This window comes from Acanthochromis polyacanthus, chromosome 14, assembly GCF_021347895.1.
Source record: "Acanthochromis polyacanthus isolate Apoly-LR-REF ecotype Palm Island chromosome 14, KAUST_Apoly_ChrSc, whole genome shotgun sequence".
NCBI lineage: Eukaryota > Metazoa > Chordata > Actinopteri > Pomacentridae > Acanthochromis > Acanthochromis polyacanthus.
The window spans coordinates 17,044,464-17,116,552 of record NC_067126.1 but is presented as its reverse complement, the minus strand read 5'-3'; the positions used below and the strand labels follow the sequence as shown (position 1 = coordinate 17,116,552).

Genomic DNA, 72,089 nt, shown 5'->3' with positions numbered 1-72,089 from the left:
GGGTTTTCTAATCATCAGTTAGCCTTTCAACACGATTAGCTAACACATGTACAATTAGAACACAGGAGTGATGGTTGCAGGAAATGTTCCTCTGCACCTCTATGTAGATATTCCATTAAAAATGAGCCGTTTCCAGCAAGAATAGTCATTTACCACATTAACAATGTCTACTTCTACTACTATATTTGTAATTAATTTAGTGTTATCTTCAGTTAAAAATAAAATGCTTTTCAGTGACCCCAAATTTTTTGAACAGTAGTGTACATCACAATTTGAACCCCTTGGTCTCCATTCAGTAGCTGCCTCCTCAGTGTCTGCATCTAGTACAAAATGTAGCTGCTCATCTTCTAAGAGGATAAAGACAGAGTGATCACATAACACCAGTACTGGCCTCTATCCACCTGCTTCATGTCCATTTCAGGCTTGATCTGAAAATATTTTGTTTGTTTGTTTGTTTTAAGATTTTAGATGGGTTCGCACAACATGATTTAGCAGATCTCTTACATCATCACATCCTGGTTCAAGCCCTGACACAGACCCAGCTGACAGATGTTCTGGGATGTTCCAGATCAATATAAAGAGGGGTGATTGAGCCTTCACAGTGACTGCTCATAATCCTACAAAAAGTTTACCTTTTTGTGTAAGAACTTTTAAATCCTTGAAGTAGAGCTTGACATCCTGACTTCATCTTTCATTGTGTTGTAACGTTTTATTCGTATTATTTTGTTGTCATGCCTGTGGCTTCTGCAACTGCTGTATTGACACTTGATTGCGTCGACAATCCCGAAGACCGACGGAAAATGTCGAAAGCCGCAGTGCCTGCTGGGAGTCTACAAACTCGACAAACCGCCATCTTTCCTTATAGCGAGTTAGTTAGGCAAAAATGACAACCACTTTCGAATGATTGTTTCTCCAAAATAGAGCAGCTGAAGCAATTCCACTTGATCGGTTATTGTAAATAATAAGTTTAAAGAGGATCGGGCCCGGCGGAGTTCCTGGCATCGTACACATATCAGCCATAAGACACAGCAGCTCGACTAGCGGAGGTGGTTAACATGGGCCGCTCTCGGAGCCGCAGCTCGTCCCGGTCTAAACACTCCAAAAGCAGCAAGCACAGTAAGAAACGCAGCCGGTCTCGATCACGGTCTAGAGACAGGGAGCGGTCCAAGAAACGGTCCAAGTCCAGAGAATCGAAAAGAAGTCGGCGCCGAGATTCTCGCTCCCGGTCCCGGTCAACCACAGCCTCGTCCCGCAGAGACAGAGCAGCCTCGCCGCCGGAGCGTATCGACATCTTTGGCAGGACGCTGAGCAAGAGAAATGCCCTGGACGAGAAGCAAAGGAAGGAGGAGGAGGAAAGAAAGGCTGAGATGGAAAGACAAAGGAAAATGTGGGTATAATTAATCACAGAGTGGAAACAAACAAAATTACATAACATCGGCAACTGCAAGATGTGCTAAGCTAAATGCTAGGCTAGCTGCGTTGAGACGCATAGACAACGTTAGCTCTTTGCACTAGCAGGCTAATGCTATGTAGCTACAAAGCATGCTAACGTCAGCTGGTTAGGCTGTACAGGCCCCTGTCTGCACAGGAACGTTGTTGTCCTGTCAGGGATCTGCTCACCTTCTTAGCTGCACTGCTCCTGAAGTTTAGGTTTCATTTAGAGGCAGTTTGAGTGTTAGGATAGATAACATTTTACAAATTATAGAACTGTTCTAGTGTTAGTAAGTAAACTGCTTTTTCTACATTTTTATCCCACTATTCTAAACTCTATGTAATCTTTATTGTATTGTCAGTCAAACAGTAATCAGTGGTAAGTCATTTATTGAGCAGCTGTACCACATATTTTTAAATTATGTGCATGGCCAAACTTTCAAACCGTCATAATTTTTACTATTATGTTTTTAACTGTCAGTTTTGTTAAAGAAACAAATATAAGTTGTTCTTTAAAGTGATTTAGTGAATATTCTGGGCAGTTTATTTGAAAAATAAAATCAATCCATATTCAGTAATGAAAATGGTAGTGGTCTGACATAAAGTAAAACACATTTCATGTGTCAAAACCGTTAAACACTTTGCATACTGTAAGGATGCAATGTGGCATGATTGTCGTGTGAAAGTTGGTCAGTTTGACATTCAAAGATTCAAGCTCAATAGTTCTAACAACAAGTTGGATAACGGCGAAGTAGCTGTTCCATCTTGCACTACTCTGTGTTTGAAACACCGTAGTGGTTTCTATACACAAAGTCTGCAGCTCATTTATTGTCTGCTAGCAGGTTCTATCTGTCGGACAAGGAAGCTGCTATTGTGTAAGTGTTCGTGATGGCCGGAGGCAAGGAGACACCTGAGATGTGAGCTGCTGGCCCACACCTGGTGCCTTGAGTGGCTTTTTTAAAAATCTGCTGCCTAATAGCCACAGGGCCACTTGAACAGGCACATAAATGTAAATATTAAGACCTAGAGACATTTTAGGTGATTAACGACCTCTGCCCCAGCTCAGCAAAGTTTTCGGTTTCCCAGTGTGACACGATGAAACCAGATCTAGGGAAGGGTAGAGTGTGTGTTTACAGTTGTGCCAGGAGCGATGTGACAACACATCGTCCAACTCTTTCTAAGTTCCTGTTCACAGTGCAGCTGGAGAAAAAAGCATTTTCAACAGGTAAACAGGATGACAGGTGACCTCCATCTTCACTAACCCTTCAGGCTGCTGCTGAATAGACTTATTCACTGTTGCTGTTGGAATACCCTGACAGCCTGAGGGAAAGCATCAGTCGTGTGCCATATGTTATAGATAAAATGCTTGGTAAAAGGTGCTGTGTACTTGTAGCACATTAGAGGTTACAACTGTGCCTAGTCTGTAATAAACAGCCATCGTCTGCAGCTCTTTATCATGCCTGGTCAGTGCAGCTACATCAACTTTTAACACGGATTCTTTGACAAATTAGCTTTAAATGCTGTCATAATGCCATATTTTTTTCACCAAAATACCAAGAAATTGATTTCCATTGCATACTGTTTTGTATTTGTGAACAGTGAGGATAGTGCAGGTTTTCTGTTGTCTTGGCACGCACCAGTGTGTGCATCCCCTTCATTTCATAGGACTAACACTATATGCATTTGAGACTCTGACTGAAGTGGCTGATACAGAGTGACGTGATGAACAAGTTTCTTTTGTTCATGTTTTAATGATATATTTGTGTGTTTGGTATATGCCATCTTGTGGATAAATAAGCTCAAATTTTATATTTTTTCCTTCTGCCCTATCATTCAGCCGGCAGCAGGAAATCGAGGAGAAACTAATTGAAGAGGAGACAGCGCGGCGAGTGGAGGAGCTGGTGGCCAAGCGGGTAGAAGAGGAGCTGGAGAAGCGAAAGGACGAGATCGAGCGGGAGGTGCTGCGGCGTGTCGAGGAGGCGAAGCGCATCATGGAGCGGCAGCTGCTGGAGGAGCTGGAGAGGCAGCGGCAGGCCGAGCTGGCGGCGCAGAAGGCCAGAGAGGTAACGCTCGGTCGTTTGGAACGCAGCCTCTCTATCCCCTCCACTCCTCCCCAACCTCTTACGCCCCCGTCCCCATTTCCCCCTAGTCACCCACTCTGACTGGTGCCTGTCTACGGGACATGTGGGACAGAGCCCCTTCCTTTTTAAAAAAAAACATTTTCAGACAGTAACCCAGCCATGGCACAAGTTTCACTGGAGGGAGGGGAGATGCAGAGTCTGGAAGCGGCCATCTTGCAGAGTAATAATGTGTTTAACCTCCTATGACCTGACGTCCGCATATGTGGATGTAAATTTTTTTTTTTTCCAAAAGAGCGTATTGTTCTTAATAAAAATCTAAAATCAATATACAAATATAATAAATGTAACAATTATATATTATCTGATTATGTTTATTGGTTACTCCTTATCCTAAATAACTGGAATAAATCTAAAATGCAAGCCCAATCAAAGCTTGGGACTTAGGAGGTTAAGAGTTTTTTTTCCTGAATTTGTCAACATATAAAACAAGGTAGTGTGCAAGATGAACTATGCCAGTTTGAGAATGTGTGAACTAATCCATCAATCTAGCATAGTCCATCTCCTAAGCTGTTTCTGTACGAGGTCCTAATGTCCTTGCTAATTGGAAAAAATTAAACATCAGTGTAGCTAATTTGCAAATATGGGCAATTGAACTGGTCAGACATTTAAGTGCAATCATGCAGTGGTCAACTTAACTGTGAATTAATCAGAGTAGTCTGGTGCACTTATGTCTCCTGCTCATTAGATTGTGTTAGGAAAATATGCGTACCTTATTTTCTCACAGCCACTTCCAGGTTTTGCGTGGAGAAGCTACCATTTGTGTTTGTAACAGCATCGTAATAGATGGAGCTAAAGTGGCAATTAAGACTTTAAGGATGGCAATTGAAGGTGATATGCTGACTCTTTGAAGGGGTTTCCTGACTCACCAGTGAGAGTTTTACCATGGCAGGGCTACCAAAATGTATGGACTTAGAACTTTTTCATCGTTCTTTTTTTTCTCTGGCTCGCTTTGATCTCTTAATTTCATGTTTGTAAGCATCTCTGTTGTTATGAAGATTTTTCATTTTTTGAAGATGATGCTTCTGTTTTACAGTCACCGTCTTTGTCTGTCACCAGCCAATTTTTTAATTATTATTATTTTTTAGCTTTTATTAAATGCCAAAAGTTATTTTTGAAAATTTATATTTCATACTTTTTAATGTGTCAGATTAGGCAGCTTTTAGATCAAACTGTAATCGAGCCTGATTCTTTTGTGGCCTTTTATTAAGCAGTTTTCAAATGAACCTTCCCAGGCTTCCCTGAACTTAGAACTCTTCTTTTTTCATTCTTTTTGGAGATTAGAGTGGACAGCTGTCTGACAAACCTTGTTCCCTTCTCCCCAGGCATCATTAAGAAAGAGGGAGTTTGTGTATGCTACAGTAATAATGTATTGTGAATGAGAAGGCCAGCTAAAGCCTAGTGACCCTGACTTGTACAGGGAGCAGCCATTGGCTCGGCACTAATAGGTTGAGAAATGTAGTCTGAGCACGCCTCCTTTACGTAGCTGGATTTATTCCGTCGCTGCTGTCCTGCCTTCTGCTCTGTCGCTACTACTCTGCTCTTTCCAGATCTCCCATTCTCAGTCTTAAACAGTGTTTACCCACAGGACTGATAGAATTAGCAAGACTTTAAAGACCAAAAGGTCGGGGTCTGCCTTGACATGTTTAGCTGGTTAAGGGTCAAGCCAAGACACCAGTACAAGCTTCACTCTTCACAGGAGTTTTTGAATCATGAGAGGAGATTTTCTGTCTGTTAGTCTCAGACTTAAGTCACATTTGATGTGTAGAAATGTTAATCACATTTGTTTAATTCACAGACAGTCTGTCCTGTACAGGTTTTCTGTACCACCCCCTTACCTGCTCTTTTAACAGTCCTTGTTTTGAGAATCTTTTATTAGATGGCATCTGCTCTGGGATACATATTGATGGACTACTACGTTTCCTGTTTGACAAGGTTAACTACCTCTGGTCTAACCTGTATCTGTTTATATATATCTTTTTTTTTCCCGAATATTCATAATTTAATACAATTGAACACCTTTTCTCCATAGACAAACAAATGTGCTGTGTTTTGTTCTCATGACTTGCTTCTTCTATAGGGCTGCTGCTGCGTTTGATATTGTTATTTGTAAATACATTTGTGTTGTTTTTATTTTGGAAACACAACTCACCACCTTCCTAACTAGCACTTGACCTGAGCTGGCCTGCAGCCTTTCAGCTCACCCGTGACTTGTGTCCTGTACTGTAAGTGTACCGTGGTCCGGTCCTCCTCGAACACACACAGACACCACTTTGTACTGTACTCTCCTTCTCCCTGCTCAATGAGGACTGACCCTCTAAAGAAAAGGAAAACAAACAAAACAAATGAATGCGAGCTGCAGGCTAAGCAGTGCAAAGATCAGTTATAAAGAGGAATGCCGCGGGTGTGTATGGCAGAATCCCCCATACCTACCTACCTACCCGCCCACCCACCCACCCCAGGAGCGCTTCTCTGTCTCTGCAGGGTCCACACAGTCCGGACGAGACAGTAAATATTCAACCGTTAAATGCCGAATGCTTTCACCAGTTGTGTAGGTACACAGGCAAGGAAAATGCGTAGGTATACGTACATTGGTGAGCCAAAATTATTCCCTCATTTATTTGTATCCTTTTTTTCTCTTGCTTATAATGATGTTAAAAGACTTGCATTTTCTTCTAGACTGTGTTGTCTGTCATTTATCTCTGTCTTCTATTTATGAGTGTGATGAGTGGGTTTCTCATTTTTTTGAATTTCTGTCTTTAAAAATTTTAATGTCAATCACAATAATCCAGGGAGTGCCCTAGGTGTGGCTTAGCTTTTATTTTTCGAGGAGGGTTTTACTAATAGTAGAGGGAGGGGAAAAAACATAGCGGGTTCATTTTTTCCCCCCTCAGTACCTTTATGCTTTTCGCCTCAGCTATGTATTTTTAAGACAGTTCAGACTGACTGCAAAGAATGCCACAGTGTGGTCATGTGCGAGAGACTAGACAAACTTCTCTGTGGTGTAATGAGTTACTTGTGTTCCTTGTGTTTGTGTATGCGTGCTGGTGGTGACTGTGTGTCTGTGACAATGAGGTGGCGAGCGTGTTGGTGTGTACAAATGCTCTGTGGCCATAGCCTGTTCATGCGCTAACATGGCACTGTGTCACCCGTTTAGGAGGAAGAAAAATCTAAGCGGGAGGAGCTGGAAAAATCCTGGAAGAGAATAACCGCAAGATTGCTGAGGCTCAGGCCAAGCTGGTACGTCCTGCTCTGACAGCAGTAATGCTGCTTTTTTGCCTCTTAATACATACATTTTTCCTATTTCTGTCAGATTTGTAACTCTGTTGAATGCATGCTGCCTTGATTACATACAAAATGACCAACACTAAACATCCTCTTTTCACACTACACAGTGATGCTGTCAGAAACTTTGAAACCCAGAGATTTTTATACAGCACAGAAGTTAGAGACATTATTATATTCTGCAATTTTACTGTTGTGGCATTTTCTCCTCTGCACACATTGGCTTTATTTGCTCCTTTATATCACTTTTGCATGAATTAAAAATCTGTACTAAATACGACTGTTAGGCTCCCATTACTAAACGATTTAATAGCCTTGTGGCAAGGGACTGCTTCTACTGAGTGGATTTGAATTGATGGTTATCAGCTGAGGGTAACAAGCCAGTGGTTGTTTTATATCCTGTTGGCTACATAGGCTTAATTCTGAATAATTTGTAAACCAGTATTTATTTGATTCAGGCTTGATTTGTACAAGCTGAGGTGGTAGTAAAGACAAGAGGAGTAGAGCTGGATCAAAGATAAATGCCATACTTTGTAGACTTTAAGGTTTGACGTACGTCGTTTTCTGCCCCTGTCTGACCTTCTCGTTTTTGCCGCTGCCTGGCAGGCTGAGGAGCAGTTGCGTATTGTGGAGGAGCAGAGAAAGATCCACGAGGAGCGCATGAAGCTGGAGCAGGACCGTCAGAGGCAGCAGAAGGAGGAGCAGAAAATGATCCTCGGCAAGGGCAAGTCCAGGCCCAAGCTCTCCTTCTCCCTCAAGGCCACCGAATGACACTGGTCCCCTTTCGTCCACATGTCACACCCTGCCTTCATCCCCATCCAGCTTCTCTTTATCATTCAGCCCCTATCATCCTCCTCTGTGGAATGCTCGCTTCGTTTTGGAAGTGCTGAAGGAAGGCCGACAGAAGGGGCACAACCCAGTGTGTTAACTTGCCTGTTCCTGTGGAGGCCCATGTTGTCCCTCCCCGGTCTTGAAGAGGAGGCAGCTCTTCACCCTCCTAGAACCTGATGGCCCTCTCCATCCTTTGTCATGCCCACTGCACAGATGACTCTTGTTTGTGCTTTATTTTTTGGCTTTATTTTAATTTTTAGGGAACTTGAACTTTTGGTGTAGAATGCTCTAACATGTCCTTTGCCCCGTAAGTCTTAACTCTGGTGTAACGGTGAGCAGCTGTGCACCTGTGCTTTTCATATGCGTCTTCACAGCCAGCAAACTACAACAGAATGCTAGTCCAGATAGAGAAGCGTATGTGTGACTTTGTCTAGTTTAGCATAGTGTGAAAATTCATGTGCAGCTTGGGAGTTAGCCTGTGGTTTTCCTGTCATCTTTTTTTCCTTTAAATCAAGACTCCCAAAGAGGCTGATGCAGTGGTAAATCACTGTGCAGCCTTTAAAAGCACAGTTAACTTCCCGTCCAGCTGACAACTTTGTGTCTTCCGTATTTCTTTTGCCTGTATGCTGTGTACACCATGTAACTCTACAGTCTCTTTTCTCTCCGTGTCGGCTTTTTCTGCCACATGCATAGTTTCCTTTTGAAATGACATTACAGCATGTTGTCCTGAAAGGAAACATAAAGCTCTTGTTAGATTTGAAGTCACTGTAGTGCAGGTGAACTCAGCCCCGATTCCCAAGCTGCCCATGACTGAACCATAAACCTGCAACAGGATACGTGTCGTCTCTGATAAGGGGGCCTATGGGTAAAGGAGGAGAGAGGGCATTTCCTGTATGATGTAATGTTATTAGCCTTGCTGTGATGTGCTGACTTCCACTCTCCCTCCTCTCCCGAGTCAAAATTGTGTTATGACAATGATCTACGATTATAAAACAAAAAGTCACAGTAATGGCAAGCTTTGTTCTATCGGCCTCTGTGAATTGTACAAAAACAGCTGACCTCCGGTCCACGTTCTGTCCCTCAGTTATGTCGATGTTAATTAACTGGGTAAGGCACCTCATTTGGCAAGTCTTGATTCGTAGAGGATGCACAAGTTCAGGTAAGACAAGGTTTGAGGTCAGTGTGTGTGTGAGTGTGAATGAGTTTGTGTGTGAGAGTGTGTGTGTGTTGTGACTGACGGACTGACCTCAGGTAGGTATGACTTTTTATGTTGTGAGATCTTGAATTTGTCATGTAATTTCCCCCAATTGTCAAGGGACTGAACAGATTAATAAATCCATTGAATGCTGTCGTGTGATTCTCCTAATTTACTCGCTGCAGTTATTCATCAGCTAGAAGTAATTAAGGATGAAGTGGAGAGTAAACCCACCTGAACTTGGTCTGTCTGGAGTTCACTTCCTGTTTGGCATGGCCTCAATTCAAACTGAAGACACTTCACACAGTCATCTTAAATAAGCAGTGTGACCTGATCAATGACAAATTTTAATGGCATTACTGGCACCGTCTTGAGGGTTGTCAGCAGGTTATTGCACACTGCAACCATTTTCTACCCTTGAGCTGTGCAGGACCAATACATCAATGTCAAGTTAACAAAATCCCTGTAATAACATCGCCTAATTAGTTGGCAGCTCCAGTTTGAGAATTCTGCTGCTACTGGTTTGTTTCCAGCATGTCAGGCTGATGTGACGAAGACTGAGATCATTACAAACTGACTTGAGGTCAGCAGGCATGGCCTCAATCCACATTCACCTGATTAAAGAGGATAATAAATCACCTTAAACTTACACCCAGATTTCAGTACTGTTTGGAAACCGTTGAACAGGTAAAAACCTGACTAATGAATCCAATTTTAAATGTCAAGTAGCCCTACGCCCACGTGCAGGGGTGGAAATGAGACGATGGATGAAAATATTAACGTCTGATTAATGTGTTGAATTATTAAACTCCAATCACCACTTTTCAGGAGCCTACATTAGAGAAACAACACTGGCAGCTGGCATCGTGATTGGACGGTACTTTGGTCCGATCCAATCCAGCTTCAGCTCCAGAGACGGCAGGCGGGACAAAGGCATGCAGCTGAGAACAATCCAGAAAACAACAGAGGAGGAGTGCAGCGGCCCAGGGCCAGAACAAACAGAGTAGCATAGTATGCCTCTGAGAAAACATCATAGTATAGCCTTTGGAATGAAAAAATGCCATCATATACATCGTATATGGTACAAATAAGTCAAAGGAAAGAGACATACATTGTAGTAATTGTGGGCTGACTGATTTACTGATTATCAGTATTTTAGTTTTTACTGATTTATGGTATTAAGTACATTTAAAAATGGCGCTACTTTGGCTTTGAACCTTTATCTACCTGTGCTCGCTCTGTCTCCTGGAGTGATTTGATTGGTTATACGTCACGAATAAAACTCCTTTAACTTAACATCTGTAAACAAAACAACGTATCAACAAAGTTTTCTGTTAGTTTGTGTTCTTCTAAGTTTAACTCCAAGATTTTAAATACTTTCATTTACTACAAATGAATATCTCCTCCAAATGTCTCATTAATAATCATTATCAACCTTAAAAACCCACAAAACACTCGATCACACTTAGTGCAGTCCGGTTCCTCTTCTACAAATCTGCTTGGAATCTTTCACTTCCTGTTTGTCAAAGTGGCCTTCTCCCTGGACAGGTTTTGATGGAGCTCATGCAGCAAACGTTTTGGGTAACTGCACTTTAATATGGATTGATGACACTGAATTAGAGTCTGTTTAATGAGACTGAGTTCACATGTGTAGCTCTGTAATTAAATAGGAAATTTTTCTCAGAATTCACAGAGAAAAGTCTGAAATGTTTGCTAGGTTAGCGTCCCACATGTTCTTTGGTTCAGCTAAAGCTAACTCTCTCCAACTTCTGGATCTCTTGAGTTGCTTGTTGTCAAAATATCTTGTTATAGGTGCTGAAGCTCAGAAAGTCTGAGATGTTTGTTCAAAATAAGCTCATTCTCAATCTTATCTGAACTGTCCTCTTTTGTTTGAACTTTCCCTAAACTTAGGAGTTAATGACAGAGCAGCACATCCAGACTCAGTCTCATTTATGTAGAGATTAAACTTTAGTGTAATTCATTGATGTTAAAGTGCAGTTTTTCAGATGTTTGTTGCACATGCTCCCGACCAAACCAGTCCAGGTGGAAGACGATGTAAAGAGAAGCTTCAGAGGATGAATATCACACAATTACGTTAGAAATAAATGTCCTTTAATTAGACATTGTCATGAAAAAGTTGTATTTCAATTTAATGATGCTCAAATCTTGAGTATTTTATTGATGTTGGTTTCGAAACACTCGGCCCCAAAGATTAAAACCTTCTACGACTCTCAAGCTGCAACAATTCACACATTATCAACTATCTTTCTGACTAAACTAAGATAAAAAGTGAAAAACTGCCTGATTCCTGCATCATGAATGTAAATCTGTTTGGTTTTTATGACATTAAACTGAATATATTTGGGTTTGACATTTTATAAACCAAAACAAGAAATTAATTACGGGAGAAAACAATCAACATAATAATGGACAAAGAAAATGTGTTTTCCAACATATATGGCTGAATTACTCCGACATTACAAGGTACATACAATTTAAATTCAATTTTACTTATATAATTACAAGTCAAATTGTCTCAAGATGCTTTATTTTTTTTATTTTTTTTGTCATATTTACAATATGACAAAGTAAGAAATTTAAACCTCTTGACTAATCCAATTTATTATTTGGTTTTTAAGAGACTAATCGACAATTAAAATAACTTTCTCCACTAAAACTAATAAATACGAGGTCAAACAGAAGGAACAGTTTTAAATCCTGCAGTCCCACGACAACAAGAATATAGTTTCTCAACAAAAACTAAATCTGCTGGTGGATTCCAATAAAGTCCTAATAAATGATAATAAAGTAATGCTAAAGGTTTGTGGTGCTAAAAATCTCAAAGATGTCAAGTTGAACATCTGGATGAAGGCTGATAAAAGTTGACCTCCCTTCATTTCTCTGGAACCCGACTCCATGGATTTTAGGGATGCTGGTTAAAGACCTGGGGCCTCATTTATAAAGCTTGCGTACGCACAAAACAGGACTAGTACGCAAAGGTTGTGATTTATAAAAACAAACTTGGCGTGAGAATGTGCGCACTGGTGTGCCAACCTTGATGCTTGCGTACGCACAAAACAGGGCTAGAAAGTGGCATAAGCCACTACGCAAAGGTTGTGATTTATAAAAAAACAAACTTGGCATGAAAATATACGTCAACTTTGATGCTTGCTTACACAAATTTTGGAGACAGAGGGAACGGCAGTGCTGGAGGGTGAAGTGGTGAATTGAAACCAGATTGATCTCAAACCTTTATTGTCGTCACATATTAGACTTGTAGAGCCGGATAATCATAAACCCTCATTGTTGTAGCTGTTCCTATAGTGCGCCATTTGGCCTACAACTGTATTTGCAGAACTATGTTCATATATCCAACTTCCATCTTCAAATGATATAGAGCGGTGAGTAGCACTGATTGATACTAATTTGGAAAAGGCATGTGACAATCAGTCCAATCACTGATCAAGCGGATAAATAGCGGGTGACAGCCGTGCGTAATGTGGCACAATGGATGCGCTGGCATTGCAGGAAGATCACGTTAATGGTAGGCTCAGAATGGAGAGAGTTTTTAGGGACTATGGAGATTTCCTGGCCCATGATGATGACTGGCTAACAAGCCGATTCAGATTCCCAAAGCAGTGTTCTTGGATCTATGTGCTGAACTGGGCCCTGTCTTAGACCGACCCACCCGCCGAAACTACGCCATCCCGGTACAGACACAGGTGCTGACCACTCTGCGGTTTCTGGTGACCAGCTCCTTCCCGCCGGAATTGGCTGTAAGGTATGTGTTTTATATGAAGAATATATGAGGTTACATTTGTTGTCTATCTGGGTCTGATATACAGTTAAATGATGTCCTTTAGGTCTGGGATATCACAACCATCCCTCAGCGCAATAATGCCAGCTGTTTTGGATGACATTATAAACATGACCAGTCAATACATCAGGTTTCTTTACACTGTGGGTGAACAGCCCAACATTAAACGGCAATTTGCAGCGATGTCCAGTTTCCCAAATGTAATCGGCGTAACTGACTGCACTCATGTTGCTGTAAGGGCTCCGAGTGTAGATGAATTTGTCTATGTGAACCGAAAAAACGTACATTCAATCAGTGTACAAAATATTTGTACATCGGACATGATCACAACAAATTTAGTGGCAGGGTGGTCTGGGTCAACACATGACTCATTCATCCTGACGCACAGCAGTGAAAAGACTGCAGGCCGGTGCTGCATAAAATGCCGTGGATCAGCAGCTTATTTATATGCAGATACATTGCATTGACCATTCATGGTAAAATGTGGGTGTGTTGTGGGTGGGATGTGAGGTGGATCCACCTGCACAGTCTTCCAGCTGGTGTGTGATTTATAAAGAAATTGCGTACAGCTGTGCGTACGCACAGTTTTATAAATCAGGGGCAAAGGGCATACGCCTATTTCACATTTTTGGCGTACGCAAACTTTTAGTATGGATCCTACGCAATGTTGTATAAATGAGGCCCCTCCTCTTCTGGTCGCTGTAAAAAGTCACTCCATCCTCACCGACTTCAACACCTCTTCATGGCAACTTGTTCGGCCTCCGACCTCGTGGAAACTCCAGAAACTCGGGAAACCCATCGAGACTCAGATTTTCGAAAAAATTGTCGGGCGGGGGAATGTGTGGTGGGCGGTGGGGGAGTAGAGGGGGGTGGTGGGGGGGGTAGAGGGATTAGGCTGCCATCCAACTCCCCGCTTACTCTCCGCCCTGACTCCACCCAGACCCTGCCCATGTGGTCACTTGGAAACTACGATGACAAAGGGACGACGAAATTAGGTCTTTTTGTCTGCTCTGTAGCTCAGTGAGTTAAGGCCTTGCCTATAGAGCTGCAAGTTGCTGGTTCAAAACCAGACCCTTAAATTTTTTGAAAATCCTGACAAAGATAAAGAAAGAAAAATGCCGGTAGTGGGTCTTGAACCTGCTACCTTCCACTTGGTAGTCTCACTTCTTATCCCCTGAGATACTCACTCAGATACTTATTTGTCTGTTTTTGCGCATTTATCATCTATTTTTTGTCATTTTCAAGTTTTTTTTTAACTCGAGTCTCATCTTGACCGTTTTTCTCAGGGGGTTGGACTTCAGCCTTTGTGCTGTGTCAAGTGGGTAGGTGGTCTTAATGTTAGACTGTTATATTGTCATGCTGATTATATGAGCAGTAGTGATGGGTCTGGCAACACCGATGTGTCAGCACGTGTTGAGCTCATAGAGTGAAACCCCGTGTCGGTACGCATATCACTTTGAGAAAGTCACGTGACCGATACAGCTGCTGTTTCGCCTGTCGCTGAAGCAAAAACTGTGTTTACAAGGAAGCAAGTCTGTCAATGGGATGCATCTCTGCCAAAAGAATCACAGATCTTCTGAAGCGCAATTCTTTGCTTCAAGCAAAAGAAAGGTTTCCGCCGTGTGGGACCATTTTGATCTTATATCAGAAAATAAGGTATTCATTTTTATTCCTTTGTTGTTTTATCCTGTTTCTCTCAGTTTCCACTTGATCTATATCAGAACTCAAATCCTCAATGCCATAAACTTGGAAAAACTTTTTTTTGATTAAAAATTTTAAAAACAATACCCCCCCTGACTAGTACATAAGCATCCTCACATTCACAACACTTTCACTTTGATTTTCATGTTATGGCACACAATCATTATTTATTGACTTTATCTAAAGATATTTTAAACTTAAATTAAGATGAAAATATACAATAAAATAACTTAAATTATATTATTGTATATACATTATTGAATATATATTGTATAGGTCATTAAATCATTATTTACCACCTGGAGCTCAATGCTCAGAAGACAGTGGAGATGAGGATCGGCTTCAGGAAAGCCCCAGCCTCTTTGCCCCCCATCACCACTGTGGACTCACTCCGCTTCCTGGGCACCACCATCACCCAGGACCTCAGGCGGGAGTCGACCATCAGCTCCCTCATCAAGAAGGCTCAGCAGAGGATGCACTTCCTGTGGCAGCTTAAGAAACTCAAGCTGCTACCCGAGGTGGGCAGAGTTCTGCACCGCCATCATGAAGTCCATCCTCATCTCGTCCATCACCGTGTGGTCGCTGGGGCCACTGCCAGGGACAGACAGACTTCAGAGCATTGTGCGCACTGTTGAGAAAGTGATCGGCTGCAGCCTCCCATCTCTGCAGGACCTATATGTCCAAGACTCGGGTGTGCAGGCCGGATTGCAGCCAACCCTTCTCACCCTGGACACAAACTTTTCGAGACACTTCCCTCAGGCAGGAGGCTATGGTCCATACGGACCAGAACCTATCGCCACAAAAACAGTTTCTTCCCCTCAGCTTTTGGAGTTTTGAACCATTAAATAACCTCCATTTACCAGTCACTTCATTCTTTTTACTTGAACGCATTGTGGTTGCACTATTCTATTTGCACTATTCTGTTCTGGGAAAAATGATGACAACCATTTTGCTTGCGCTTTTAATTTTCTTAATATTATTATTAGTATGAAATTTAATTTTAAATTTTAAAATTAATTTAATGAAATTTAATTTTAAATTTACATTTTGCCTGTAATGATTTTGAGATCCAGGAGGTGTCAGTATGGAGCGAGACAGTACCGACACAGTATCCATGCAGTTTGGGGAATGTGCCACAACGGTTCATGAGGCCTCATCGACCCATCACTACAGATCAGTGAATGTTACCATCAATTCTAACGTCCACGTCGATCAGGAAATAAAAACAACTATCAGTTCATTCAGAAACTGTGGGGTTAAACCTAAAATCACAGACATCAACAGCAGTTTGTTTCAAAGCAGAACACCATCCGATTTTCACTAAAGCAGCTTTCAGAGCAACAATTAAATGACAGTTTTGTTCTCATTAAGTTCACAGAGTCAGAGTCAGCCAAAATAATGTATACGCACATCAGGAAAAGAAAAACTTTTATAAACATGTCATTTGTATCAGTACTTCTACACATATTGATACCTCTTTCCAAGTTTGATCAAATCACGATAACTGTCCTGTTGTACGATGTTTTCCCAACAGATGGCGTTACCCTCATGAATGGAGCATCAACAAGTGATGTCTACAACACAACAGAAATGTCTGGAAGCCAGTGGCCTCCATTTTGAGCACCTCCTGTAATTGTAGAGGCCAAAGATGACTTATCAATCTCGTGATGTCTGAATAAATTTGGCATTGAAATATTTATGCAAGTTTTTTTCTTTTCCTGATGAGTGTAAACATTATTTTGGCTGACTCTGTATAATGGGTTTCTGACAGGTCAACATCTTTTTATAATAATGACAAAAATACCTGCTTTGTACTGGAGTCAGTTTCCTCGTGTGCAGGTAAAGATGTGTGAGGAGCTTAGAGATGACAGGAGCAGGAGTCATCCTCACTAATTCAGCTTCCACCTAGAAACACAAAGACCACAGACAAACACACTGATAGACTCTCAAACATTCAACCTCACAACCTCAAAATATCTGTTTAGGAAGTGTTGTGTTTCTAAATTCTGCTGAAAGCACTGACAGACATTCTCTTACAAGGTTGCGTAAAAAGCAGCATGTCCTCTGAGCTACTGACAAGTCTTCCTCAAAGTTTCCATGTGCAAATCGGCTCAACAAAAACTAAAACCACAGTCAGAGATAACAAGCATCGCACATTATAAACAACTTTCTTTGTTAACTAAGACTTTCTGCTCAGACCTCACATAAAAAAGGGAAGTTTAACTCATCAGGTGACCGAAAATGAACGGCTTGGTCAGTTCTAGACCCAAAAGTAGGATGTTTCAACTCTTGTTTTACTACAAATGCATGCAATTAATAATAAATACAATGACTGGTTGTTAGTTTATTCACTATTAATGACACTTTATATACTGGATTGAACTTGAGCAGTGGAAGAGAGAAGGAATTTAATAAAATTACGAAAATTCAGAGAGGTAATGTAGCGCAATGTTAAGCACGTTTTAAGTCAAACCAGCTGAATGTTAAACTTCAGTGTAGCTGAATGGGTTTCAGTTAATCTTAAAGTAAAATAGCATTTTTAAAAGCTAAAATACATAGCAGAGACATACAGGCTGAGAAGTTCATTCTAATAATGACGGCCAGTTGCGTCAATACAGGTGTTCAGGGGTAAGTAAGCCGCCTGTGTTAATTAGCCTGCTAGCTAACTTAGCTGTTTAACTAGCTAACACGTCCGGACTAACTGCTCAAACATGACAAAACACAACTATTCACAAGTCGATGACTTAACGTACAACAAAACAACGCTACTGGTCAGAAGTATTTATCTCCTTACTGTGTTTTACTCCAGAAACAAGGTTAACAACAGCCAGAGATGCTACCAGACATGCCGACCATATATATAGACTAGATACCTAGCGCCTGTCTTCTCTATATACCTCTGTGCTCTGACCAATCCCTGCTCTCTGAAATGAAGAGTACATCTAGTTAGAAAGTTGACTTTAACACTTACCGGTAGAGTTTAGCTCCACTTTTGGAGGCTGCCAAAGTTAGCAGCAGGGCCGATAAATAGCAGAAATGTGGGCGGGACAGAGAGGCCTCAGCTCTCAGTCAGTCTGACCAATCACACACTTTCAGTCTCAAAAAATGAAAAAAAAAAACAAAATTTTTTCCCCCTTTCTGTCTCTTACTGATTTTATTTTTTTGTGATTCTAAATGTAAAATGAAAATCAAAGCATTGTTAAAATATTCATACATCCCTTTTTTGATCATAAAAAAGAAAAACGCCTTGTATTTCAATTTTAATTTTTGTATTTTAAAATGAAAATCAAATAACCACTCGTTTTTTGTTTTTCAATACCCCTTTCCGAACGGAAAATCCAATTACCAGATCCATACATGGACTTCCAACCCATCTCTGTTGGAAACAAATGTCATTGTCCAGTTAGTTGGCAGTTCAATAATGAGAACAAATTTCCAACAATACACTGGAAATAGCGAGAATAAAATGAAAGTTTCACAGACAAAGTTGTAGCTATGTTTGGGTTTGGCAAAGGCTCTTAAAATGTTTACTTTCTTTTGGGAAGTCTATTGAGCTTCATAGAGCATAAATGTATTAATCTAGCTTTTCTCTACAATAAATACAGACTCCACCAACTCAACAAGCCATACTCAACGTCCGTGAGAGATACGGTTAAAGGACACCGGAGTCCCCGTCCTCTACGGCTGGGACACTGACCGCAGCTCCGGTGCCCAACGGCCCGCACCGCTGCGCTCCGCCCCGGCCTGCCTGCTGCTCAGAGCCGCTCTGACGGCCGCCGTGTCCGGCTCTGCTGGCAGCTGCGGCGCCGTTGGAACATGGAGGACTTCCAGGGAGGGAACCGGACGACAAATTATTTTATGGAGTTGTTGTTGTTTTTTGTTTGTCTGTTTCTTTCAACTTAAAATAAATGCGGAAAATTGAAAAAAACAAACGATGTTCTACTTTTCTTAATTAAATGTGATAAAAACCCGATGGTACTGAGGCAGGGGATGGCACGCAGGCGGGGCTCGGAGATGTTTGCACCCTCACTCGCGTTTTTAATTATTTTGCTTTGAATTTGTCTTTAAGTGATGTTAAATACGAGCCGCTCAAACTTTGCAATGCACTTTGCATTAACTCGATTTTCTTTTCAATTTGATCTACTTTATCTTTTGACACTGTAACAATAATTGAAGTCCTGCCGAGACTGTCTGTAGGTTTACGTGTGAGACTCACAGATTCACAGTTTAAGTGTTTCTCATTTCAGGACGGCTTCAGGAGGACAAGGAACGGGCAGATTTAAAAAAGAAAGACAATTTAGTTGCAAGTCTGCCACGCAAACAACATTCGAAATATAAGGACACAACTTCTCAGACCTAAAATATTAGACTTTTTTTGTTAATAGTTAAGAAAACACAATAAAGAATCTGTCACTTTCATGTTTTATGTTTTGGCAGATCAACGTGAACATATGCATGAAAACAACTACTGATCACTACAGAAATGTTTTTTTTCTTTTCCCTAGACAGTACAACATTTCCATTTAATGTTTCACAGGGGCCCGAGGTGGCACAGTAAGCTCGTGTTCTTCTAAAGCACTGCTGGAGCTTTCAATAACACGTCTTCCAATTCAATTAACGGGACTTAACACACGCTGCAATAAACATCCAGCCCGTGGAGGAACCTCTGTGTTTATTCCGCGCAGGACAGAGGAGCAGCGTTCGGACTCCTCCGTCATGTGTCCGGGGTTAGAGGAGCCATCGGCTCAGCACAGCAGCCCGGAGGGACAATCAGAGAGAGAAAACACAGACCCGATCAAATCAAGTCGTAAAACGTGTCAAAACTTCACACCGGAGAGCTGTGACCTCCAGCTGTCAGTAAATTAGAGGCTGTACAAGAAGTTTACTTTACTCTGTGCAGAAGGTGTGAATGTGCCCCATTCCAGTTAACTCTCAGATGCGTAAATGAGGCCGTTTTCTTGTAATATCTTTGTAATGAAAAGCTTTTTTTTTTAAATCATTCAATTTCCCAGATTTTCCTTAAAAAACTTTTTTTTTAATATTATTCCATTTCAATTTTAAGTTACCTTCTATACTTTTAAAGAAATTGTAACGTTTGTATTACTACCCGAGGCTCTGTATCACTGAAAATATCATACAAGAGGTGAAGAAGTGAGGATGAAATGAAGAGGAAAGGAACGTGTCTACAAAATTGATGTTGACATATTTCTATTGCTGTTCTGTGTAATATTCTTCTTTTTCAGTTATTAAAATGTTCAAAACCTGTTACAACGTGAGTAATAAACACAATTCAAACATGAAATCATTCTAGTGTTGACAACGATAAAATAACAAACCATAATACATGAATGACAAATATGGCATAAAAACACATTGATTCTTATATTCTTATACTTACTGAAGAGTGTGGGGTCCAATCACTGGAACATCTAAAGGTTAAGAAAATATTACAGTGAACAATATTCTAATGTTCCTCGTTGTAGGTGAAAGAGTGCAGAGCCTTTCTGAGGTCCAGAAACCTTCAAAGAACGCATAAATGCATCTCTGAGCTAGAATACAATGTGTTTCAAATGCTACAATGCTCGATTTTGTTTGTTGATCATTACTGCAAACTATTAAGTGACATTTTGAAGTATGATTTTATGTTAAATAAAGCAGACTTCCTGCTATTTTTCCGCTAGTGGGCGCTCTTGCCTTTCGGATAAACTTGAGCTGCTGCTGCGCCTCTTCTCGCTCCTCCAGGAGTCCATAGGAGCTCCTGTTCTCTCCGTGTTTTCATGATGGGACTTCCACAATTTATGTGATGCTTGTCAATGAGAAATAAATAACTTTACAAGAAGTCTGATCTGCTCAGCCAAGCCGCTACGAGCAGAGATTTTCTTTTAAACTCTGTCTGGCCGTTATCATTTTTTCATTGTTGCATTAATAATGTTTATTTAATGGTGCTTTATTATGTCAAAAAATATGACACGAATTCTGCTTGATTTATCCACCTGCCTGTTGATAAAAGTATGATTCAGCCGTAGCTGTTCTTCCATTAGTCACCCCACTGAACCAGTTGCCCTCCTTGACTGACAGCAGAGCTCTTATTGACTTCCCCATCGGAGGACCAATCAGCGGCCGAGGGAGGCGGGGCCTGGGCAGAACCAGCTCTACCAAATATTCCCAGTCGCAGATCCTTGCCGTTACTTTCCATCCAGGTTTCTGTGCAGACGTTGAGGCATCATCCTCCCTGCGTTTGTCTGCGGGCGTTTTTGCGGGGGAACGGATCTGCAGGATTGAGCTGAGGCACTTGTTTTTAGGGGGAGGACCTCTAGTATGAGAACTTCCATTCCAGCTCTTTTGATTTATTTCATTCTCACATTTGATCATTTTCTTCATTTTGACCATCCGACCTCATTGTTTCGCCCTCATTTTTCTGCTGCTGTCACCCACAGTTTGTTGCTCACCACCACCAGCATCAGCTGAAAGGGGAATATCTCACCATTCCACCATCAGCCATCCTCGTACTTTTCTCTGCCGCTGTTCTGGATTTTGGCGTGCATTGCTGGACAATAACGCAGAAGGATTTATATTTCTATTGATTTCCATCTAAAGCCCGGCGCACAGCGGACACCACCACTTTTTCTCTCTGAGGGATGTATAACAGAGGGTTGAAACCTTGCGCCCTGAACAGGGGAGAATATTAACGCAGTGTCCACTGAATGAACTACTGCCGTGCGCCTTTGGCTTTCGGAGCAGGTCTCTGATCTGGAGATGCTCTGATCGGGGTTTTTGGTTCGTGCGCATCCCCACTGGATCGGGATATAAGGTGAAGAAATTTCGGTCGGCTCTCTCTGGAGCGCTTGTCTTCTGATTTCTTTTTGAATGGACACACACAATCGGAGGTTTTTTTGAGACGGATTGAGCATCCAACCCGGAGGCGCGCAGACTAACCATGGGGGACTCGATGTGGAGATATTATTTTGGAGTGTTGTTTATTGCCTTCAAAGTGGACTTGTGCCGGGCGCTCATCCTGGAGTCCATCTACTGGAACACAACAAACACCAAGTAAGTGCAGTGCAAGCCGCGCTCATTACTGGCCCCTCAGTGCCGCACAAGCTGCCCGTGTGGACACGATTAAATGACAGAAAATCAGGCAATTTAGTGTTGGTTGCTCCCTGTCCGCAGCATAGACGCGTAAAATAAGTCGACTCAAAATTCCAACATAACCATTTAATTTAGAGTATACACACATGAGCAGAACAAAGAGCTCTCAGTGTAGATGTAGATGTAAATGTTAGAATTTCCTCGGCGATGCGATCGCGTCTGGAAAGTCGGGTTTTGTCCAAATAAACACAGCCTGGTCCTCACGATGCTCCCAGAGAAGCTAAATGATACGTTGAAATTCGGAATCAATCCCTGCCCGCTGTGCAGCTTATTTCGCACACTTTTTTTCCCCCAACTCACTTTGGGTTATTCTAGCTTAACTGACAAGAATCGAGTTTAACCAGGCAGGTCAGTGCGCACCAGAGTGCCAAAGCAATCTCCCCAAAATACAAGTGAACACAAAGGAAGCTGTATTTAGCTGCTTCACAGATCCATCTATGTGCTGGTGCCTGCTCTGGTCGCCGTTGGAGAATGGGGAATACGCGCGGTGGTCGGCAGAGGCCCGGTCGGCCGTGCGTTACGGTGACACTCAGCGGTCCACGAACCCGCATCAGAGGGTATCAGCTCAGCTTGTTTTATACACATATTTAATGGGTATATTCATGAGACGTGATGGTTAGCTGTGGAGTGGAAAAAAATAAAGGCAATATTACGCTTTGCTTGTTGAGCTCAACAATAAATCCGGTCTGTTATATTTACATCATTCATATTCGTAATAGATATGTAGCAAATAAAAATAGCAGAGCTTAGAAGCTGCACTCAGCTCATGATATTGCCTCTTTATTCCACTACAGTTGTGTTTCCACTGGATCATATATTTTGTATGATTATTTTTTTGTGTCCCTGAAGATGATGATAATGATTCATGGTTGAAACTAGAAATTAATCCTGTTTGTTCTCGACGAGGCGGAGGCTTCGTGGAGCTAGTGGGACGTTGTGCCGGGCCTCTAAAGCTGGGTTGCAGTTTTTGTAAGGGTCAAATAATTCAATGATGTGGATTTTAGAATTATTTATACTGGAATTACGGCTTGTGGTATGGAAACTTTTAATAGCCCGCCGTGCGCTTCCAAACTGCTGCTCTCCAACCCTGCACAGCCACTTCTGGCACCTGGCAGAAGCCGTATTCTAAAAGCCGTGGAAGTGGTTGCTATTGAATGTATGCTCCATACGGCAGTGTGCGTGTTTTTAACCGGGATCTAGTGGCTGATCATTAATGCGAGCAAACAGGCCACAGAAGAACTGCATTCTCCTGCCTTTGTTTTCACACCCTCCAATCTAAGGTAATCAAGACCCTACTAAATATTCACCCAGACCAAGAAAGGCGGTTAAATTCTTTTTTTCTCCCGCAAATAGAAAAGGTGTCTTTCTCCTCCTCTACACCCCTGGTCTCGGCCCGACGGGGGGGCGCCCGTCTTTGTGACCGTTTGGTCACGGCCAAACTCCCAACTCCTCTCTATCATTCAGATCCAGGCTCCAGTGCAGCCAAAAGGACCTCTCTGCTTCAGTGAAAAACTCACTGTGGGGAAGTTGTGATAGGCTAACAGGTGTCTATGGGAGCAGGCTGCTAACTGCGGGGAATAAAGGTTACCGGCGCAGCAGTCGTCGCCCGGTTCCCGTCGGTCAGTCTGCCGCGTGTTTCAGGAGGATTTGCCGCGTTGTCTGCTGGAGTGTCTGCTTTTTGGCTTTCCAGCCTCTGTACTGCCGCGGCTTTCTCTGTCCAGACGTGTTGGTATCCAGACAAAAGAGTTCACCATAATAAAGAAAGGCAGTTGTAAGGCGCGTTAAACTTAGTATAGTTCGCCTATTTCCACCCCACATCGCAGCAGTGCGCTTCTCAGTAGAGCCTTGATGTTGTGAGACTATATAAGGTGCCATTTGATTACCACTTGCTTTTGAAGGCTGTGTTGATAATAAAAGCCAACAAATTGCCAAGCAGGAGACATTTGCTTGAGTCTTACACGCAGAGAGAACCTGGATAGATTTCATACACTCACGTTTTGTCTCTTCACTGCTCACATATCTGTGTCTTTAAAAAAAAAAAAACACTGGAAAAACTGTAATGCAGTAGCCTGTGTTATTACACTTGGCGCATCACATGTAATTTAAAAAAAAAGGAGCAAAAAGAATAAAAGTGCGTCCAGCCTTACAAGGATAGGCCTCAGGCTGCCATAAAAATACACCGGGCATTCCGGCGGATTTAGCGCGTGCATGTGTGCGCGTTTCTGCTTTGCTTTTTTTTTTGTCTGGGTGAGCAGTTCAGAGGTAGGAGGCCAGAGAGTGATATCATTGTGTGACAGGGCACCATTTTATGGGTGAGCTTTTGGAGAACAAAGCTGAAGTTTCACCTCAACATCACAACTAAAAAATCTTTTCCACAGCTTTACCTCATTACAAAGGAAGATGTGGCGAGTTAGTAAAATGTGGACAACCTGTTATTTTCTCACTCAGGCTGATAAGCAACTCTGAGAGTCGGCTGGATACCCAAACTTCTGTGATCCCCTTTTCGCAGCCTGTTCAAAGTCCCCATGGCTGCTTCTCTGTAACAGAGAACCGCAGCCTGAATATGGTTATTCAGCAGGTCAGCAATGTGTTCAGCAGACCCAGTTGTCCCTGTCGCTGTGTCTGTCTTTTAGTTTGTGTTAGTCCTTCTCTTTGACTATTCAAGGAAGGATGAATGTTGGAAATGTGGAGTCTCCGGGCCAGTTTAATGCCTTTGTGTGCATGTGTGTATGTAGGCTGGGGGAGAGGATAAAGAAACAGCCAGCTCTCTCTCCCTCTCACTCTCTCAGTGTGTGTGCATCTATCAGTTAAAAAAAAGAATCCTTCAGAGGGCCCACGGCTGTGTCGATTAAACCTCTTTGTTGTTTGTGCTTTACTACTTTACTGCCCTTATGCGTGAACCTTCTAAGAAAAAAAAAAAAAAGCGAAAGAATGACCCCACCACCTCCTCCTCCTCCTCCTCCTCCCTACGCTGGTCTCCCCTCCACCACACATTGACACATCACATAGCACCACACACACCTCCTTCATCTGGTAATCCATTTTGTAGTTGGGAGGGAGAAACAAAAAAAGAGGCCTGCTTTACATGGTTTATGTAAAAAGAGAGCTCCCTTTCCGTCACTGCAGTTCATTAAGAGATTACACAGAAGCCCCAAAGGCCCTTTGTGACCGGGCAGTCACGGGGGCACCTCTGTGGGTCCTTTTGTGAATGTGGAAGGATGGAGGGAGGGAGGGAGGGAGGGAGGTGGCATAGAGATGCAGGTCTATCATGAATGACTGACGAGGTCTTGTGCTGAATGTCGAAGCCATGCCCTTCCCCCTTCCAGAGCCTCCACCCTCGCAATTTAACTTTATTTCTCCTATTTTCTTGTGTGAGAGAATGATCCGTTGCTTAAAAAAAAAAAAAAAAAAAACATGAAGGAGAGAAGGAAATCCTGCCGTGATTGTGTTCACACTGCTGGTGTTATAGAGGCTGACATTTTTATCATTACTGCCAAGAGAAAAGTTGCTGATTAAGATTGTAATAAAATAACAGGGTGAGAAGAAAAAAGAAAGAAATGAAACGAGCAGGAGTGAAGAAGGGAACAAAGCATCAGGGCCCCAGGGGGCAGGGAGGGTAATTATGTCTAGGCCTGCACGGATCCCATAGGCCTGGATTACTGGATGAAAGGTGGGGGCCGAAGGTACAGAGAGCGCAGGCAGAACCAGAGAGAGGACGAAGCGAACCAAGGGGGTAGGGTGACACGCAACGTAAAGACCTCTGTCCTCTCGGCCGACAGAGGGCGAAAGTTTGGGTGCTGCAGAGAAACGCGAGTGGATTAAACCTTGCCACAGCCCTGGCCTGGCCTCTTTATCTGCCACCTTAATGAATTCACGCTCAGCAGCTGGGATTCAGATACATAAACAGTTGCCCTTGATCTGCAGTAAATATCCACGCTGCCCTTGTTTCACTTTTTCTCTTTTCTCATAATTCGCTCTGTTTGGTCGCGCACTAATCCAACAATCCAGCAGTTTCCACAGTGTGAATAGAGAGACGAGAAGGGAAAGAATGAAGGGGGTTAATGAGAGAGAATGTGGGGAGAAACAGAAAACATGTTACATTATTACTGCGGCAGAAAGTAAGTCCACAAACCTCCTCCCTGTTTTAAAAAAATGAGGAGGGATGAGAGAGAGAATGGGTGAAGTAAAGCATGAAAGGGAGGGTGGGGGTCAAATGCATTTGCAATCATGAGATGGCAGCGCAAGCTTTTATTTGTTTTGCCTCCCCCTGTCCCTTTATTCATCCCTTCTACACACTGCAGTTCTGTGGGCCTCCTCAGCCTGTCTCAGTGACCTTGCCTACCTGGTGTCTGTTCTGATGGCTGCCATTAGGCCAGGTGTCCGGTATCCAACATCTCCCATCAAATCAGCAGACTGTCTAACCTGTCTTCACCCAATCCCTCGCCATATTTCCTGAGACAGTCCACTGTGTGTTGTGTGTGTGTGTGTGTGTTTCAGTCACACAATCCAGAGTAGTTCATATTTACCGTTAATCAACCTCTTGGCAGCTTATCTTTAAACCCACATTCAAACAGTTTTTCTCCTTCTGTGTCTGCATTTATTGAATGCTCTCATTGTACTCACTTTCTTGTAAAACAGCTGGCTAAAACACAACAGTGTAATAGAGAGGATGGTGTGAGTATTTGCCCCTGCCTAAGGCAGATCTCAGCTTTGAATTGTAAATACAGTGAAAGAGCAGAATAGAGCCGTTCTGATACCGTATCTGATATTCTGTCCGGAAGAACGCACAGGAAGCACACCTAGTGAAAGAGATGAGGACATGCCTGGACCACATTTTCTTTTGCATTTTCTATGTGTAAGCCTAGTTACGTTTGATTTTTTGATAATCGTCCAGCTCCCACTAAAGATAGCATCATACAGCAGGGTAGGAGCTCCAGGGCCTTGGTTGATAGTATTGTCAGAGAAGTGTTAGAGGATTTGTCATCAGAAAAGATTGGATATTATTCACCCAATTGCCTTTTATGTTCTGAATATGTAGGTGTAGGTCTGTGTGTGAGTGAGGTGACTAAGTGAAATAGACATTTAAACTAAATGTATTAAGGGGGAAGCCAAGGAGTGGTGACAACCACACACTAAAGCCTGTCCATCGCACAAAACCCATAGTGAAGCCTGTTTCACCATTGCTTTTGTCTCACCATAGAACTGGAGATACATCCAGTAACTACTATTTTTCTGGCACAGCGTTCTTGGAGAGCCATTTCTATACCGCAGTTGTTCCCATTGTACCATTTTAATAGCATAACCCTCCCTCAAGGACACTTCTGCTACAAGGACCTTAACTTATATACTTTATGAACAATTAAAAAAGCAGAAACCATTTTGCAACCATTTTGTTGTTGTCACATCTAACAATTACTGTCACGATCAATTAATCTGCACATTACTTTCATGTGTCATTGATTTTAATTGCATTGAAAATTTCAGAAATATGAGAAATATCTGTTGTAAGTGCACGTACGAAAGAGAAAAGCACCAATCCTGACATTTTAATTATTACGGAATTTACTCAAAGAAAATTACATAACATGGTGAAGTATTCAGCAGAATAGCTGTCAAATTGCTGCTGCTGAAATTCCTTTAAATGTCACGTTTCATCCTAAAGTCCAGACTCTGCACTACAGAGGACAGAAGATTCAGAAAACGTGTTGTCATGAGTGTTGCATGGGTCCAGATGAACTAAAAGTGAAACAAAATGGACGTGTTGAATAGTAATCTCTTTGTAGTTTTGTTATGGGAGAAGAATATTTATGCTTCTGTATAACAACCTCTGTAGATAAGGCATGAGCTGCAATATGCACACCACAACTCAGCACATACATGCATGCTTTCGCCCCTGTATAAACACACACATGCCCGCTTGCACGCATGACTGAATGTCTCCGGCCATGCTCCTACGCACACACACACACACACACACACACACAAGGTTAATGCATACACATACAGCTCCACGATATTTGTGTAGAAGTGAAACACCTAAGGCTTTTCGAAAGACCTTGCCTTTCTCTAACTCACTCTCGCTCTACTTCTCTCCCCTTACTCTCCCCCTCCTCACATACATATAGGGAAGATGATGCTAGATGGCGCTGCAATGCATAGACATACATAGCCTGTCTCTCTCTCTCTCTCTCTCTATCTCGCTCCCTATGTCCGTCACTGGACACACTGCACCACCACAGAGTATGTCCTGGGGGGGTGTAGGGCATAAAAAATATTCGCTTGGCCTAGTTAGCTGCTGCAGTGTGTGCGTGCACGTGCTCCTGCCAGAAGCCAAGAAGATGATGCGTGCTGTTGGTTAGACAAGAAGAAATAATGTATGTGTCTACATTTGTATGTTGAAAGACAAAGTGCGTGTGTGACATAGGTCGGCAGAAGAAGAAGTACCGTAAGAAAAACGTGGCTTAGTGAGACTTCACAGTCACTCTGTGTCATGAAGATTAATTCTCAATATTTTATGATGCAATGACTGAATGACAAGCATCTTAGTCACAAAAAAGCAATCAATTTATAGGTCTTCTGGAATTAAGACAAAATCTGCTGGGTCAAAAATATACTTATAGCAATGCTACATTTGACTTTCATCTCAATTATTTGCCTTTTTTTTGCCACTCCTGCTGACAGAATTGATGCAGTTCAACTACAACTGACCAATTTTCTCTTTGCAACAAAATTTTCTTCCTGCTTATGGCAGTGACGCAACTTTACTACACACTTCATATTTACAAACAGTTGCACAGTTGATTTTTGAAATGGCTGCAAGTGACTTTCATTACTTGTTCAAGTCAGTGATTTGCTACTTCAGATCTGTACTCAGCTCCTTAGACTTTCCCATTGTAGCATTTGTGGCAGAGTCTTATAAGTGAACCAATTTAAATAAGGACCATTTGATACAGAGGAGTCGGCAACTGTAGTCAATCATAATTATACACAAGAAGAGGCCATAAGAGACTATTCCCATAATAAACTTTTACACAACTTTATATATCAGCTTAATTGATCATTTAAATTGATGTTCTATGTATGTAGTGGATCCAGCATATTTTGCCTTATTTCCAAAAGATCTATAATAAATCTTTGAAAGAGCCAAAATGCATGATTGTTTTTTTGTGACAAGGATGCATGTGTTTCAGTTGTTCCACCCTACTGCCATGGCATAAATGGTTCTGCAAAGTGTAAGTACACTTCTCAAATTATTAGTTGATAATCAGAAAGCTCTTTGGCGTTTCTCATCATTTGTTCGTAATTTTAGTCATTTATTTGGCCAAACTCTTAATAATTTGCAGGTTCCGTCCTTGAAACGTTAAGAATGGTTGATCTCTTTTCCTATATACAATTACAATATAATCTTTTATATAACTGTATTATTTAAATTTATTTTTTTATTTTTCAAAAAAGGTACATTTTTCTCATCCTTCCTTTCTGGAAAACCAGTACCACAAGTGCAGGTTTTCTAAATGGTCCCCACTCGATGCTCATGGTGTTCATTTACATCTAACAGTATTCACAGCATGCTTTAAAAAGCCTCTTGGGCATGCATAGTTAACTTTCAAAATTGTATTCAAGCATGGGGCAAATTTGTTTGGCAGATAAATACAAGGCTTCACCTCTAACTCAAGCTCAAACTGTGAATGTGTATGAGTGTGCAATCACAGGAATGCTGCAGGGGCTCTCAGTACTTGGAGACAAAATGGCAACATTATTTTACTTTGGGGAAGAATTTAGGGAAATTCAACTACACTCCCAGACAAAACCCCTCCCGGCTCTCTGTCTTTTGTGTGTGTTTCCACTGCCATTACTGTTGTTGTAGATTTGCCTCGCCTTACTGGGTTTTTATTGTTTTTTCATTTCTATTTTGTATGCCAATGTTGTTCCGCCATTTCTCTCACATCCGGCATGTGCGCTGCCTTCTCCCCGTTTATCCTGTCAATTATTCTCTCTTCCATTGCTGCCACAATGCTGGAGAAAAGCTCACTGATTTTATCTTCTAGCGTGGGGGTCACTTTGGACTACACGTGTACGCACACGCACATCTCGCATTCCACCATTATCCTTCATCATTTAAAATTAATGGACACAATCACTAATTACCACATCAATAATTAAGCCGTCTTCTCTTTTTTGCAAGTATGGAGAGGCTCAATGGCAAACACTCCAATCCACAATGCATAATGAATGACTTCTCATTCAGTTTTTCTGCCTAACTAATATCCTTCTCTCTCTCTCTCTCTCTCTGTTCTCCCTTTCAGATTCGTGCAAGGCCAAGGTGTGGTATTGTACCCCCAGATTGGGGATAAGTTGGACATTGTGTGCCCTCGTGTGGATGGTGGGATCGGCGATGGCGTGGAGTATTACAAGGTGTACATGGTGCCAAGGGACCAGCTGGAGAGCTGCACCATCACCAAGGCTGACACACCACTCCTCAACTGCGTTAAGCCTGACCAGGATGTCAAGTTCACCCTCAAGTTTCAGGAGTTCAGCCCCAATCTGTGGGGACTGGAGTTCTTCAGAGGGAAAGACTACTACATCATCTGTAAGTACTTGTTCATCCCTTTCATAGAGGGATACTATATTCAAATGTAAATACTTTACGGGGGCAAACAGCCTTGAACAGTGTAGCACATTTTAAGAATCACTTGTTTTGTGGCATATCTTAAATGACTGCTTCCAGTTTTTTTGGGTGGTCTCATGTCTTTTGGATTCCTCAGGACTCCCCATTTTGTGGCATTAGCTAGTTGGTTGCACTATGCAATTAGTGTTGTCTTGAACGACACAAATAACTTACCGTTGAAAACAAATTCATACTGCTTCCCTACATGTTGTTTGATATTCTAAGAAATTCCACCAAGAAACCTTAAGAGATGAGGCTGAGGTTGAGTGGAAAGCTGTGAGAATTCATTGAACATCACAGATTGAGATTATCTGAAAGAGGACTTTTCAGGGAGCTCTGCTGATATAAGCATAAAGTAAACACTTCAGACTGATGTGAAGTTGTGCCAAAATAGTATTAAAAGGAATCTGCAGTGTGGGACTTGTTTCTCATTTGAACCAAACTGCTAGCAAGATTCAACATGAGAATTTCCATGCTGAACCAAACCATGGTGAAACCGTGTCTTCCAGTCCCATGGTGCAGGTGTGGCCGTTCTACCTTGCTCATTGCCTCTGATGTACTAACGCCATCCTGGGAGGAAGCTCTGATGTGGTTTAGTGACGGCCCCCTGGTTTGAAACATGGGAGGTGGACTATACCATCTGTGTGCCACTGATGGGGGGTGCGTGTGTGTATGTGTGTGGGTGCAGTGGGGTGGGTGGCGGCGGGTGTGGTGGAGGGGAGTTGGGGGGGGAGGGGGGGGGTTCGCTGCAGATAGGACCATCTGCGAGGCTCTGCCATAGCCATCTGTGAGCTGTCACAGTGGGGAAGGCCATGTTTCTGACTGAGTAGAAGGAAGGGGAAGAAAGGAGAGTGAGGAGAGGATGAAAGAAGAGCAGGAAATACTGCTTCTTATCCAAATAGCCTATTGTAGTAGAGGAAGCTGAATTTTGCAAAACAAATGTGCAGGAGAAAATTGCTTTGTGTTGTGCTGTAACCCTGCTTTGAACTGAATGCGGTAGCCTGCGTTTGTCAGAGGAACCGGTTCACAGGCACAATATGCTCATTTGCTTCAACCTAAGTACATTTACAACCGCAACAGTGGCTGCTCTGTCGCTAATGGGTCATAGCTGCAGGTTGTTTGCATGGCAGGGCATGTCTTGAGAGTTTAAGTCTAACAGGTATGTCTGCGGCCTTGCTGGTTAGGTGTGTTTTCAGTAAATATGCTGGAGCAAGTAAAGCAGTTGAAAATACATGGGAATGGTCCTCTCTTTCTCTTGTTTTAGCGTTTGTATATTCAGCTTGGTGGCAAAAAGGCTGGCAATATGTGATTGATGAAGAACTGATCATCAACACACAGAGAAAGTGAGCAGACCATTACATGTGGGCTGTGTGTGTCTGTGTGCGCTCAGGGAGTACAAAGACGATCACCCTCCTCTCGTCTCCCTCCACCCCAATCGCTCTACTTAATTATTGATGAGCCAGTGCTGATGTTTGCTTTCGCTCTGTTCTCCTGGTGTTCTGCCTCAGCTCCTGCAGCTGAACGCTATCACTTTGTGGTGGATCAGAACCTAGAAGAAGAGGTAACATTCAGGTTAATGAGGAACATGAGGGGGATACAAGTGCACGCGAGCAAATATGCAGACACACACACACAGACACACACACGCTCTTCTGTTCCTCAGTAGCCTGGAGTTTCAGCCTGAAGCGGATCCTCTGTGCACACATTTGTTGCTTTACATAGGACCTATGACAACATCCTGCCTCACTCTATTTATCCATGTATTTCCTGAGATTATTCTATTTCCCACCGCCTCAAGCTAAAAAAGAAAACCCTCCTCTTCATCAGCCTGTCAAATCGACAAGTTGGAACAGAAAGAAAGTGGGAAAGTTCAATTTGAATCTTGAAAAGGGGGGTTGGAAAATCCAATTTTGCAGTTCTTGCAAATTCCCTCCACCAACATCCCTATTTCTTCACCCTCCTCCTCTTGTAGCCACCGTCCCGCCTCTCTTCCCAGCTACCCAAAATGCTAATGTGCAGCCTAAAGAGGGGAGAGGGTGAGCTGTTTTTCCACTGAACAGTGTGACTTTTTGCTGTTAATTGCTTCTCCTTGACTAGCTCTGGTCCCCGTTCTGCAGCCTTGACAGCCCATTGCATTTTCATCGCGCTGTTGTGTTGCGCACTTCGCTTGGGTCTTGGAGTACAGACCAGGTAAACACTAAAAAACAGCAAAAAAGCAAGACAACAAAAGGACAGAGTGTGACAGAAATGTGCAGATGTTTAAGTGTGTTGCATTGTTCATAGCCAGCCAGTTTGTCTTAGCTTGTAGGCATGATTGCTTTTACATGTACGTGGTGAATGAAAGGGGTTTGGGAACTTAATAGGTACTTGTACTCTCCCTGTGTATCTCTACGTGAAAGTGTCTTCACCCCCCCTTACTCCAGCCTCGCTGTCCAAGATCCATGTGAGTGTGACACCGCCATAGAAAAGTTCACTGCGAGGATTTCATCAGTCTTTTGGAGTGAGCACTTGATACGTAATTAATTAACCAGCGTTTAATCCTCCGTTTCTTCTCACAATTGCCAAGGCCCTCACATCAATGCTTCGGATCTGAGTCCAATTGGATTAGCACTGCCTTGTGTTGAGTATTGTGCCAAGGCTAGGCCTAGATTAGATGGGTATGTTGAACCCCCATACACACACCTTAACATTCATATAAATGACATGAGGTCTCAGCATTGCACATCTCAGCCACGTGGTCAGATATGTTTGTGTAAGTTCTTGTCATATGTGTGAGTGCAGCTGTGAATTTATCGACTTTGTGTCCTGTGTTTGCTTGCGTGCCTTGAAGGGCTACTGTGTGCATGCAGATTTACCACGCTTTCATGTGTGCACATTTCTATATCTGTGCATGCACGTGTGTGTTCGTGTGCCTTTTTAACGTGGCCGCGCACAATGCTGCTCCAGTTGAGAGCAGATGAGTCTGATGTGATTGTTTGCGGCAGCATGGCCTGCAGCAGAGAACCTAGTGAGCTAGATGATTACATGAGCTAAAGAGGAGGGGTAGAGAGATGAATAAGGAGGGAAAGGGGGCAGAACGAGTGACGAAAATGAAAGAGAGCTAACGAGGGAGAGAGGGGAGGAAGAGAGGGAGAAAGGAAAGAGAGCTAAAGAGAGAAGGAGGGAGTAGAGAGCTGAAGGGAATGGGGGCACTGCAATAGACGCAATGAGAGAGATGAGCTAGAAAAGGGCAGAAGAAGGACAAGACTGCATTTGCAGGCCGTGCAGAAATACACAGGGAAATTTCATCAAGGCTTTAATCACCTTTTGCTTTAGTCACAACAGAAAATAGTCACGTCACCTCCTTGCTACTCTGATTGTTGTGAACTGGAACATGAGCTGTGAGGGAGAACATTCCACTCTTTAAATTTGACATGAATTTAAAATACACTTTTGCATTTTCATCTGATTTGTGTGATTGGAACCATCAGCTCTTTATTCACCCCAGTTCAGCAAGCTTCAGAGAATTAGATTGGCAGTGGCATTATTATCACATTATGAAAATGGGTGGCAGGATTAATCAGCTGTAGTCACTGCTACTTCTGCGTCTGTGTGAGAAATACCTTAGTGGAGAGAGAGAGAGGCTGCAAATAAATGGATTTTTTACTGCAGCTCTCAGCTGAACTGTGCTTTTTGCACCTGATATTGTAATTAAACCATTGCTTACTGCTGTGCTAATTGAATGTTAAATGCATAACCTAAACTCAAGTGGATTTAAATAATGGATTTCAAATGTTTGCATGTTTTTGAGAGTGCAAAGAGGATAGCAAGGGGTGGTTGTTAGTCAGCTTTGATATTTATGGTGACCCATCGTGCCCTGACTTATTTCAAAGGGTCATTGGGGTCCCTACAGGGGCAAAGCATCCCCTGTCATGGGCGATTTGGGCAGGTGGCTGTGACAGGCATTAACCAGCCTGTAACCACTGCACTGTCGTGATGCGTTCACGCTCCACAGCAACCAGACGCAATGACACTCACTGTTTAGATTGTAGCTTCATTTGTCTCTTTTGTTCTTCCTCTGTCTGTCTTTTCCCTCACCTTCAATCTGTCCATACGTCCATTCTCTGTCTCTGCAATACACTTTCCCTCTCTTCTTCTCCATCTGACTGAGAAGCCTCTTCAGCCTGTTGTTGCCATGCCTTTGCTCTGTTCCACTATTTATGAGTGGCCCAGCATTGTCTTTCGGCGGTGCATTGTGTATTAATTGTACCCAGAGAATTTGGCAGTGTTAGTGAAGCAGCTTTCAAAGTATAATTTTCAAGCTTCATAAAAGCTCTTCATACCGCACTACAAACAGTTATGCTTTCACTACGAGTTAAAATATCTGGAATAGCTGTGAAACCTAAAATCTCAAACGTCATAAAAATGGCCATGAAGTTCTCCTTAGTGATAAATTAAGATATCGCAATTTATCAAGCAAACTGCCAAACTTGCTGTGTAAAATTTATTTGAGGGTTACTCAGGGGCCTAAAAACTTCTGATTTCATTGTAGACTAAATAATTTGTTATTTATTGATAAAATAGTTACATTAACACTGCATCTCTGACTTCACAGTGCAGAATTTAAAGCTGTGTGAGGAACAGAAGACGCAAGGGAACTTAGTTTTCTGTCTGTTTCAGCTGAATGTTGAACTTAATTTGATTTGAAAGATTTCAGACTGTATTGCTCGAACATGTGACTATTTTTGTTGTTGCTTTTTGTGTTTATGTTTGTTTCTAAAGCCTGGTAGTTAGAGAAATCTTCATTCCAGCTGAAACTTAGGACTCTTTTTAAGGAGAAGAAGGTTCAGTTTCATGGACAGTTAATACACTTTCAGCTTATAGCTAAATATTGCCACAAAAATGCCATTATTTGCTAACACACTCCTTGAATGTTGCGTTAGTCAGTAGTTTACCACATACTTCTTAACCTGCAAAAAATAATCAAATTGATTTAACTGTTGAATTAATTGACAGCTATTATAGCAACTGATTAGTTTGTTCAAGAGACCTTTGAGCAAAAAAGTCTAAATTCTCAGATTCCAGCTTAAATTTGAATATTTTCTGGTACAGGGAAGTGAACTCACCATCATAGTAATGGCTACTTTCAGCTCTACATACATTTCTCAAAAGTACAAAAGGGATAGCTGGGTGACCCATTTTTGCTCTGGCTAGCTCAGAAATCTGTAGAACTAGAGTTTTTTTCTTTCTTCTAAATAACAATACGAGAAAGGAGGAAAAGTAATTTGGAGCTCATTATCTTTATCTGGATTGCAGCTCACAACTGACTTCCTCGTTTAACACGAGGTGATTTTCCACTCTCTTGATTTGATAAACAGGAGAAAATGAAGTTAAGGAGGTTGATTGAGGCTGCGGGTGGAGGGTGACTTGTGATGTGTTTACGATGAGTGCTTGTGTGCCCGTTGCATGCTGGCGATAATTTTACAGGTGGCTCTAACACACGCAGGCCGACACTCAGAGTGAGGACACTTCCTTGACACACTTCTACTATTTGTTTGAGACTCCATGTGACTTGTGTGTGGTTGAAGGTGTGTGTGTGTGTGTGCGGGCACATTTTATACAGACCCACTCAAGCTGTCACTTTGGTCTCAAGCGGTACTTTGTCACAGCCAGTGAGTGATTTTTCCCTGTTGTGGCCTGTGCTTTGTGTGTATGTGGGAATGCCTGTGTTTGAGAGCACAGTCTTTTCAAACCACAACCCCATCTTAACCACAATGGTAAATAAAAGAAAACATTTAAAATAGACTCACAGCCATGATGAAGCAAATGCTGAGGGAAAATGAGATGTAGTTTTTGTTTCCTTGTCCTCCCTCCATCTTGTTTCTCTCTCCGTGTGCTTCCAGAAGGTCACACAGAAGCTGGAGCAGTGGGTTAATCTTTTTGTTCTTTCTCCTTTTTCACTTATTGTGCTCCCCCACCTCTCTTCCCTTCGTTTAGTTGGCGACTAAATCCATTAGTGAGGGTCTTGTATGTGGGTCGATCCCACCCCATCAGCATAACCGATTAGCTGGTTAGTTCTAGCTAGTTAGTCTGTCAGCCAGTCCAGTCTGGCTTCTCTGACTGGGCTGAGGAGGCCCAAGTCATTCAGCCAGCCTTAGCCCATTCAACAATCACATTCTGTTTAAATCCAAGTCAGGCTTGCCTGGACTGCAGCCTTGGCACTGAGAGTGTGTGTTTTACTCAGCATTTAAAGGGGAAGACGAATTTAAACTTTAAAATGAGACAGATTGAAGGATCCCCCTCCTAATATATTTTAAATGTCAAGGACTTATTGCAGCCAGGTTTGAAAAGATTTGTTTTTGCAGGTTTGACAAGGAAGAAGCTTCTGTTCTGTCCTTCAGCGTAGAGGGGTGCTGATGTGTTAAATGCTTATATAGGGCAAAGGCAAGGGGAGAGCACATGGGAAACAGGTGACACAAGTGCCTATGTGCAGCAGATGAGATCTAAATGCACCTTCCATGCAGCTCATTGCTTTTCTCACCCTGTGAACTTGGGCCCGTCAGGAACAAGTGGTTTTGTGCATTCATCCACCTCAACACCACCAGCTCCAAACACAACACACTCTCGCTGTGCCCATTGCTCAGAAAAGTAAACAGCGTTAGGGTGGTTAATGGCATTCTGCAGGATTGTAAAATTCATGTGTGTTGTGCTAACAGGTTTATGAAATGAACACATGCACACCGACACACATGCACGTACACATACACAATCGGAGTAACAAGAGCACAAGCCTTTAAGGAGCTTTGTTGGTAATGTGCTTTTCGGTCTCCACTGAAAAGCCATAGGTCAGCTAGAGAAGGAGACAGGGGGAGAGAGGGGAGGCGAGATGGAGGGCAGGAGGGAGGGAGTCCTTGTTAACATGCTCTTTGTGTCCACTCCCATCACCATCTCATTGAAGCAGGGGGATTCGGATCAAAATGATTGGTGGCTGGAAGAGAGGAAAAGAAAGGGAAAAAGAGAAAAAGGATAACAGCGAGGAGGAATAGAAAGCAGATAACTGTGCAGACCTTAATTTTTCAAAGCTGTTTAAGTCAGGATGTTGATGAAACACCTGTCTTTCAGTTCCCTCATACCCGACGGAGAAGCTGCAGGAATGGGAGGAAGACATGTTGGGGTGTCGATGGAGGGAAGGGTAAAAGTGGTTAAAACAGGGTGCAAGGGAAGAAGGTGACGGCTGCAAGGTGGCTGCCCTAGGGAGGAGGAACTTGTGGATGATGGGGTGTTGTTCAAGCGAGGGGAGAGAGGAGGAGGAGAAGAAGAGGCAGAAGAGGAAGCGGAGGGGAGTCGTGGGGGGGCGGTCGCAGTGAATGCGGGCCACTGAGCACTGGCGGGAAGCCAAGCCGCTAAGCCCTGGCAGCTCGTTAGCCTCTGTGTTACTGACCTGATAGACCACAAGCCCTACTACCCCCACCTCCCCTTTCCCTCCCTCCCTCCCTGCTTGCCTGTTCCCTGTCCCACTCATGATGCACGCTCACTGCACTTCTATCCAGCAGCCTCTAGAGGCAGCACAGATAAAAGTATAAGAGCAGAGAAGCGGAGCAGCAGCTAATAGGCTCCCAGCTGACTGGACTTTGTCAGAGCAGTTTGCTCAGACTTTTGCATTTTCATTTGTTTGTGTCTATGTGGACCACATCTGTACAAGACTGACACAAGTATTTTTTTAATCATTGCCATTTTTTCAAATGCAATGTTCATTTGCAAAAGGCCTGTATAGCATCTGCCTCCCCGACCCATTTTGTTCTTCCTGTCACATGTGGGAAGTCTTGCTCCGCCCCTCCAGATTTCTCTCCCAGCATCCGCTGCTATCTCTTAAATACAGTGTTTAGCAGTGCACTCCTGTTTTCTCCTGTGTTTAAATATTTTTTTCAGATCATTTAAGCTCTTTTCATCTGAGGGCCATTGAGGTATTTATTACCTCCCTCTGTTCCCTTAATTTTACTGCCTCTCCTGGAAAAGCGCCTGTTTTTTTCAAAACGTTTCTCATCCCCTCCTGTTTACATCCCCACATATTTTTTCTTTTTCATGTTGTCAGCACATCTCTCCTTCTTCTTTGAGCCTGGCAGCAAGTTTGATTTTCAAATCACAGCATTTGAGAGCTTTTAAAATCCAAAAGTGTGTTCTTTAATAACTGGCTACCGCTCTCTGGGGTGTCGTTTACACTAATGCATGATAAGCCGCTGAATTTCCCGCAGCTTGCCAAGATGGCCAGTGTCATCTCAGTCCTCTCTCAGTCCTTTTCCCACCTCCTTTAACTGCCTCCTTCATGAAGCCCATCAGCACAGTTAGAGATATTACAGTCACAATTACTCAAGCTAATTGACTTTGGGGATGTGAAAAATACCGCTTGAGAGGAGCGACTGAGGTGATGAACGGGGAAATGGTGATTTTATTAAAGGGAGTATGAGTCATATCCTTCCGCAGCAGTGCTTCTGTTGTCTTTGGGAACTGGCTGTTTTTGTGAGATAGGCTTAAGGCATATATGGCAACACAATTTCCACAACACATCTTTCCCCTTCCAGGTTCTTGCCGTGACAGCTAATTCTAACCTTGACTTTTCTCTCATGTCTGCTTTAGCAACATCTAATGGCACCATGGAGGGCATCGACAACCAGGAAGGGGGAGTGTGCAAGACCAAGTCCATGAAGATAATCATGAAAGTGGGACAAAGTGAGTAGTGTATCATTGACTTATAGCCGTGAGTTCCTGCAAGCATGAGCAGGCAGTCACAATGCAGCATGTACGCAGCACAAAATTGTGTGTGACTCTGAAAATGCCCTAATGAGGTCATGGGAGGCTGTGCAGCATACAGCTCCATCGTCTCCATGACACCTGGGGCTGCGATGGGGCAGGAAATGTAATCTAGCGGAAGCCTAATGTGCTCAAGTGCACACACATAGACACACGAACACACAGACACACATACACACACAAGTGTGTCTTTAACAAGTCTTTCAAACAGGAGGCTTTCTATACAAACAAATCTATATTAGATGCACACAACTGTCATGTCTGAAACATGCACAGCAAGCCCTGCATCCAGTCACACTGGACATATCAGAACCTGTCCGTAATTGTGGCAATAACTATTCATAAATCCGTTGTCTGGCTGCCACCTGGAATGGTTATTTCCAAGGGTCAGCCCTCTCATCAACACCAGCTTCAGCGCTATTGAGAATTGCTGCAGGTCGAGTATTAATCAAAGCTGCTGCACACTGAGGAAGAAAAGAACAGGTGCTGAATAGGCCTGAAAATCGGTTGTGTCTCATAATAGTACTGAAATTCAGCTCCAGTGTTGAGAAGAGCTGCTTACAAATCAGCAGATTTATTAAAAGAGTTGTGTGGTTCCATCGCAGAGTTCAGCCAGGGAGTTCTAGTGATTACAACAGCAGATGCTCGGAGAATTACTCCACCATTTAGCATGACTGTTTTGGAGTCTGCTCAGCATCAGACATACTCTGATAGACACTTTATCAGCATTTAAAGCCACATTGGTCTATAGCAGAACCAAAAACACAAGCATTAATTACTTTTTATAGTTGAGTCCATTCATATCTGGGGGATGAAGAGCTTTGTTTGTAGAAACAACTTGCTTTAATGTGGAACTAGTTGAAGGGGTGGGTGGCTAACCAGCAGTTAAACTACCCATGACAATCAGAATAAAGATGTCCACCTGGTTAATTTAACGAACTCTGAAACTGTTCTTTAATATGAGTTAAACAACATGGATATTCACTGTTAATTCCTGTGCATATTATCTTCATTTTTCAGATCCCTCTGACCCTATTTCACCCAAAGACAACCCTACCAGAGTACCGTACCCTCCCAAGCACTCAGATGGCAAGGAGATTTACAACCCTAATGACGTTCTGGAGAAACCAGGTGAGATCACCTTTTTATGGCTTAAATCCTGGGAAAGTAGTAATTGAGTGGAGAATTTATTGAAACTATTTGGCATTTGGGAGCACAATTGTTCAGACAGCGAAGAGCAGATAGCACTCGGTAAGTGTGCGTGTGGCCAGAGGCATGGATGTATGTGTGAAGGAAAGAAAGGTCAGCGATTCATCGGCCAGTAATTGAATGTTGCCCATAAAACTGATAGGCATCTCTGGCCCCTCAAGGACTTATAAGGTATCTCCATGCTGGCCTCATTCCAGCCCTAACCCACTGCTTAAGTGACATTTTCAGGAAAACGATCTGATCGCTGTCTGCCATCTTTTTAACAACCTGTTCTGAGCACAGTTACACACTTGTTTCTGCACCAAATCACAACTTAGACAGACGTGCAGCTATGTGCTGACTGCTCATATCTCTGCTATTATGTTGCAGTTAAAAATCTCATTTACAGCGAGCTGTGTACAGAACAGGAAGGGCCAAGAACAAAAACAAGCTGACCTACATAAACAGTCCTCCAGTCCTTCCCCTCACGTCCCGTTTCACTGAGGGCGTGGCCTTGTCTAAGATTCTCTGTTTTCACTCCACAATCCGTTGGACATCAAGCACACAAACATGCCATCTTCCCATTAAAGCCACACTGGCAGACATGAACATCGTTGTCTCTGCATTTCTTGTCCCTGCTCATGCTTTTTTATGTCTTGTCCCTCCATCCTGGCCGATAGCAGAGCACATGGGCGTCAAAGTGGAATGGGCAGAGTGTCTGAGGCAGCATAATCCCCTTGTATAACAACGACAGGGTCCTTGCTTTGGGCTGCCTGCCATCCTATATCCACTCCCCACTACCACAGCTAAAGCACTTTTAGGCCCTTGGGAGAGCAGCATCAGACAGGGGGACATGGTAATCCTACCGGCTCAGGGAACACGCTCTCATCCTAAGGAGAACAGAACACACCCGCCCTTGAGTTTTGAATCTAAACTAGAGTGTCCATTGCTGGGAGTCAGAGCACAGCTTGACTTTCATAATTGATGTCCACTGATGACATCAAATATTCCTTTCTCATTGTCTTCCCTCTGGGGCTGTTAGTTAGAAAATGAAGTTACTTTTTATGTCTTTCAAAATGCAATTTATCTGAGTGCCATTTGTCTGTATCTCCCCAGTCATTGTATCTCTTGTCAGGCTGTGCTTGCCCTAGTTTCAAGGTTACGGTCTTCACTGGCTGAATTTGAATAGCCACCGATCGAATGTGACCTTTATACAAAAGCTTTCTATAGACAGGCTTCACTCTCAGATGGGCTGCTGCTCTGTTCCTCCCTGCCTTTCCGAAGAAATAATTAAAAGATGGTAAAGAAAATGAAAGGCAAAGTCAGGGAAAACCTGAGAAAAGGAACACTGCTTTTGCTTACCTTCCTAAAGCAGCATCTAAGATGCCCCTGCCCCCATAGCTTTACAAGATCAAAACTGAAGGGTTGCGCTCATCTTTTCTGGCAATCTGATAAGCGCACTCTGTTTACACAGTGACTGGTCAGGTGTGACAATTGACAGGATGTAAAATTGTCTCAAGGGTTCATTTTCATTATGCGCACCACCAGATGTGCCTTTGACAAAAGACTGTCTATCATCCCTATTTGTACTGTAATGTTTTGCCCCTCAGCATGACAGCTGTAAACACTTGCCCCCTACCCCTGGAGCTTTTGCTTGGCATGTACAGGAAAAACAGGCTTGTACGCAGCATTTTACTAACTTTTGCTTTGTTTTGTTCCTCTAGATGTAGCGTCCAGAGAAAGCAACGAAAACAACGGAAAAGGTGGGAACTCCTCCAGTGTAATCGGCTCTGAGGTAGCCATCTTTGTTGGCATTGCCTCAGGCAGCGTCATCTTCATCATCATCATCATCATGCTGGTCCTGCTGCTGCTCAAGTACCGGCGGCGGCACCGCAAACACTCCCCGCAACATGCAGCCACACTGTCTCTAAGTACCCTGGCCACACCTAAACGGAGTGGAGGTGGTGGAAACAATAACGGCTCGGAACCCAGTGACATCATCATTCCGCTCAGGACTGCTGACAGCGTCTTCTGCCCGCACTATGAGAAGGTCAGCGGCGACTATGGACACCCAGTATACATAGTTCAAGAGATGCCGCCTCAGAGCCCAGCCAATATCTATTATAAAGTCTGAGGCAAAACTTTTCAAAGCAGGAACTGGAACAATCCACGGGCAGAGCGGGTTTTTGGTTTCGGCAGGCACCGCTGGCACACCCGCCAACGAACACTCTCGCTCTTTGTCTCTCTGTCTCTCTCACTCTGGCAACTCCTACCCCTCTTCTCTCATGTTTTGTCACTATTTTTTTTCCTCAAAGTTTTGCTCATACCCTGTCACTGGTTCAGTCACAATCGGTGTGAGCAGGATGAGTGGAGGGCAGGAGAGAAGGCTGCTGTTGCCACCGCTGCTGTTCTTTGAGACTTTTGGGATATAGAGAGGATGATCTCTTCTTTCCCCAGTGGGGCGCCATTTTAATTTTTTTTTTTTTGTGCACTGCAGCCTGTATTCTGGAGGAGTTTTTGTGGGATCAGGAAGTTAGACAGATGCACAGCGTGTTTTTGTTTTTTCAACCTTTGGGACAGATAGGCATATATATGGAAAAGAGACAGAAAATGAGGAGTGTTAATGGAGGGTGTGGGCTGAGCAAGAACTCACAAAATGGCTACCTTCCCTTAAAGCTTGTGGGCCAGAGAGACTGTGTGAATTTATCAGCTGGACCAGGAAGAGGGAGAGAGATTCTTACACGGACTTCTCCGAAGAGACTTACAGCGATCACCCATTCACCCTACCACCCACATGCTCACCCTCACAAACACACACATTCACCCACACGCACAGACACACTGTCTCACTGGTCAATGTGAACTGTTTGGGTTTAAGTGTGGATCACACCACTTGTACTCATTCCCAGATATGTTTTTAAATCACACCTCTCAGATGTTACTTGAAGGTTTTAGGGGGAAAAAAACAGATTCCCCTTTGTTGTGGACATTTACTGGTCTTGTTTTTGGTCATATCTGGTTTTATTCTGCTGGTATAGTCCTGATAGAGGTTTTATATTCCTTTAGAGACATTGTCATACGTGGTGTTCAAATACAAGTGACTCCACAGTGGCTAGGAGAGGCAAGAGCATGAAAAACACTATCTCTTTGTGAGAGGGTTCAAAAGTGACGTCAGGTCTGCCCAGGTGGATTCTGGGAAGAGTGGAGGACTTTCATATTACATAGTGCAGCACTTTTAACGCCCCTTTCATTCTTTGGTACCTCCACTCTCCACAGCGGTCCACTGAGAGACACAGTGATAGGTAGAGATGGGAGAGCAGCTGTATCCCGTCAGATTTAGTAGCGAGGGCTCGCCTCTAGAACCTGGGCTTTCCACACAGGAAAGCTTTAGGGGCAATAAGAAATCCAGTTCGCCTTACTGCCGTTTTTTGCGCATCAGGTGAAATAGAGGCCCGAGATCTAGTTGAGGTTAGCATAGCTGGCTCAAACGGCTCTAGGTACTGTAACGTTTACCCGTAGGGGTCCAGTGATGATGAAGGTTGCCCTTGGGGCCCAAAATCAGCGTGACCGGTGCTCTCCTATTCTTGTTATTAAATAAAGCACAGGGACATCTACTTACATTGTCACTGCTTCTCAGTCTCCATTAGCATTTCCATGTTGTAAGTTTTTGATTTACTTCTTTCTTTTTGTTTCTTTTTTCCTTTTACTAAATAGATGTACATTTAAAAAAATGACATTAAAAGATGAAAAAAACAAAAAACAAAAGCAGAATTTATTTATGATAGACACTCAGAGCACAGGTGTAGTCAGGCGGCATGGAGAAGAAGAAGAAGAAGAAGAAGTAATGTTAATATATTATGGTATAAGTGCACATTATGCAATTTAGGTTTTTGATTATTTCATAACTCTTGACCCACTGAGTCCCGTATTTTCATGAGCTCGATCCTGAGGAGGACGACCGGGAAGGCAGTGAGGGGAGTAGAGTTATCTGACCCAAAATAGCTCACATTGGTGTACACAAGGGCAGAGTAGCTGTGTCTCTCACACACACTCAGTGTAGCATCTCCCAAAGGATAATTCCCATGAACACCCAGTGCGCCCAATTCTCCTCATGCATAACCTTCATATTCTCTGTGCACGTTTGTGTGTGTGCATGTATGTGTTTGTGTTTGTGTGTGCGCGCGTGTGTGTGTGTGTGTGTGTGTGTGTGTGTGTGTATGCATTTCAGTGACTTCATCTTCATTTATATCTTTGGCTTAGGATCCTTATTGTGATTTAGGCCTTTCCCTGAGCATAGATCAGCCCATCGTAAACATCCTCATTTGTTCATGAAGAACATCAAATTTCACCGAAAAGCCAAGCCTTGTATGATCTGAGGTTTGTGCCTCTGCGAGGCTACAAGATCTGCAAATATGCAATTCTTATTTATTTTTTTAATCAATTCTGAGGAAAAAAAAAACACCTATGGAAAGTGTTCTTAACCACTGAAAGATGTAACAACAAACCAACAACACAAAACTAGCAAAATTCGTGACACAAGCCTGCTGTTAGATTTTATTTTCTGCATTTTTTTGTAGTATTATTTTAACCTTTTCTGTTTTGACTATGTGCCGTAGTACAAAGGTAAACTGTGAAAAGTCAAACCATTGAAAAGCATATGTAACACACCTAAACAGGTATGAAGAAAAGGTAAAAAAAAAATCACAGATACAACAGAGAAAATGGCTGTTTAGTTGCTGTCGGTGGCAGAATATGACAATCTTATTAGTTTTTTTGAATCTGATGTGCTTTTCTTAGCTGCCACTTGACTAATGCTCTCCCAACATTGACTGGGTTTGTTATGACCTGTTCGGAAATGTGGTAGCGATGCTGTGAGAGCCTTAGCACATGGGCTAGGAGAAGCACCTCAGGCTACTGTAAAATGCCTTGCTCGTATGGTCAGCCCTTGGTCACTTGACTCAGTAATTTTGCACCGTACTTCTGTAGGTAAGAAACTGTAAATACATTAATGTTTGTATTGTATATGGATCCTGGGTTGTTACAATAGCCTTATTCACCTTTTTAGGAAAGTAAATGGGGAAAAAAGTACAGAAAAAATGGAATACACTTCAGTAAAACAGAGCATACTACTTTTTGGTAAATAGCTTATGTAAATATTGACCAGAACCCAATAAAACATTTTTTATAAACTCTTAAAGTAAGATGTTTTGTATAAAATTTGAATTTTTTGCTATGTATTTTAGCTAGCGCTCGATGGAAAGCCTGTGTCCTCCCCACTCCCTCCCCTTTTGCACTGTTTCCATGGTAATTTGGTTTAAAAAAAGAGAAAAGTTGCCAAACCGACTGCTGCATATTTGTGCCATAACTGTGTACCATAAATATTTATTGAATTAGTTTCTTTTTCTTTTTCTTTTTTTTTCTGTGTTCAGTTGTCCTTGATTTAATTTCAGCCCAGTTTGTGAGTAACACAGTATTATATTTGCATTATTTGTTTGTCTACCCCTGGTTTTGTTTAGTCATGTCATGATTACTGGATGGCTGTTGCCCACTTCTCCCCTTTCCTCGCAGTATGAGATGGCCAGGCTGTGAAAAAAAAAAAGGTTTTAACATTCAAAAATTTAAAACAAGTTCAAAGTGAGGATAAATGACACACATTCCACCAGTCTGTTACCAACTGAAAATGTTTTTCAATAAAATGTTTTTCCTATGGACGCATTGTCTGCCTGTGCTGCTTTGCATTACTGCTGTCCTGTTGCATGAATAAGTAATGTCCCTTTTTCACTCTCACACATTATCACAGCAACTTACAGGTCATGGATGTTATTTTTCAGTGGACAATAGAAACATATAGATAAACATGCACATTGGGAAAACAAAACTCCAGATAACTGCAGAAGATTTAATTCCATCTGTTTAGAAGATGTTATATTCTTGCAGGGATTTGGTCTTATTCAGCCACAAGAACACAAGTCAAGGCTTGGCAATGGGTAATAGATAAGGTCTGGATTAAAAGAAATTACCTCTTTCTACGTATTTTCATGTTCCAGCCACTATCAAACACAGTGCAGGTCACTGAAAAGGAATCTGTAAAAAATTTCTTCCAGGGTGGAGTTTTTCATAAATTTTGTTTTCAGTGTTGACATGTAGACAGGAAAAATGGAGGTTTTGGAAACAATGACACAAACACTTCTTGAGGTTAGCTTCTGAATTGGATCTCATCAGTGACTATGTGGTCGTCCCAGAGTTGTCATGCCCCTATCACATAATTTTACAATGAATCATCCAACTCTGTGCTTCCTTTTACACAGCTACATGCATGCCCAGTGTACATGAATGGCCGTGGGATTCTAAAATGCTTGTCAAGACATTTTAAAAATAGATTGTGCTACTGTGGCAGGTCACCCAAAAGAGGTTGAATGGGGCTGATATCTGAGTTCTCTGTAGGCCAGTTAAGTTCTTGACCACAAAACTAAGAAAAAACATTTTTTTATAGATTTGACTTTGAGCATTTTGTTGAAACAGTGAAGGCTTTTTGTCAAGCTGCTGTCTGAACTGGTCGTGTCTGAAATAGCATTGTACATGGTACTATTAACGCCATACACTTGTCAGTAATAGCTCCACAACAGTGAGGTCAGAATGGCCTCTCGGCTCTATAGATCAGAGACACCTTTGAAAATTGTCAAATACAATGATTTAAGTCTAAATTAAGTAATAACAACAACAATACTTCCCCTTGTCCTCTGTTTTAACTATAGTAGCAGCCTCTTAATTAAATGTGCTATGCTCAGCTGCCATCTAAAAATGGTAGCAGGTTGCCATTTGGTAACAAATACAGCCTACTAGTAATGGTACAGGGACCTAAAAGTTAGGGAAAATTAAGTGAAGACTGCAGAAAATTCAAAAAGGTTGTAGGATTTAGTCCCGCTACCTGATTCAATCCTATTGGGTCCTGACAAATTGCTGAGTTTCAGTCTCATTTCACCAAATTTACAAAAAGCAACCTGTAACTTTCAGCAAATTATTTCCTACTCATTTTACATTGATTGTGATGTATTACACACCGTGCATGAGCAAAAGGACTGTAGCACTGTTAGACTCGTGAATCCATCAGAAATGTGCAAGTCACAGTCATATCAAATAGGACAATGCCATCATCTGTGATTTGGGACTAAGTAATGCTGACAAACTAACTTTGCAAAATGGTTCCCGTGCGCAAGTACACCTTTGGCCTTTGGTGTTTCAGATGTGTAGTGTCCAACCCTTTAATGTCCATTTCATTTCACTCCTTCCCTAAAAATAGCCCAAATTTAAAAGAAGGGTCAACACATTTCTGGCCAAATTGCACAACACAAGAGATTAATGTGATCTCACAACACTGTTGTGCACCCACAGTGAAGGTGTGTCTATGTATAGCCTGGTCCACTCTCTGTTGATGTAATGTGAACACAGTGATTAAGGGATCCTGTTTCCTATCAGTGGGATGATGGTTACTCTCTGAAACAGAACCAGCACAGGGCCAAATTGTCACTAAGCCTGTGAGTCAGTCTTGTTTTGTCGGCCAATATTTCCAGGCAACTAGCCTGTATAACCAGTCATGCTGCCAGTGAGTCAGGAGGAGACCTGCCAAAACGTAGTCAGGCAGAGACACAGCCATAGCAAGCCAGGCATCCCGTCCACTATAGCTGGCTAGCACCACCCAGCCAGCCACCAAATCAGCTCATAAAGCCCATCAGCTTGCCATCATAGCTCTCTGTGAGTCTGTGGGCCAGGGGTATTGAGGAACAGCAAGATTATAGCTTTGACAGCCAAGCATCTAGCTAGCCAGCGTTCTTGGCAATGTCTACATTAGAACCGTCAGATTCTTGGCTTTTGTTTAGTATCAACACTAGGTCACTGAGTCTGTATTTTCTTTTTGATAAAGGTTGAACCACTGAATTTGAGATTAAAACCTTGCAACGCGGTCAGAGGTATCAAGCAAACCAAAGATCATTTGTGGGAGAAAGGGCAATTTTGGTTTGAAATGTAGCCCTTAGGCCGTACCTTTCTTCTGCGGCTGTAACCAACCACTGATAATGAGAATGAGACCATCAGAATTTCCATGATTTTAGGAGGCAGTAAATGACAGAAATATCTGACTGAACAGTACAGTCCCAACAATAGCCCTCACATACACAGAAACATGTGTAAATCCCAGTGGAGGCACGCAACTAAATACAATTCCTAGTCAAATATGTGTATATATATATATATATATATATATATATATATATATATATATATATTTAACTCTGCTACATTTATTGACAATTTAATGACTTTGTAGATTCAGATTAATAATACTAGATATAATCAACAAATTCATTACCATACATGATTGTAGATGAAGGTAAGACATGACTGTGGAGATGTAAAAGCTATTTAGTAGTATATAAAGTAACTGAAATTAAAATCAACTTAAATTATGTAAATATATATTGATACTGAACTTTAAAACCCATTGTGTAGGTTCCCTTTATAATATGAGACACTAAAATGTTAGCAGTAGATATTTTAAAGGTCTGATATGGTAAAAATCCATTTTTATGTTCTTTTGTTTGTTTTCTAAACTTGAAGCTGTAAAACAGGAGCTGTACAATAAAAAGACATGGCCTACTGTTCCGCCCCATCAAAATTATACTCAGTCTCCAACAAGGAACCACAAAGCTAATAGCTATAAAGCTAAAAATGTGCATTCTCCCTGATGGGGGTGGGGACAGCAGCAGTTCACTGATTGTCATAGCTATAGAGACTGAAACAGTCTATTTCGAACAGGACTAAAAGCAACGGTTACAGAATCGCAGTAAAACTGAGGTTCCTTCTAGTAACTTGACCTGAAAAGTTAAAAGACACATGGTGGGAACATTCCATTAATTTGCTGAAAATGGGCAAAATATGTGATCGCTAAATCCTTGAATGTGCAAGATGCGACTCTGATGGATGGGAATTCTTTTGACAGCACATCCCACAGCTGCTCAATCGGTTTATGATTTTTACAAATTTAGAGTCCAAGACATCACCTTCAAATTATTTTCAAACCATTCCTGAATAAGACTGAAGTGTAGCAGCAGGCATTATCCTGCTGGATATACTCCTGTTGCAGTTGTGAGCAAAAGTATACATGCACATGTGAAGACCTTGTATACCATGGCATTCTTGAGTTTCCACTGTTCAGTTTCCACTGTTCCAATCAATAAAGTAGGAGATGGAAATAGAAAACCCATGTTCAGGTGGTGCAGAGAATGTGGTAGAATAAGGCTTTGTTGACTGATGTCATTTAATCAGTCTGCAGGTGATGATGAGGACAGTGCAAAGAGGCAGAAACATCACAAAGGAATTAGCATGGAGGAGCTGCTGCCTTGTGCCTACATGTTCTATGCTGTGAACCTGCTAAAGGAACTAACTATATGTTATTTGCCTTCTGTAGAGACATCACAACGACAACCTTGGATCTTTTTACATTTTAGTCTAATGCAAACAATAAAATGAACAGACTGTATGTGTGTGTTTTTCAAATTGATCGACTAACATATCATTTCAGTTTGAATCTGATGTATCAAGTTGTGGCTGCTTAACAGCAAATTCCAGAACTGCTTTTTGCTGCCAGTCTACCCTTGAGCTTGTTAGTCCTGAATGAAGTACTCTGGTTTTAATCTCTGTCATAAAAAAACGCCCCAAAACTAAAGGAGCACATAACCTCAGAGCTGAAAAGCACTCACCCTGCTTTTTCTGCTTTTTCATCATTATCCAATACACCCCTCTATTCCGTGCCACATCGGCAATGAGCATTAAAGATATTAAAGCCGTTGGCTATATATTCATCATTTCTAACCACATTGTTTTCAAAATCCTCTGTTTATGAGGCTGCAGAAAAATGAAAATATCTTCCCGGTGGTGCAGCTCAACTCCAGAACTACCTGAGAAGCCAAGATGAAAAAAATAGCAGGAAAGAAAAAGGCAAAACAAACTGTGAGCCTGAGAATGCTCCACTCTGTCACCGTGGTCTGTCATCTCCTTACATCTCTCTCAGAATGGGGGTGAACAAGGGAGGGGGTGGAGGGTGGGGGTATTTAACGGAACCATCTCCTCTCCTTGGCTTTTCTGCTTTGGACTGCAGAGTGCTGGTGAGAGGTGACGAGGCGTTGCATGTGTTCCATGGATTTTTCATTTGGAAGAAGCTCAGAGTTTATCACTGGGGTGTCATCAGGTTTGCAGGCCTTTAGCCTCTCTCCCCATGTCTGTCATTTACCGTTGTTCAGGAGCTACTGTTTTAATGACCACAACGCTCCTGTGTCAGTTCCAATTACGTGTTTTGATAGGGAGTTGTTTGGGTAGGTTGGAGTCTCCCTGGTGGCTGCTTTGACTGTAGACCTGTATGTGATGGCACTGTGTATATCTTGTTTTTGGAGTGTGAAAAAAAGAAGCTACTGAGAATGCCGTACTCATTTTGCATACTAATATAACAACTTCAAAATTCCGTGTTCTGATGTCGACCACTGAAGTAAATTCCTGTGTGATCTGAGATGCCTGCTGCGTTTGATGTTCAGTGTTTTCCTCTACAGCGTTTGTAGGCAGGCAGAGGCTGAAGAAAGACTGGAAAGATAATTACTCAGTGATGCATATGATTATGTCATGTGAGTGCTGAAATCCATCTGAGTCACTAATATGTAAAGGGAGTAAACAAGTAAGTCATCATGGTGCATCAGCATGTTGCTACTCAAAGAAGATAATCCACACTGAAATTCTTGATTTCTGCATTGTGACTCATCCAGGAATATGGATTCCAGTCATGGGCGAGAGCACATGGGAGGCATTTACCATATCAATAAGATTTCACATGAAGAAGGAGACTGCCTGCGGTTCTCAGGCTGCTCAAACTACACAAAAATGTACTCATTGGAAAAGCGCAGTTCAAACACAGGTCACTGAAAATAGAATTACCTCAGCAAAGCTTTAAATGAAGTGAGAGATTTTAACAGGTTTATTATTCATTCAGGTTTTTGCAGTTTTTCACTGTAGAAAGGTGGCACAGATATTTACACCATTGACTCCCTAATTGGTTCTTTCATAATTTCTGTTTCTATTACAGTGTAAGATCCAGCAGCTTCGACCACAGTGCACCAAGACAGCAACAAACAGCAACAAGAAAAGCACTCAGAGAGCACAGTACTCCAGCATAGTGCTCAGTCATATGATTTCCGACAGATGAAGTTTTTTAAAAAATCTGTTGCCCGCAGTGGTTGATTTGTAGTAGGATTGTGATCATGTGATCATCAGCAGGCAGCTGATGTAGTGTTCACTTGTAGTCATAGTTACAGTGATGCTGTGCTGCGATCCCATAATGATACAGAAATCTTTCACAAACTCGTGGATCCAGACTATAAGCCGCATCACAGCCAAAATCTTACTTGGTCCTTGTGTCATTTCCAACCTTCCCTGAAAATTTCACCCAAATCCGTTTGTCTGTTTTTGAGTATTGTTGCTAACAGATGGACAAACCAGCGGCAATCATCACATTACTGTGCCGCATTCTTTGGGGGAGTAATACAGGAGTTATATGTGTGTAGGAAAACTGACTTGGGGCGAAGGCAGGGGACACCCAGGACAGGTTGCCAGTCTATCACAGGGCTACATATACAGACAAACAATCACAAATGAATCACAAATCACAAATTCGCACTTACGGAGCAATTTAGAATAATCAATTGACTCAGCATATTTTTGGATTGTGGGAGAAAGCCGGAGTACCAGGAGAAAACCCACATGCAGAAAGATCTCGGGAATTCGGGGATGTGAACCAGAGATCCTCTAGCCGCAAGGCGAAAGTGCTAACCACCATCCACTGTGCAGCCCCTGGACCAGGTATGTTCTTTTTGTTTGTTTGTTTTGTTTTCAATAGGGACATGCACAAAGGTTTTAGCTGTGAAAGACAGCTTAATTTGAAGGCTCAGTTGTAAGCAAGTCCCATTGGGTTTAGGGGGAAGGATGCAAGAAAATGAGATGCAAATACATAGATTTGTTTAAAAAAAAAATACAGTAGTTTCCTGAAGCTACTGAGCTAGTTTTAATTTTGCATTCTTTCTGCTGCGGATTAGCCTTTTCAGCTAAGAGGACACTGTATGTGCAATTGAGCCATGTAAATACCCATGGCCCTTGTAATAGAGAATGCTTTGTTTTGATGTGCAGCAATGCAGCAGAATAAAGGATGTGAAAAGAACAGAATATATCTAGCTTTAGATACACTGTGTTTTTTAGCTGTAGAATTTATGGTTGGCGTTGATCTTTTCATGGGATTTGCTATGAAGTAACACTAATCAGGAAAACGCAGAGTGCCTTAAGAGGAACATTTCAGACCTTTTTAAATAAAAGAATGATGCTGAGGGCGGAATTTACCTCTGATTTGTCACAGCATGAAATGCATATGAATCCCTGTAACTCATGGATAACCACAGAGCTTCAGTTTCAGTCATAGGTGTGGGACCAAAATAAACCCGACAGCAATTACTCATGAACTTTTTGGGTGTTAACACTGTTGACATGCTGCACAGGTATGTAAACACAGCCAACACCTTCAGCTCATTAGAGAGCAGCCTGACCGCACATGTACACGCACTTGTTAAACATGTCTTTCCCTTCCCTGCAAGCCTCCTTCACCTGTTGGTCTGCTCTGGTGTTGTACAGAGCTCCACCCCTCTCCTTTGTGTGGATGAATGGAAGGTGTTAGAATCTGTGGCACTCACAGCAGACAAAGGAACAAAAGAAGAAACTTTCAAATCACTTAATCCTTAAACCATGTTTTTCTTCAGTTGCTTTTCCTTCTTTCCTGCATGTGCTTTCTAACCTTCAATACATCATATTTCCACCATTTCAACAACACACTCCAACCAAATCACCATCCCTCTTTCATTTCTTTTTCTGCTTGAAGACATACCAAATACTGAGTCACATGTGAAACTCTATGGAACACTCCCATATGTTCTGAGTGATTCAGGCAGTTGCTATGTTTGTTCTTAGTAACACCTTTTTAAAGCTGATGTTACACATTGATGCCTTAAGTGTGATCATACCTTGTATTGAGTAACTTTAGTCATGTTTTTGTTGGTTTTCTCATATACATTTTTTGTTTCATTTAAATTTTCAATTCATGAACTTGTAAATTAATTCACATGGAAGTAAAATTTTTGACAGAAACCAGGACCCCAAACAGGAAAAATAAGAGAATCATATTTTGGATATGCTGAAAGTTTTTTTTGTGTGTGTCTGTTCATTCTTATCCACGATGCATTATCAGGGAGGGTCTTGATCGGTTCTAAATTGATTCTGCGCCTTAGAGTCGGCCTGGCATTACATGAGACACTGAGACAAGGAACTGTTCTCCCAAATAACAAACTACTCTTGAAGTACCAAACACTGATCCTGATTTTAAGGAAAAGTCTGCTCATACCAAATGTTAGTTTGATTTTGTCTTGCAAATAATCTTTGTATGAAGCTGACTGTTAAACAAAACGGTATTCAAGGATTTTTTTCTTCATTTGCTTTTCTATAACAATGACAAAACAGTTATCTTATCTGTCACCTGTGTGATGAATGTTTACCTAGGCTTAGGCAGCATGGCATGCTGTTTGTCCTGCAGATGTGTTGTATATGGCAGCTATAGCCTCCATGTTTTCAGTTAAATTGTTTGTTAGAAAGCTCCCTCAGTAGAATTTGATAAAGATAATGGTCATAGTTCAAGGAAAGCTATGTATATATTGTACAATGGTCTACATCACAAGTTTTGGAGACTTAACCATTGACTCCTTCGTCTTTCATAATATATAAATAAATCATTCACCCTTTTCACCTACAGAAGGGAAGGCTGAAATACATAGGCAGGTAAAACAAATGTTCTAATTCTGATTCCAGCACACTGTGCAGAATCAATGTGTGTGCATGAGTGTGAATTGTCACCTGGTCCAACAAAGTGACGCTGGCACCTTAAAATGAGCAGCACTGAAGCCACGTCACCATCACCTGTCAATCAAGCTCACTGACAGGATGCAGGAATCTCTTGCTCCCGCTGTCCTTAGCAACCCAGGAGCTGTCACTCATCCTGTTGTCATGGGACTATCCTTCCCTTGAACTGCTCTACCCCCTGTGTTGCCAGAGCCATACCAGCATCATTAGACCGTCTCCTTTCTGTTCAGGAGTGAGGGCTTCATTCCTGTTCAGAAAGGCTTACGATCTACCCATTTAAACCAGTTTCTTAAAATTGCTTTGCATTTCCTTTAAATTGCTTCTCATTGTGAAAGCTGGATTAATCTACTCAGGAGACCTTGTACAGGATTTGTTTCAGTGCCCCAATGTCCCTCTCTATGCATGCTAGCTATATTATTATTTCCCCAGGCACACAAAGAACCAATCCCTCCAGTTATAGCTGAATTACACTATCTGCATATGAGTTTTCTGAATGTCAGTTGCTTTGAAATGATTTGATAAAACAATATTTATTTATATTTCACGACGGCATAGCAAAATCAATGTTAACAAAGGCCTTAAAGAGATGTTATTTATTTTTGGAAATATTGGATTTGAGTCAGATGAGAAACACAAAATCATTCACATCTGTCTGTTAGATACAAGCCTTAAGCAATGAGACACTTCGCCTGAAGACTGGAAGCAAGATGCGGAACCTTTCGACTGGCCCGAACTTGTAAAATCACCTTGGTCATGTTGTCATCTTTACATGTCTCTGTGTATATGAATTTGCAAAAAAATATTATATCCTCCATGCTGATTTGTAAGCGGTACAGTGGTAAAATAGTAAGCACTGTCATCTCATGGGTGGATGGTCCTGGTCAGCTGGTGCCTTCCTCCCTGGTGATGTACCCTGTTGTGACATCACAGAGGGCTGCAAACCTGAAGTGCCCATTCAGAGACACATTCTCTGATCTAAGTAGAAAGAAAAGAATGAAAAACTGGACTTTACATACACACGTGGACAAAATTGTTGGTACCCCTCAGTTAAAGAAGGAAAAACCCACAATTCTCACTGAAATCACTTGAAACTCACAAAAGTAACAATAAATAAAAATTTATTGAAAATTAAATAATCAAAAACAGCCATTACTTTTGAATTGTTGATTAACATAATTATTTAAAAAAACAAACTAATGAAACAGGCCTGGACAAAAATGATGGTACCTCTATAAAAGATTGAAAACTATTTGACCAGAGTGACATGATTAACTCAGGTGTGTCATTTAATTGACATCACAGGTGTTTCCAAACTCATAATCAGTCAGTCTGCCTATTTAAAGGGAGACAAGTAGTCACCCTGCTGTTTGGTGAAAAGGTGTGTACCACACTGAACATGGACAACAGAAAGCGAAGGAGAGAATTGTCCCAGGACATCCGAAAAAAAATTATAGACAAACATCTTAAAGGTAAAGGCTATAAGACCATCTCTAAACAGCTTGAAGTTCCTGTGACAACAGTGGCTCATATTATTCAGAAGTTCAAGACCCACGGGACAGTAGCCAACCTCCCTGGACGTGGCCGCAAGAGGAAAATTGATGACAAATTGAAGAGACGGATCGTTCGAATTATATCCAAAGAGCCCAGAGCAACCTCCAAAGAAATTAAAGGTGAACTCCAAGGCCAAGGTACATCAGTGTCAGATCGCACCATTCGTCGTTGTTTGAGCCAAAGTGGACTTCATGGGAGACGACCAAGGAGGACACCACTGCTGAAAAAAACTCATAAAAAAGCGAGACTGGAATTTGCAAAAATGCATGTTGACAAGCCACAAAGCTTCTGGGAGAATGTCCTTTGGACAGATGAGACCAAACTGGAGCTTTTTGGTAAGGCACATCAACTCTATGTTCATAGACTCAAAAACCAAGCATACGAAGAAAAGAACACTGTCCCTACGGTGAAACATGGAGGAGGCTCAGTAATGTTTTGGGGCTGCTTTGCTGCATCTGGCACAGGGTGTCTTGAAAGTGTGCAAGGTACGATGAAATCTGAAGACTATCAAGGCATTCTGGAGAGAAATGTGCTGCCAAGTGTCAGAAAGCTTGGTCTCAGTCGCAGGTCATGGGTCTTCCAACAGGACAACGATCCAAAACACACAGCCAAAAACACCCAAGAATGGCTGAGAGAAAAGCGTTGGACTATTCTAAAGTGGCCTTCTATGAGCCCAGATCTGAATCCCATTGAACATATGTGGAAGGAGCTGAAACATGCCATTTGGAGAAGACACCCATCAAACCTGAGACAACTGGAGCTGTTTGCTCATGAGGAGTGGGCCAAAATACCTGTTGACAGCTGCAGAACGCTCATTGACAAATACAGAAATCGTTTAATTGCAGTGATTGCCTCAAAAGGTTGTGCAACAAAATATTAAGTTATGGGTACCATCATTTTTGTCCAGCCCTATTTCATTAGTTTGTTTTTTAAAATAATTATGTTAATCAACAATTCAAAAGTGATGGCTGATTTTGATTATTTAATTTTCAATAAATTTTTATTTATTGTTACTTTTGTGAGTTTCAAGTGATTTCAGTGAGAATTGTGGGTTTTTCCTTCTTTAACTGAGGGGTACCAACAATTTTGTCCACGTGTGTAAATGACCACTTTAAAAGTGCGGGTAGACAGATTTTAAATTGTGGACAAAGCCTGGCCAGCCTCCAGCAATGCTAAGTCTTTGTGCTAGGCAAAGCTAACTGTCTTCTTGTTTCATCCTTAAATTTAAAGCTGGGATGGACAATGTTTTTTAGCATCACTGTGCAAAAGCTGAAAAAAATTTGAACGAAATAATTTAATAATGCAGATTCCCTTTAGCAAACATTAACAGGAGGAAAAAGTGCATTTCTATCGGACTATTTACAGTGACAGATTAATCCGCATTGGTGCATTTAATGGTTAGAGCTTTAATGGTACCATTGAAACATCTGTGTTGCATGTCAGGGAGTGGAGAGACTGAAAAGTACTGGCAGTGTGTCTGTAAGCTGGTGTTTTCAAAATTGAATGTGACCACTGAGTTGCAGTTTTGTAGTGGAAAAAAACTGGATCGCAGCATAAAGTGACTGAATCACCATTCCAAAATTAATCTCCATCACCCTGGAGAGGAGCAGAGAGGATCATCTCACAGCATGGAGAAAGAGGGAATGCTTTTCAAGCTGCAGCCCCACTACTTAGCTTTCACTTCCCTGCTTCCTCCGGCCTCTTCTCCCCCTCATTTCCAAAAGTGGATTGACCTTCTTACTCTCGTCAGCACCGCAGTCGCCGTCCATTCTTCCATCTAAGGCTGGAAACTCATCTCCTCAAAAAGTACCTCATGCTATGCTTTCCACACATAATCATATTCCTTCACCTACATCTTCTTCTGCTACCTCTAATGTGATTGTGACAGAAGAGATCACTGCCCCCCTCCTTCCCGACACTCCTTACTTCTTTCCTTCCTACCACCAACTTCTTACAATTCTTTTCTCATCACCTGCCACTGAAAGCATCATACGTGGATGACAGTTTGCTATTATTCTGAAAACTCCATTCCTGTGTATTGGCTGTTTGTCATGCTGGACTAAAGTGACGCTTTCTATGATGTTGTCCTCAGATAATTTTCTTCACACTGATGTCAAAAAGCTGAAATGAAAGCCAAAATTGAATGTCATTCAAACTTTTGAAGATGTGGCCTTAAAAAAACAATATTTTTTGAGAAGAACTTGAGGGCACCAATGCCACTTTATATTCACAACTGGAAACAAAATACACATGTCCCTAAACTGCACAGCTTATCCACAGGGGTTCCTCAAGGGTCAGTGTTAGGTCCTCTCCTCTTCTCAGTACATACAACCTCACTTGATGCAATAATCCACTCCCATGGTTTCTCATACCATTGCTATTCTGATGATATCCAGCTCTTCCTGTAGTTCCCCCTGGACGACCACACTGTCTCTGCCTGGATCTCATCATGCCTTGCAGACATCTTGGCATGGATGAAAAATGGTACCTTCAACTCAATCTTTCCGAGATGAAGCTCCTTGCCACCCTAGCCAGTCCCTCCGTATAACAAGAAATCAACATTCAGCTTGAATTAACCCAACTCAAACCAAAGTCTACCAGAAACTTGAGTGTCATGCCCGATAAACAACTAACCTTCAAGGTTCATGTGGCCTCTGTTGCTCAGTCGTGTTGATTTGCCCAGTACATCATCGGGAAGATAAAACCCTTCCTGTCTGAATATGCAGCACAACTTCTGGAACAAGGTCTTGCAATATCATGCATTGTCTACTGCAACTCCTGACTGGCAGGCCTCCCTGCATGCACAGTCAAACCTCTGCAGATGACCCAGTATGCAGTAGCACGTCTGGTTTTCAAACAGCCAAAAACAGCACCTCATCCCGCTGTTCAGATCGCTTCACTTGCTTCCAGTTGCTGCCCGCATAAAATTCAGAACTCTCTCATCCAGGTCTACACTCTCTCTCGCTCACTACACCCAGCCAACAAAAGACTCCTGATTCAACCTCCACAACAGGGCAGGTTGATAGCTAGACTCTTCTTCTCTATGATTCCCCAGTGGTGGAACAAGTTACCAAATTCTGTTTGATCAACAGAATCCCTTCCACTCTTTAAAAAAAGACTAGAAATCCAGCTCTTTACTCAACACCTTTGCACTTGACAGATTGCAAAAAAAAAAAAAAAAATCCTATTACATCTGCACTGTCTGTAGACATCATGCTCTGATTGTCACACTTGAACTTGCTTTATGGCTCTTATCCAGGTTGTTTTCTCTTGCTTGTGTTAAATCTACTCCCAGATGTATGTTGCTTCGGATAAATTTTTAGCATTTGAATGATTGACACGTAAAAGCCACAAATGAACACTTTTAATAAACTGGTCAGTCTAAATTGCAGATTTTAGTGTCATACTTTCAGATTTGTGATTTTGATTCTTTAAAGTACCTGAAACACATCCATCCAACCATTCTCTATACACCGCTTTATCCTCACTAGGGTCGCGGGGGGTGCTGGAGCCTATCCCAGCTAACTCGGGCGAAGGCAGCAGACACCCTGGAGAGGTCACCAGTCAATCGCAGGGCTACATATACAGACAAACAGTCACTCTCACATTCACACCTGTGGACAATTTAGAGTAACCAATTAACCTCAGCATATTTTTGGACTGTGGGAGGAAGCCGGAGTGCTCGGGGAAAACCGTCGCATGCACAGGGAGAACATGCAAACTCCATGCAGAAAGATCCCGGGCTCAGGCCGGGACCCGAACCAGGGATCTTCTTGCTGCAACGCGAAAGTGGTAGCCACTACACCACTGTGCAACACCTGAAACACATTTTGGTGGTAAATTCAAGTTCAGCCTCCCCTTATCTCTGGGTCCACCTGTTTGCACTGATTTCTCTGTCTCTGATGCTGAGATTATGAACTGCTTTTGTAACTCTTATCAGCTCACACTGATTTTGTTTTAAAATGTTCAGTGGCCCATGACAACAGCACAGAGGTGCAGATCCACATCTATTTGAAGCATTTGGGTGGTGTAGGAAAAGAAAGAAATTAACAATGCAACTCAATTTCATTTGCATTGTTTTAATGGCAGAATGGAAGAGGTTTTGCATTCATAAATATAAATGGATGAATTAGCTCTTTTGACTCAAAGAGTGAACAGGTTTGGTCCATTGTGGTGGAGATAAAGAAGGAAAGGAGGAGCGAATGCAGAAACAATAGCTTGCTTTTCATTCCTCACGCTCCAGTCGGATCATCAGTACTGATCCGTGTGATTGGCTGATGATGAGGTGCTGGGACACGGCGCTAATCGCAAGCACGGTGACAGACGATTGGATATTATGGTGGAATAATGAGAGGACACATGACGGACAAGTAAAAAGGGAGACAAGGTAGATATGAGAGAGAAATCATAAGCAATCACAGTTTGAGGACAGGAATTTTGAAAAAAGAAGCTACCTCCGTCTAGTTACCCTCCTCTGAACCGTTGTGTTTGGTGTATTTATAAAAAGCAAACATTTTTTCACTCTTGTACTGAGGCAATGCACAAAATCATCCTACAAACTGAATCTAACAACAATGCTGCAAAGTTGCCAAGACTCTTCATGAACATGCAGAGCAATGATGACAAGAATAATAATATCAGTACAAAAACATCATCATCGCTGGTATGCTACACTTACAAATACAAGTTAAAGCATGCAACGAAAAAGAACATTGATCTTTTTTTGGACATATCAGCAGTACTCATCTGCTCAGTGGTCAATATTAGGAGCCTTTTCAGTTGTGTATGGACTTGCTGTTGACGAATACACAGACTAATGAACACAATTTTTTATGTTATCCCGGGGAAAGATGACAAAATATCAGCCCAATTATCCACTGAACCAACACACGTAAGGCATGGTAAGCTACTGTTGCGTCATATGACAGGTTTCTGAAAGTGTTTTACTCACCAACAGGAAAACAGAGCAATCAACTGTATGCAGTGATAAACTTGGCAAAGTGAAAAATAGAGAACCATTGTTTTTTTTACGCTTTTGTTTAAACATCATCATGTAGGTCATGAAAGACAGCAACCTGGGTGACCATATAATTATTTTTTTATCATGAAGTTAAATCACTCAACTGTATGATCCAGCACTCACCTCAGCTGATACTGAACGTTAATGAAGCAAAGTGTAATTAGTCCATGCCCAACAAATTTCGACAGGTGAAGGTGAGGCTTCCCTGTGCCTGCAGTTGTCTTTCCACTGTCTGTATTCCTGACATGATTGAAAGAAAGAAAAGAAGATATTGAGAAATCCATCAAGCATAACACATAATGAACATGACAGAATGCTACAAGAAAAATAAAAGACAAAGAACTACATCAAGGAGGATTGTATGGAGGAGAAGACAGGGATTCATGTCTTTATCTCCCTGTTTACATTCATTATATATGAATAACTTTCCATACAGCTTAATGCCTCTCGCTTGGAGGCCAGATCTTCTTCTGTGAAAAAGGTACAGCCATGAAATTACATGACCTTATCCATGTGTAACTCGCTATACATACATACACATATATATATATATATATATATATATACATACATACATATATCATTCTCAGTGTTGTGTGACCTATATAAAAAAAAAATCACTTCCCTCTGGCTGTGCTGCACTAAAGTCAAAATAATTCAGGCTAAACTGAGTTTGCATACATTACTGTGTTGAGCTCAGTCTTTTTTATTAACTGCACAAATAATTCCTCTCTCAAGCTGCAGCTCACAAGACCAAAAGTTCATTTGTGATGCCTCCCATGAGATGAAAAGTGAAGCTGGTCCTCTAAGGATCATTGGGGGCAGGTGGAGGAGTTATTGCTGCAAATGTGGGTTTCAGACATCGTCCAGAAAAACTGTGAGAGTTCCATCCCAACCAGTGAGGAGAAACAATGCCAGACAAATAAAAGCTGATGGGATGTGAGGTAGCCAAATTTCTCTCATATGAACAAACCGTGCAACTCAGACCCTGTATTGCGTTTGCAAATTCTGATTTTCAAATCTGAGCACACTTGTCTTTTGATCGGATCTAATCAGTTCTTGAGATAAACTGTGTCTAGATCAAAATGTCTCTGTGCAAAAACCACAAAGCCTCATTGACTGTGAGTGGAGCAGTTTAAGAATTTATTCTGTGATGGCACCTGCCCCAAACATTATGTTTCTGCAAAAGACTGCCAGTTGTAATAACTTTACCTCATTAAAGGCATTGCTGAGATGTGTTAATTCAGCAACATTGCTGGAAATGTGTTTGATTGGGCAACTAAGATGTCACTAAAACAATCAGGGAATTGCTAAAACACATTTGGACTTAGCTAAGATCCCGTTCTTCAGTAAAATTGATAGGATTAAACTTTAAAGAGGAAAACCAAGATGTATGTTAGGCGGACTTAGAAGGTTTTTCTGTAACCTGTGACGTGTTTTAACTATTGATCCCTAGTCTTTGTTTTCTCTTTCAAATCAATTTGCCCAGCTTGTTTGTTTACAACATGTCTGTCCACTGAAATGCTCAAGTGACTTTTCCCACTGGACCTTTCAGTGATGTTGATGCATTCCAAGATCTCACCAGTTACTTTCGTGGTGATGATGGTGGGGAATGTTTACTGGTTACTCCACCAAGGAATGCAGCAGAGTAACCTAATGGTGGTTTGTCAGTTTCTTTGTCTGTTAGCAACAATACTCAACAATGAACTTACAGATTTGGATGAAATTATCAGGGTAGGTCAGAAATGACACAAGGACCAAGTGATTACATTCTGGCAGTGATGTGACAGATAGTCTGGATCCATGGATTTGTTAATGATTTATTTATCATTGTGAGATAGCAGCACTGTAACTATGACTATCAGTGAACACTACATCAGCTGCCTGCTGACGATCACATGATTGCGATCGTACTACAAATCGATTGCTGTGGACCACAGACTTTTTAAAGATTTCATCTGTCGGAAATAATACAGCGACTGAGCAGTCTTGGTGGAGTACTGTGCTCTCTGAGTGCTGTTCTTATTTTAATAATGTGTACATGCTGAAAAAAACGAAATCAGGATAAAACCATTATTTTAAAAAAATCATCAAAATTTCATTACAAGGTAGAGAAAGAATGAACAAATTGAGGACCTCAGCATTTACTTCAGTAGTTTATCAGTAGTGAATGGAGCATAAAATTGGGCATTCCAGTGACTGACAGGAACTGTATTCAAAATACCCAAAACTGTATTCGATGCAATTCATGTCAGTTACCTGATGTTAGGCTACCCTGTTAGAAACACACAGCTTGAGATCCCTGGAGTCCATCCGAGCTGAACTCTGAGTGCACTCTTCCAGTCAAAAGTAAAAAGATGAGGGTTGGTCATAGCAGTATCACCGGAAGATATCTGAATAAACCTGACTCCACCTGGATGGGTTTTCTTGCCAGGGGCTTATCTCCCAACCAGGCTGTGTCAGTCCACTACCGAGAAAGCCAAAAAAAGAACAATAAATCTATGTGTGATCTCAATTTTACAGAATCCATCCATCCATCCATTCTCTATACACCGCTTTATCCTCACTAGGGTCGCAGGGGGTGCTGGAGCCTATCCCAGCTGACTCGGGCGAAGGCAGGGGACACCCTGGACAGGTCGCCAGTCTGTCGCAGGGCAATTTTACAGAATCACATTGTATTAAAAAAAGACAGAAATCTAAAGAATTTATGTCACACAGAGCAAAGAGGATAAAGATAATAGCTAGTGTAGCTTAGTAACTTTTCCAAAATGTAAATGTAGCCCGGAGTTGTTAAATGAAAATGTAATGAATTAATAAATACATATGGCGATAAATGCTGCTTCAAACACACACCAGACCAGCACGGTTGAGACAAGAACCCATGGCAACCATAACTATGTCCCTCCCTTACCTTTACAACACCTGCATGATGCACATTAAAGAGGGATTCACAGAGGCCTCAGCAAAGTATACAATGCTACTTATGTACACTTCCAGTCAAATGTTAGGACACACCTTCTCATTGAATGTTTTTTCTTTATTTTCATCACTATTTACATTGAAGATTCTCACTAAAGGCATCAAAACTATGGAATTATGCAGTGAACAAAAAAAAAAGTGGAAAAAAGTTAAAACACGTTTTATATTTTAGATTCTTCAAAATAGCCATCCTTTGATTCGAATACTGCTTTGCACACTTTTGGCATTCTCTGGATGAGCTTCATGAGATCTATCTATCTATCTATCTATCTATCTATCTATCTATCTCTGTGTATATATATATATATATATATATATATATACATATACTGAAAAATGTACTCTTCCAGTGGCAATTCTGACAATGTGTCCAACATAATGATTTTATTCAGCTTAAATCAGGAACAGCAGAGATAAAAAAAAAAAGATATATATACCTTGTGTAGATGTTATGGACACACAAGCACACAAATGAGATTATACATCATCCACTCTGTAGATAATGTTCATAACATAATGTGTATTTAGCATTAGACACACAGCATATAGTCCTGTCTACCTCAGCTGTCACTGTTAGTTGTGTATTTCTTTTCTGTTGCAAGGCAACAAAGCGTCTCATTTCTTTCATCTGTTACCACACACTGTCAGTATGAGCCTAGTTTACTTTCAGTTTAATTGCACGGTGGAACAAAAAGTTCTGAAATGACAACATAATAAGGATAAAACACACTGATAAAAAACACAGTGAGAAAAGGAGGGAAAAGACTAACTTGCTCATTTGACAGTAAATGATCCCAGAAGATAATGGAGACACAAAACAAACTGCACAGCAGAACAAGAACAAACACAAAAATGAAGGTGGCAAATGTAGACACAAGACAGCCTGTTGTTAAAAAATCAAAGGCTTCTTATTTCAGCAACTCTCAGAAGTTCTCAAGTTCATGCTTCAAAAACAGAGCTGTAAGTTATATGGTTCCCGATGACGACGGAACGTAAGTGTGCAGTGGAGCTCTCCACACCTACCCTTAAACCAACCTATCCGTTCAGTGGCCATGGTTACATGAAGTTTTTGAATTCGGAATTATTAACTCATTCTGAAGTAAAGTTTTGTGCTTCGCATTTACATGGAAATATTGATTCTGAATTAGGGTTTACATGGACTGCACGTTCATTCCCCTTCCTTAATTCCGCTTTAACGCTTGGGCACTGGAAAGGATTCTGATTGGACAGGGAGTGGACATGACGTATCCCTGTTTACCAGAAGAAAACAAACTCCATTTGCCCCGGCATTTCTTTTCCCCAACAACATGGAGGAACAACTAATAAGCACGCTTTTCATTTTGCTTTTTATTGTCGTTCTGAAACAGCAACTCAACAATGGCGCACTACTTCTGTTGAAGTTGCAAGAATGTGCTCGTGCCAGTAAGGTCGCAAAACGTGTACGTCGCTACGTCCTCGCTACGTGAGGAGCCAAGCATGCGCAGAATGACCGGAATTAACTACAGCGGCATTAACTATATATTTGAATAGAACGTACACAGGAGTTAGTTTATTCAGAATTAACATCGGAATAAACCAGGTAGTTTATTCGGAATTAAGTGGTCACAAGGACATTTTAAAGTGGAATTAACTTTAATTCCGAATTAAAAAGGAATTAAAAGTCTCATGTAAACATGGCAAGTGTGTGAGAGGGTGGTGAGCTCCACCACTGAGCCTCTCTGTACTCCTGACCACATGCTGGACACACACACACACACACACACACACACACACACACACACACACACACACACACACACACACACACACACACACACACACACACACACACACACACACACACACATACATTCTAAGTGAATCCACGTCATGGATTGGACGTGTCAGTGTGCTCCTCTGTGTGTAAATGTGTGAAAGAGGCAGTGTGATGGTGAGCGAGCAGTCTATCTGAACTCACAGACCGCTCAGCATGATTGCAGGATCTCCTCACCTCTAATGACTTCACTTTCACTTTTCCTGTCATGGCATTATATCAGACACCTGCCAGTAACCCGGCAGGAGCTCAGTGTTCCTGTTTTCAACTTGCTTGCAGCCAAGAAAACAACAAGAAAGGCAAAGTGTACGGATTCCTGAAAAATGCATTTTGTGCTCAGTGCAGCTCAAATGGCAGAAAGCCACAGCAGAAAGGAATACAGTTCACTGTTTCTTCTTCACAGGTTTCCTACAACCAGCTGCTAGATAAAAAAAATTATCAAAATGGCACGTGTAGAGTAACATTGGAAAAGTGCACAGATCTTCAATGTTCGACACTACAAGTTCCTCCCACATGGTTCTTGAATGTTCAAAAACATCCTACACCCGATACGACTTTTTGAAGGTAAACCTTTCTCCCCAGAACCTAATTTAGACCCTAGCTGTTCTAGTTGGTAGGGGAGATGTGTTATTTGAAAGACTCCTAATCCGTGGGAGCATCTAGATTGTTTTGTTCCTTTTAGTTTACTGCTGTGTGACTCTTACATTTGCCTGTCACAAACTGATACAGAGGAGGGATTCAGGTTTTGAAAAGGACGGGCTGATGCATTTGGAGAACTAGTTGATTTGCTCCACCTAATAGTTCAAAAGAGCAGAGATATTTTGGGGCTTTTTGTAGCAAAAGGATTTCCTCTTCTCTACCTATTGCACTACATTATCCACCATTTCATTTGATTGTATGGCCCTTCAGTACAGCATTTATTATGTAGCGCTCAGAACAGTTCTGATTTGCAATTAGACAAATAGTGTCTGTGGCCTGTACACTGCTTTCTGGCTAATCAGGATATGTGTTGTTTCTCCTATGACAGATGTAACTATAATAAGCATGTAGTTCTATGTGTGTGTAATTCACAGTAGGTCATGACAATACAAAGAGTTTTAGTTAAATGTAACTGGATTCCCCTTTTTGATTCTTGAAGACATTTCACCTTCCTCTCATCCAAGAAGTCTCTTCTGTTTTCACTGACTGATGTGGAGTCTTAAAAAAACAATTATCATGTACTTTTAATGCAGTCTTGCGGTAGTCCCCAGTGAGTTTCATAGTTTCACCATCAACACCTTCAGTCATCCCTGACCCGGCAGTTTCATAAACATTTACACACTGAAGCATCAGAGCCTTGGGTTGTTTAAGGACCATTAGTCCACTAGACACCAGAAAGATGTGTGTGGGCACAGAATATAACAAAAAGCATGTTGCTGTTGTGTGTGGTATGTGGACCTTTGGCTAATTAAAGGCATCCCACTGTCCTGAGTGCTACACCCACCTTCTGTTGGTTCAAAGATCATGATGACTAATGTGACAATGGTGTACACATTGGCAGTATTTTTGTCAAATATATATAAACTACCGTTCAGAAGTTAGTGGCAACTTAAAAATGTCCTTTTGTTGTGAAAGAAGAGCATTTTTTTAAATGAAGACAACAATAAATGAATCAGAAATGCAGTCTAGACATTGTTAGTGTGATAAATGACTATTCTAGCTGGAAACAGGTGATTTTTAATGGAATATCTACATAGAGGTACAGAGGCCCATTTCCAGCAACCATCACTCCTGTGTTCTAATGCTACATTGTGTTAGCTAATGGTGTTGAAAGACTTATTATGATGATTAAAAAACCCTTGTGCAATTATGCTAGCACATGAATAAAAGTGTGAGTTTTCATAGAAAACATTGAATTGCCTGGGTGGCTGGGAAATATCAAAAAATTTGTCATGTTCTAATTTTTTTAAAAAGATGTTTTAGTATATTGATGATTTGGCATTAAACTCAGAGTTTTAAATTCCAGTTTAGATGTGGTCCCACTTGAGAGGTTATTAATCATTCCATGAGCTGTAATGCAGCTGAGCATTAACATCTGCATTACATTACTACTTGCAAGCAGAAAGGGAACATTCATGAGGTAGTTTGGATGTACACATGAGCATTACAAGCTGCTGAAAACAAATCGCAGAACAAAATCTTCTGTTTTTTTCTTTTCATAGATGTGAGATCTAATGAACATGATAGTTACCTCCGCCAAGGAGGTTATATGACACCCAGCGTCCGTCCGTCCGTCTGTCCGTCTGTCTGTCTGTTAGCAAGATAACTCGTCTGTCTGTCTGTCTGTTAGCAAGATAACTCAAAAATGCCTGGCCAGATTCACATGAAATTTTGAGGGGATGTAGACTATGGTAAGAGGAAGAGCTGATTTCATTTTGGTGGCAATCCGGAAAGGATCCTGGATTCTGGATCACTTTGAATTTTTTAGTATGTTTAGGTATTTGGTCCAAAATATGACAAAAAAAACATCATAGGTTAGTATGTCGTCCAACAAATTGGAGCAAGGTGTCCAGATAGCTCAACTGGTTAAGAAGGTGCCTCGTAAGCAGAACTGTGTCGGAGACGCAGGTTTGATTTCAGCTCATGATCCTTTACTGCATGGGTTTCCTATTTTCCTTTCTATCCTTGGCGGAGGTCTGCACTCTCTGAGTGCTTTTCTAGTTTCTCATTGTGACAGTTCTTGCAGACGTTAGCCTGGTATAACCCACTTTAAAAATGAATTTGAATAGTTTCTCTTGGAGGTGCAGTGTGGCCTGGTTGTGCACACTCATACATATATATATATAATATGCATCAAAGGAGGTGGTTGTGAGACACTGGGATAAAGCGAGAGGGACAGCTATCTTAATGTTGCAAGCTTCATACCTTACAACAGTTTCTTGTAAGCCACAGCTTTCTATTTGATGGTAACATATGCAGAATACTAGGGGAACAGTATACCAAATACACTGGATGATTTATGTATTGACCACTGTCACAAAACCTTCGTTAAAGTAATCTGCTGCTGATTTTATGTGTCGAAGTTAATTTGCAAGTCTCAAGAATACCCTTCCTAGATGGAGAAAACATAAGTAAAATGCAGCGTGGTTAGCTCAGCCTCAGCTAACGCAAGCCACCAAATTTAGTGCAGGATGTATGCTTTCCTAACTGGGGTCTTTCAGTTTGAATACTTAGGATGTTTACTAGAAAGAGTCTAAAAAATGCATGAAATGTACAATCTAATTTTTCTGACAAACAATAGACTCATTCCTTAGTAATACTTTAAGCATTTTACAATGTTTCCCCTTCACTTATTCACACACACCAATGGCAGCAGAATTGCCAGGCAAAGGTTCTCGCCTGTCATCAGGTCAACAGAAGGTTCGGTGTTTTGCCCAAGGATGTTGACATATGTAGCAGTCAGGGACAGAACTGCCAGCCATGTAAATAGTGGCCAGTCTAATCTACCACCTGAGCCTCAGCTCCACTGTGAAGATGTTCCTTTCTGGTCTGCTTCCATTTGGACCCTCAATTTTAAATCTGTCCAGCCTGCCAAGTTCACTCATGTGTAGTGCTAATCTGATGGCTTTGCACCATGTTTAAGCATAATTCCAGTTTATTTGCTGGTGTGACCCATAGAGACACAATAAATGCAGGCTGAAATAAACCAGAATCATTCTTTAAATGTAACATGCTCCAAATCCGGTTACAAGTATGAAAAACATACAAATAGGGAAAGCACCTGGGAAATAAAAAAGAGTTAATTAAGAATGTGCAACTCTGAAAGTGCTCATTCAAAGACTATGATTTTGTCACTTTAGTTCAGTGATAAGTTATTTTCAGATGAGAAAAGCTTGGCTCTTGAGATGATTTGCTGGTTAAGATCCATCCTCATCCCAGGGACGACAGGCTTGTCTTGACTTCTCTAATGGCACTGATATCAGTATTGTTTCAATATGATGTAAAATCCTATTAACAATTTCTTTTTCTGCAGAATTTTCTTTCTTTCTGTGCTTTTAAAAAAAAAAAAAATCTATTCGTATGTGTTTTTGTTTTAAATACATGTTGCATTTTTGAATTTGAAGTTCCCTTCACATAGAGGACAGATGTGAAGGGAACTTCACGTCTGTCCTCTGTCCTGCCCACCAGTAGAACTCTGCCTCAGCAACTCTTTGATAACCATAATTTATCATGGAGCAAACACTGTACAAAACCAGTTTGAGCATTTTTCAAGTGAGACGCTACTGCAGTAAAGACTGCTTGTCTACTGCATCAGTACACTGAGATGATGGTAAATGCAACAGAGTGAGTTATGAAGGAAACATTCTTCCAAGTGAAGGAGACTTTCAGTATATTATTTTGGTTGGTTTTTTTTATTTGCACATCCTTATCATCAGAAAGTTTAATGAGTGGTTCCTACATTTGTGAAGTTTTCTTTTTAAATACATATCACACTGCTGTATATTAAAGATATTTCCTGTGTACTTATGGGATGGTCACACCTGCCATGTTTAGAGAAGTTTTTTGGACTAGGAGCGTTGGCACTTTTAGTGCAGTTACTTTAACCCAGTGAGACACTAATATTTAAATCCAAATTTATTCCAATAACTGAAAACTTCTCTTTTGAGGAATATGTGGTACAGTTTGTTAAAAGTAACAATAGAGGGCAAAAGTTCATGTGGGGTGTCCCTCTGGGGCCCTGGTAGAAATTGCCTTGACTTCTCAATAAATATCCAAAAGGAACTGTAAGTGCTTGGTGGGTGAGGTAAGCATGCAATCTGCTCGACTCTTTTAAAAAAAGACCTCTTTGTAAATATCTTTTATATTCTCTTACGTCCCCAGAGAATTTGTGAAAACTGCTGCTTTTCTCTCTCTTGATTTACACGTCTCATTATTCCATGTAGCACAAATTCCATGAGCAACGGGAAACCTTGTGAGTGAGTGCAGCCAAAGCAGAGGAGAGAGGAGGCGGAAGAAGACAAAGCCAGGCCTGTGCAGCTAGCAATGATAGCATCGCCGCTCCAGTCAAAGACCCCGTCTGTCTCCTTCAACTCTCAGAAGCCTGGCCAGAGAGAGAGAAAGTGGGAGAGGAGAGTGTAACAGAACAGAGACAGAGAGATGAGACAGAGGGAGTCCAGATTCTGTGCACTGACATGGCAGTGATGACATGCAGACCTCATTATTTATCATTTTATTTGAATGTGATCTCAGCGACTCCAAACTTGATGAGTTGTGTTCTCTTCATCTCTGCTATGGAGAGTGCAGCAGATACTTGGCTTTAACAAGTAACATCAATTGTCGCAAACATTGCTAGTAGTGCAGGCAAATATATGTAGCCTAGCAATATCATAATGCTTCTTTTCAAGTCCTTCATTCAAAACTGAAAATGCATTGTTAGCAAAGTACATGTAGAAGTGTGTTCATTAATATTTTGACAGCTTTTTGTAATCAGCAGGTTTAGTGTGAATGAACACCTTAGCCACAAATACATACTTGTAGCAGTGTATGTTTAACTTCCTTTTCTGCTGCTGCATGGTACTTTTGTTTGCTGCTCCATGCTGTCTACGGTTCCCTAGGCTGAAATGTGTAACAAGCACTAAGTTTTAAGTGTCAGCTTGTTTGTTTTGCACAGTGCATTAAATCTGTAACTATATCTGTGGCTGATCGGTTTGTGTGCTGACTGCTGCTTGTGTGTGTGTTGAAATGGACCGCCGTGCTACTCAGTATGAATATCTGCTGGTCCCGGGTGATATTTCAGACAAAATACTTTATTTTTGTGTATTAATATTGGTTGATTTAATTCATACATAATGCATCTCTGAAGCACCAAGGGATCTGCACTCTGACTTTTGCTGTGTGTTTTCGCATGCAATGACAAAAAAAAAAAGGCTTTCTGATTCTGACTGTGATCTCTTGGTGTCACTGCAAAGACTGCCACTGCTGCTTTGCTTAGTTTTACTTTTTTGAACTTTAATGATTGTGTTTCATGACATGGACACTGCCTATTTTATGAATTTAAATTCCCAGTTGATTGTTTATTTCCATTCACTGATGGGTTTTAATGACATTTTTCTCTGGAAGGAATATATACCAGGTGATATTGGCTTAAATAGTGGAACTGTGCTACGGAGGTGACCACAGCTGTTTTGCTACTAGGGTACAGTACAATAAATGATCTTTATGTGTTCACCATTTCATGCTTTAGTTTGTAAGGTGCTTTTTGTGTAGTTAAGCCTAACAGTATTTTTCATTATGTGTGATTGCTACTTTGGAAAAGTGCCTCCTACTTCTAAAATTTGCAGGGTTTTCTCTTTAGCTGTGTTAATAATCCCTCCATTTTAAAAGGTTTTGGTTTGCTATTTATAGTTGCTGTAGTCAATTATTTATGGCAATTTTGTATTCTTGGCAGTGGTGTATCACTTGAGAATTTTATTGTAATTATAAGTTGAAATATGTATATTCGCTCTCTTTTTTAAATTTTGAAATGAATTCTGATTGAATCAGTTGAAGATACTTGCCTCTCATG

The 72,089-nt window shown here is 41.6% G+C and overlaps 2 protein-coding genes across 2 annotated transcripts; both read left to right on the top strand.

The window, feature by feature from the left end:
- The first annotated feature begins 818 nt into the window (after positions 1-818).
- LOC110960015 (arginine and glutamate-rich protein 1-B) lies at positions 819-9,033 on the top strand. The gene is given in 5 exon segments (XM_022207058.2): positions 819-1,387; positions 3,269-3,494; positions 6,727-6,757; positions 6,760-6,809; positions 7,461-9,033. Coding segments are annotated over 5 exon segments (804 nt in total). The 5' UTR covers positions 819-1,055; the 3' UTR covers positions 7,626-9,033.
- An 11,540-nt stretch (positions 9,034-20,573) lies between these two features.
- On the top strand, positions 20,574-45,901 carry efnb2a (ephrin-B2a). The gene is made up of 5 exons (XM_022207060.2): positions 20,574-21,448; positions 29,854-30,137; positions 38,829-38,921; positions 40,023-40,133; positions 41,915-45,901. The coding sequence occupies exons 1-5, from the start codon at positions 21,336-21,338 to the stop codon at positions 42,322-42,324; spliced, it is 1,011 nt and encodes a 336-aa protein (XP_022062752.1). The 5' UTR covers positions 20,574-21,335; the 3' UTR covers positions 42,325-45,901.
- Positions 45,902-72,089: the final 26,188 nt, after the last annotated feature.

What these genes read in the sequence shown, in the direction of transcription:
- efnb2a (XM_022207060.2), top strand. Translation starts at nt 21,336, where the DNA reads ATGGGGGACTCGATGTGGAGATATTATTTTGGAGTGTTGTTTATTGCC. An exon ending in TGGAACACAACAAACACCAA is followed by an intron (nt 21,449 to 29,853) that starts GTAAGTGCAGTG and finishes TCTCCCTTTCAG; the next exon opens with ATTCGTGCAAGGCCAAGGTG. An exon ending in GAAAGACTACTACATCATCT is followed by an intron (nt 30,138 to 38,828) that starts GTAAGTACTTGT and finishes TGTCTGCTTTAG; the next exon opens with CAACATCTAATGGCACCATG.